The sequence below is a fragment of the Strongylocentrotus purpuratus genome, unplaced genomic scaffold, assembly GCF_000002235.5.
Source record: "Strongylocentrotus purpuratus isolate Spur 01 unplaced genomic scaffold, Spur_5.0 spur5_scaffold_20, whole genome shotgun sequence".
NCBI lineage: Eukaryota > Metazoa > Echinodermata > Echinoidea > Camarodonta > Strongylocentrotidae > Strongylocentrotus > Strongylocentrotus purpuratus.
Window position 1 is genome coordinate 9,551,497 of NW_022145606.1, and position 72,089 is coordinate 9,623,585.

At 36.3% G+C, this 72,089-nt stretch overlaps 2 protein-coding genes and 1 long non-coding RNA gene across 3 annotated transcripts; all 3 read left to right on the forward strand.

The window, feature by feature from the left end:
- Positions 1-246: 246 nt before the first annotated feature.
- On the forward strand, positions 247-27,162 carry LOC578859 (GTPase HRas). Its single transcript, XM_030992722.1, has 8 exons — positions 247-496; positions 13,846-13,894; positions 14,766-14,794; positions 16,785-16,869; positions 23,246-23,388; positions 24,115-24,233; positions 24,772-24,813; positions 26,817-27,162. The coding sequence occupies exons 1-8, from the start codon at positions 466-468 to the stop codon at positions 26,880-26,882; spliced, it is 564 nt and encodes a 187-aa protein (XP_030848582.1). The 5' UTR covers positions 247-465; the 3' UTR covers positions 26,883-27,162.
- A 1,152-nt stretch (positions 27,163-28,314) lies between these two features.
- LOC115927205 lies at positions 28,315-32,442 on the forward strand. Its single transcript, XR_004065501.1, has 2 exons — positions 28,315-30,064; positions 30,138-32,442. It is a non-coding gene; the product is annotated as an uncharacterized LOC115927205 (long non-coding RNA).
- A 30,546-nt stretch (positions 32,443-62,988) lies between these two features.
- LOC579559 (60S ribosomal protein L12) lies at positions 62,989-69,254 on the forward strand. The gene is made up of 5 exons (XM_030992723.1): positions 62,989-63,150; positions 64,130-64,203; positions 65,320-65,500; positions 67,896-68,095; positions 69,129-69,254. Exons 1-5 carry the CDS (start codon positions 63,114-63,116, stop codon positions 69,132-69,134), a joined length of 498 nt encoding a protein of 165 aa, XP_030848583.1. The 5' UTR covers positions 62,989-63,113; the 3' UTR covers positions 69,135-69,254.
- The last annotated feature ends 2,835 nt before the right edge of the window (positions 69,255-72,089 follow it).

Consider the following 72,089-nt stretch of genomic DNA (forward strand, 5'->3'; position numbering starts at 1 on the left):
TGTATTTTCAGTCATATTCTACAATGCAAAATTCATTGAATAGCTTCATAGAATATAAATTGTCTATATGGTGCACTAGTATAATAAGAGAGTCTTTGTGTGGTGAAATATTGATAATCTTGTACCAAATGTTTATAAAATTGTCTTCTAAAAGACTAGAAATTCCCAGTAACCGACCGTGAGCTATTTTTAGATACTGCAGCTTTGAGAGATATTTCACATTTAGGGCGTCGTATATAAAGACCACAATGTATTCAGCGATATGTACTGTGTGTGTGTGTGTTCACGATCATAAATCTCGGATCGCTATGTGATTTTTTGTAGTCACAGCCCTTATGTTTACATCAGCGAGTTTTGTTTCTTCTTTGATTTGGAGATTTTAGACTAGAAAATCTAGCTTCTGGGCCTAGTTTCTCACACTGCTGGTGCCATTTCCCGGGCGGAGAGCTGCCAAGAGATTCGAGAATGACGGAGTATAAGTTAGTCGTAGTTGGAGGTAAGTGTTCGAGTCTGTTTGACGTTTGCAGTGTGTCTGTGTTAATGGGTGGTGCAAGGTTGTAAACATGACGTAAAAATGGACGTGTGGGCTTTTGTTGAGGCATTCCAGCTGCATGGAGTGCAATGAATACCATTGTCATGATTGTTGATAAACGATCGACAAAATTTTTCAAATAGACAAGTGGTCAGCTGTTATGACATGATCAAAAATTCCTGACTACTTTCAAGCACATGATTACAGCGTTGAAAAGACTTGTTCTTGGGAGAAACGCCCTTTAATTTTACGTTCATTTTTTTTTTTTTTTTTGAGATGCAACAAAGCCAACATCAACATTTCTCTTTTTGTTCAGTTTGTTACTAATTAGACAGAAATAACCGTCTGATTTGGGTCATTTCTTTAATAAAACTGACATTTGTTGACATTCCCCAATACAGACGGTGACCCAGAGATCTCGTACCGTGTGGGTAATCGAGGGCACAGCGGAACATCTTTTTGTTCCCGACATTTCTCCCCCGATTTTCTTTATTTAGAGGGTCTAGATCTAATTTTCTGATTTCTAAATCAGATGTAAAATAGGTATAAGTAGTGTTCTGCTATTTACACTACATATTTTTAATTGAAATCTTATACAAATATGAAAATTATAGACTTACTTATACGAATTGTCCCATTTTCGTCTCAGAACTGTGTAACCGTACGTTCATGCACTCGAACATAGACTCTATAGGCCTAGAGCTATATGACCCGGCGGCCGATATATTTCCGGGTCAACCTACCAAAACATAGCCAATGGCCAATCAGAGCACTCGTTTCGTAGATCAAGTCGGGCTGACTTGTACATACATGTAGCTACGGTAGCTATTGGACGTTCACAAAGAAAAAAATTAATATTCATCAACTAAAACCAAGAAGGCTGACAACGACTACGAGACTTTCTCGGATTAGACTCTAATCATTAATTTTGGAGCTGAATAAGCAAGCTATCGTAAGTCAAAGTATATATTTAAGTTTTTTGTTATTGTATAGATAACGGGGGCTGTAGAATGGCAGCAAAATTAGATTTGATGAAGACGTAAAAAGAGAAATACCTCGGAGCATTTCGTTCATCTCTGTTCGGTCACTCTACCCTCACGGTCCCCATAGGCCGTACTTCAGTCTCTATAATCGGAGGTCTAGTGGAGCCAGACGTAGTCTCAGTGGAACAACCGACGATTAGAGAGACTGAAGTTTTCGGTCTAGTTACTAATATACTATGCTTTGATTTTATTTATTCAATAAATTATTAGGATGATATTATAATTGTTTATTTGGTTTTATAGATCTAGATGTCAGAGGTAACTAACAAAGGGCGCGTTCATGCTTGATTTTGACGGCTAGAATCAGGCATCTGTTACGCGTTTAGTTTAAAACACGGTTGCGTCTTAGCTCACTTTTGTAGAATCACCGAAAAACGGCGATCACGATCGCCGATCGTAAACTCACAAAAAGATGCGTTTACAATTTGTAAACGCGTTTAAATGGGGTCAACGCACTGACCTCTAGTGGGTCCGCGTAGCATGCACAGTGAAGGTTTGCGAATCCAGCTGGAAGACCAATTAAGGCCACACACGCAGAATTGCCTGGGGAGCCAGAGAAGTAAGCATGAACACTACATCGTGGAACTGCGATCACGATGAGCGTTTACGATGAGCGTTTCAGATCGCTCATTCTGCCTTCAAAATTTAAGCATGAACGCAGCCAAAGTGTTACATTTTTACTTGTACCATAAACATACATGACTGTATACTGTATATTTCGGCACAAATTCACACAAGCCGTCCACCGTCGGCAGAAGATCACCCTTGTCTAGATGCTGAACAGGCTTTGACAAGTAGCAGAATAGAAATAGAAATATAGAAATAGAAACTACAAGATCATGAAGATGTCTGTTATTTTTAAAATCACAAATTACTTTATGATAATCTATCGCATATTTTGTTCATGTTCTCAGAGATTCTAATTTTATGTTTATTTGATTTTTTATCTTGACAATTTATTTGTCTCCTTTTTTTTGGTATAAAGATTCATGCAGCACCTAAGCCTAGTGTAGGTACCATAGTAATGATTGGGGGGGGATCGAGGGGGGAGGGTGTCCGGACACTTAAACTAACAAACAAAAAATTATAACCTTCTCTGTATGGAGGCATTCAGTGGAACCAGACATACAACATAGTCACTGTCACATCGTACATGTTGCAAACTAGCAACAGTCAATATATAAAGAGACTGAAGCCTTTGGCCTGAACATTGGCTAGAAAGTAAATATAATTGTAAAGGAAAGTTCTACATGTTATAAAAGTCAGTTTTGATTTGTTATTGATGGTAGAACATGTTTATTTGTTTTTATGACTATTATTATTTTCGATTGTAATGGTCTCTTATGCCATCAGGAAGATCAAACATTTAATTAAGCAAGAAAATAATGAATTCTTTTAATGTGCCATCAAACTGCCATGCTGAACTTTCAGAGTAACAGAAGAAGGAAGGTGAGGAAAAACTATATGGAAGATTACAAATAATATAAAAAAATGAGAAGAAGAAGAGGAAGAAAAAGAACAAGAAAAAAGATGGAGGATAACAAATAAGATGGAGGAGAAGAAGAAGAAGAAGAGGAGGAGGAGGAGGAGGAGGAGGAGGAGGAGGAGGAGGAGGAAGAAGAAGAGGAAGAGGAAGAGGAAGAAGAAGAAGAAGAAGAAGAAGAAGAAGAAGAAGAAGAAGAAGAAGAAGAAGAAGAGAAGAAGAAGAAGAAGAAGAAGAAGAAGAAGAAGAAGAAGAAGAAGAAGAAGAAGAAGAAGAGGAGGAGGAGGTGGTGAAGGAGGAGGAGGAGGAGGAGGAGGAGGAGGAGGAGGAGGAGGAGGTGGTGGAGGAGGAGGAGGAGGAGGAGGAGGAGGAGGAGGAGGAGGAGGAGGAGGAGGAGGAGGTGGAGGAGGAGGAGGAGGAGGAGGAGGAGGAGGAGGAGGAGGAGGAGGAGGAGGAGGAAGAACAAGAACAAAGATGAAGGATGACAAATCAGATGAAGAGGAAGAGGAGAAGAAGAAGAGGAAGAAGAAGAAGATGGAGAAAAGGAGAAAGAAGAAAGACAAAGAGGAACATGACAAGATAAAGAAAAATAAGAAAATGTGGAAGACCATGAATAAGATGAAGAAAAAGAAGAAGAAGAAAGTACTCGGCTGCCATATTTATCTTGGCTGCCATACATATCAACAATGACTATGGCAGGCAAAATAGTGTTACATGTACAGAGATCTTGGATGGAGTAGACTTGAGGAGCTCATGAAGGGTACCTCTTGGTTCCAGTGCAAGACCCAGGGAAAAAAATACTTTAAAATTTTGGGGGCTACTTTTCAAGCTTGCTTGCATAAAAATAACACTCTTTAATTTGTTTTGCATTGAACTCCATGCAAATTTACAGGGCTCTTTTCTGATTTTCGGGGACTCTTTTGGACATTTCGAGGGCTATTTCGCCCCAAGATGTATTTTTTTCACTGGCGAGACCTGCTTCATCATATTACCGGTTCAACTAGAAGATCACATAATAAGTCTTATATGTATTAGTTCAAACAAAGATGCCTTCAATTATTCCTTCCTTCCAAAATCACTAGCAGACTGGACTTGGTTACCACCATCCATATTTATTATTTAACATTAAATATCCTGACGCATCTACATGTAAGGCTCATGTGCAACAGCTATTTTTTTTTATTATGCCATGCACTCGCCCTGTCCGACTCATTTCACTTCACCAGGAGTGTTGTAATGTAACCAAATTATTTTCAGATTGAAATGAAAAATCGGAATTCAGAATAAAAAGGCAAATTCACATGAGCAAGAAGAGGTGATGATATACATGTATTTCCTGTTGTGGTAGGAATGATGTCCTGTGTTTTTTTACATACTGTACATTTATAAGCAGACTAGTGTAATCAATACAGTCTGCTTTTACATGTAATTTTGTAATCCACCTGTAGGGGAAATTGTATGAGCAAGTCACAAAGTCACATTGAGCCTTCATCATTAAAATTGACTAAGTAACGTAAGTCAGAAGCTTGCACGTGCACAGACTTGATCACAGCATTTTTTTTATGACGACGTAAATTATTATTACCCGTATCAGACATCTGAGCAGTGGTTTTACAAAATTATATTACACTTGCTGGTAATCCTAAAAGGGCTAATCGGGGAATATGAGACCATATTTACCTTTTATGAAAAAGCCTATGGACTTTACGTGTTAAAAAAGCATGAAATATAAGACCATATTCACCGCGCCGTATTTTGTCGATTTCATTGCGCATCTATTATGCGTACGAGAACCTGCGCACTTTGCGCGTACTCTATTGTGACGTAATAATCACACCAAATTGGGTACACTGTTTGCAGTGTATCGAAAATTTTGTCAAGCAGCTCGATGCACAGTGCTGGTTTGACAAAGCTTGTTCAGTTCTATGAGATTGTCATGTATGTATTTGCTCTAGATGTCAGATTTAGATAATAATAACAATATTGACTGGCTTAACTTTCGGGAGATACTACATATATTTCCCTCACAAGAACCATATTGCCCTCGTCTTTGATTCAGGGCAATATGAGTCTAGTTTGGGAAATATTATGTGGTATCTCCCTCAAGGCCAGTCCATTACATGTACATACACATGTACATGTATGCTTCACATTTTTGTACCTTATAACACAGAGCTCAGTGCCACTTTGTCATTGTCATGGCCATTGGATAGATACAGTACTAAAGAGTTTATTTAGCTTTTACCAGTGCAAGATTAATCTATACCAGTGACAAAAAGTTTGTCGTAGAGCTATTAAACCAAGACCATAAGTGGGTGAGTTTCCAAAGCCATTGCATTGCAAAAAAGCAGTCCTTCCGTCAATCGGTGCCTATTGTTTTGTGCAAAATTGCACGTGCAGCAAACAAGCAAGCAAGCATGCAAACAGGGGAAGAAAGCAACCAAAGTGATAAGGGTGTCAACAATGTATAAGATTCTACTGCTGGGTAAGGCCTAAAATTTTAGCTTCATTCATGGGATGGCTTTTAATAGTAAGATGAGCTACTGTAGGGCAATTCCACGGTAACGGAAGGACACTCAGACAAGATTTTTGAACTTCAGGTTCATACTAAAAGAAATGTTTTATTAGTATGTATTAAACTATGGGGAACAAAATGTGTTTCAGTCAAGTGGAAAGCTTCATCAACTTCACAAAGTTTGGATAAACACTAATTAACTGGAAAAACCATGTCCATTTTTATGTCCTTCCGTTACCGAGATAATTAATATGCACATTCTTAAACTACTTAACTATAATGACAATTTTTTGGGGGAGAATTAAAGGCACTTATATAGGTATTATATCTGTACTGTTTCACATCTTATACTAATAAAACAGTTCTTTTAGTATGAACCTGAAGTTCAAAAATCTTGTCTGAGTGTCCTTCCGTTACCGTGGAATTGCCCTGTACATGTAAAATCACATCTCATTGCTCAACCAGAGGGAAGAGAAAAGAGGGAATTTGTTGTCTGAAAACAATAATGTGTTAGCACACAATCTCCTCCTTTCACAAATAGCAGTAACCATGGAAGAATACTGGATCGATGAACAGGCTTAGATCTGCAACACCATTGGATTAAGTAAAGTAAAGTAAAGAAGGGGGCAAAGCAAAGAATGGACAGACAAAGAAAAGAAGAAAAAAGATGAGAGATAGAGTGAAAGGGAGAGAGAGAGAGAGAGATAGAAGGGGGAACGAAGTAAAGAATTGGGCAAAGTGAGAGAGATCTACAACATGAGGAAAGGTGACGCAGATACTGTACATGTGCATGAAAATAATTAGGAACAAAGAAACAAGAAAGAGGGAGGGAGAGAGAGAGAGAGAGAGATACAGATGACAACATACATGTAGACAAGGTGAACAAAGAAAGCAAAGAGGGAGAGGGAGAGATACAGATGACAACATATGTAGAAAAGGTGAACAAAGAAAGGAAAAGAGAGACGAAGATCAGGAGAAATACACACAAGAAAGAAGGGGAACAGGAAGGTAGAGAAGAGGAAATTGAGAGAAACGAACGGAGAGAGTGAGAAGAGGAAAGAGAGAGAGAAGAAGTAAGATAGAGAGCACAGGAAAGAGAGAGAAAAGAGGGAAAGTTATGGGATCAAATAATTTGTTATGCAGAGTTTATAAGAGAGAGAGAGAGAGAGAGAGAGAAATGAAGAAAAGTGATGAGAAGACATATTTTGATACGAAGAGTATGTATAAAAGAGAAAGAGAGAGAAAAAAAAGTTATGGTATCAAAGCTTTTGTTATGCAGAGTTTATAAGAGAGAGAGAGAGAGAGAAATGAAGAAAAGGGATGAAAATACATTGGTAATTTAATACACAGAGTATATAAAAGAGAAAGAGAGAGAGAAATGAGGAAAAAGTGATGAGAATACATATTTTGATACGCAGAGTATGAAAGAGAAAGAGAGAGAGAGAGAGAGAGATGAAGAAAAAAGTGATGAAAATATAGTTTTGTGTAGGATAATTATGCATCTACTTAAGAGAAAGAGAGAGAGAGAGTATGATGAGTAATTGAATAAGATAGTCTCTCAGTCATCTCACCTTAATTGTCCCAGTCAGTGTCTTTCCCCAGGTCTCTCTGAAGGGCTCTGCCCTAGGACGATGCAAAGCCAAGCGTGATTGCAAATTAATTTCTTGACGGGAGTCGCTTGATAACAAACAACAACCCTTCAAAACACCTTCCAGTGATACAAGATGTTTCTCTTAAAGGCCATGCAATGTACATGTACAGTACATCGTACATTTAATTGGTACTCTAGGGACTAGGGAGGGCATAGACTTGTGATGACAAAATGTAGGGTTGTTAATGGTTATAATCATTTTACAGAAGCCTTTACCATTTTACATACATGTATACAACAATGTATGATTTCATGAATATATACACTGTACAGTACATGTAGTCCAATGCACATTTTTTAAAAATATTATTATCATTATTATTATTGATATTATTGTTATTATTGTTGTTGTTGTTGTTGTTGTTGTTGTTGTCATTATCATTACGCCTGAGCACTGGAAAGGACAAGCACATACATGTACATATACCGGTACATCTACATGTACCTGCACTACCCTAAATCAAGAAGTACATGTACATGTACATGTAAATAAAATATATTTTTGATTAAAAAATCATGATTTATTCATTTATCTATATATTTATTCATTTATTGACTTCTTGGCAATGAGAACTCAGGGAGTACATGTACTGTACATAACAAAGATTATATGGGGCCATACAAATGCTGTGAATCATCATCATAATAACAACAATAATAATAATACACTGTAATGATAATAAAAACACAAGTACCCGGTACCGGTATCCCTTTTGTTCGTTTGGATGCATGAATACTTTATTTAATATCATCTATTTTTGCTGGAGTCTCTCCATCTTTTTTTCCATTCATGCCAAATTCAGCCAGTTTCATTTTGTACTCAAACAGCAACTTTCAACAAATATTCTACATCGGGCAGTTGTTGTACATGTACACTATAACTTCCCTTTTTAGTAGCGATCTGCAAACTAAAGCAAATCAGCCTACATGTACTAAACCTTTAAAAATATATTTCCTTTTTTGGCATGTCTCTGGTTTGCCCATCTGTAAAATACATCAGTAACACCCATAATTCAAGTTATTCAATTTCCAGGCTGCAAATGGACTCTTCTTATTTCCGTATTTGGTGATGATAGTGAGAGAGAGAGAGGTTTGTTTAAAAAAACTGAGCACAGTGCATGTTCAGTGTCCGTACATGCAGCTAGCATGGGTAGTCTTATTACTAGACCTACATGTAATGGTAATTTTGTTAAACTTTGGGACAAGCCTAGTTTATCTTGAATTGAATAGCACTTGCAGCTTGCATATGATTCCAGCCTTCAAGATGAAGTTGAGTTCTGGTCATGCGATTGCATTGTGAAAGAAACGGTGTGGAATCGACCAGAAAAGGTTGATCATCTAGCATATAAGAATTTGTGTGTATTGCAAGGTTCTGGAATCATCAAAATGATAAGAAATTTGGCCCAGTCTTGGTAAAGTTACAAACTCTGTAGGCCTACACAGAAAGACGTACTTCACCAACACAAAATTTTGTATCCCGAAACTCTATAAACTCCCTAAACGTCATAAATTCCAGGGCGTCCACACACACAAATCAGTAATCCCGAAACTCTACAGCAAAACATTGTATAGGTGCGCTGTTTGCTACTGCGGTCATGAAACGGAAGCGGAAATGAGAGCCCCGTCCAATTATACCCTTCAAGTTCAACCAGTTATACTAGTTACGTCCACACACAAGACATTCCGTGATTTTTTATCGAGTTCTAGTTAGAAACGATGCCCAGATCCCCAGACCCGCGTTTTGTTATAAGACGTTTCGTTATACGACGTGTCGTTAGTAACTAAGCGTACACACACACACAATACTATCCCGAAACGGTTTAACTATACCGTTTCAGGATAGTTATACAGTGTACAATGAATTTGTTGTGTGTGGACATGGGGATAGTTGTAAAGTTCTTGGAATACTAATGCATGATATTTACAAACAGCTCCCAAAACCACATACATGTACATATACAGTATCAAGTTTCTTTGTGACTCACGCTGTATGATTTTCACTGTTCCATCAAATCTTGGTATCCTATCCAGCTTGGGTTGCGTAGGGTCTGAATCAGAAGACCAGCTGCTATGGACTGTCCAGGGTAGTAGAGGCCAATGCCATCACCTGTGAAAGCGCTCATACAATGTAATATCACCCTGTTTTCGACAAGAAAATAAAATCAGGGGCGAAAAGACAAAAGTAACAGATGGGTCATTCCTGTCTCCCAAAGAGTGACGATACACCACACTTTTAGGAGTCTAATTGCCCTCAAACTAGTTGTATGTCGCTACTTCTGTGGTCTTGCTGTTGTTTCTTTATTTATTTATTAATAATTTAATTCAATTTTTATTTTTTTATTTTTGGGGGAGGGCGGGGGGGGGGGGGTGTGGAACAGGATATATTTCTCCATGTTCAGTGTGCACTGATATTCTAATCCAATATAAATAAGTTAAACATTTTACTATCTAAAAAAAATAAAAAAATATCATAAACGAACAACATACAAAAAAGATCAAAAGGGAAGGAGAACACAAAACAGTCAAATTTCCTTTTCAGGCAGGCAGTGAGTGAAGACACCTATTCAATTTGTTTTTCTTGAAATGTTATCTTACCTTTAAATGTATTGCTTTCTTTCTAGAGAAAAGAAGCTCTCCAGCATTAGAGGATCAGTTTTATAAACTTGCAAATATGAGCTACAAGAAATGTAATCTTTAGTGCTCTTGAACAAGACTTGATAAAAAATATAAAAAATTGAATTTTTCACCTCGTTACTCATCTTTCTGACAAACAATAATTTTTCTCATTTCTGGAGAGAGGTCAGACTGATCGTCTTTCCAATTAATCATCTTTTTCGCAAAAAGATTTTTGTCACACCACTTGCTGCCTCTCCGATACCCCCCCCCCCCCCCCCCCCCCCCCCCCCCCTCTCTCTCTCTCTCTCTCTCTCTTCCATGTTCAATGGTGCAGATACAATGTACATGCTGTGGGGCCTGAAGAAACATGTACAGTTTTTAAATAAAAGAAATTATCGGCTTACATGTACATCATCAAGTGTACAGTAGATGTACAGTTTACAACTGAATTATTCATACTCTTACCAGGTTTAGTACATTTGAATAAATTATTTGTAAAATATAACCCCCTCCCCCCCCCCCCCCTTTCCATTTTTTCATGGTGCAAGTGTGGGGCATTAGGCCTAAAGATAGTAATTACTGGCTACTTCATCAAGTGTAGATGTACAGTACATGTACAGTTACTGTAACAACTAAATTATTCATACTCGACCGAGGTGTTGTATATTTTTAAGTAAGTGAGTATTTGTCTCAATTTATTTTCTTGATAGTGTGGCAAAGCTATACATGTATAAAAAGCATTCAACAAAGGTGCTAATTCAACCCGTCCACCTTCAGTTCTTGAGATACAAAAAATATTTAAAAAATAACAAATTAAGAAGGGGTATTGATAATTCAGTTGTAAACTATAGATGTCAAATCAGTGAACTCTGTTATTCCTCTGTTGCATGTGTGCAACCTCCTGTGTGTTGTGTGTGTGTGGGGGGGGGGGGGGGAGGATTAGAGAGAGAAAAAAACTGTCCATGCATGCATGTGTGAAAAGAGATACCGGTAGACAGACAAAGGGAGAGATTTTTTTTTGATAGTGTGTGTGTGTGGTAGAGAGAGAGAGAGAGAGAGAGAATAAAAAAGAGAGACAGACAAAGAGAGAAAGAGAGAGAGAGATATTTTAAAACAGAGAGTGTGTGTGTGTGTGTGTGTTAGAGAGAGAGAGAGAGAGAGAGAGAGAGAGATTTTAAAACAGAGAGTGTTTGTGTGTGTGTTAGAGAGACAGAGAGAGACAGAGATAGTAAGGAAGATGATAACAGACCGAGTAGAAAAGAGATAGAGGGAGAGAATTAAACGAGTGGCGGCTTGGATCAATGACATAACAAGACAAAAGAAATCTGCAATGAAACGTGGTTGGGAACGTCAACAGTGCATGAGTCAGAACCAGCCTTCTAGGTATCAATCCATAATTACTGGGGTTACACTGTACAGTGTGTATCTGGGCATTGAGGGAAACGCCCGAACCACAGATACCACTAATGAAACTTCATTAAACTAAATCGTACAAACTGTTTCCATCGGACCAAATCATGCAAATTCCTTCCATTAAACCGTCCAATACATGTGCACTGTAATTCATGCAAACTGTCTTTGTGTGAGGCTGTGGAGTACCAAAAAAAAAAGGTATACACGAGGTTATATGTGTTACATGTACATGTACACATTTATATAATTCTTGTAAGGCTAGTCGGTGTTGATGGATAGTGTTTACCCTTTATTTACATGCCTTAGGGCGTAATAATGTATTCATTAATTACCTGTAGATGTTGTTATGTATTCATTCATTAATTGTTTATTTATTTGTTTATTTATTGATTTATTTATTCAATTATTGATTTATTGATTGATTGATTGATAGGTTAATTGAGGAATTTAAGTAGGTATTCATGTTTTGATTCATATATTGATGTATATATTGATTGAATTATATATTTATTAATTCATTGTTTGATTGATACAGCGTACTACCTTTAAATACATGTACAGTAGTTGATATCAGATATTGACATGAAAAAGCGAGAAGGCAAATTTAGGCTTCATCCAAATCTTTCTTTTTGCAAATGTGCAGGCTTTCTCCACTGGTCATAGAACAATCAAACCTACATGTAACAAAATTGTGGCAACACAAATGATTGATAAACTCTATCGGAGCAATTCATTCAAACAAGCCCTATTAACTTGTAATGGAGGGGGGGGGGATGAAATAAAGTGTGTCTCTTTAATTCTATATAGAGTATAGACACACTTATGCCTGGGGCAGTAATTTGGGTCTCAATTTCAGTGATTTATTGAATTTGTGAGATTCACGTATCTCATAGTAATGCAGTAAACAATGTACATCACATACTGCATTGCATGTACACATGTGTATGTACATTGTAGGCTATCGGTAATTGGTCAGTGCCCAGAGATTTCAATGAGAAACCTCCGTAATTAATGAAAAATGTACTTTTTCTCCAAACTAGCCACCACAATTTATCTGGAAATTGAGTTGATAAATTTCAATTCAAATAATGATTGGTTTAATGGAAGAGTGCACAATATATGCATGTATACATAAACATTTGTACATGTGGACAAGGGCTGCGACGAGTAGTCGAATGCTCTACTAGCACTGTTGCCAACTACATGTACTCGAGTACATTTTCTTGTACTTGAATATTCGGCCGCAAAAAAAATATTAAAAATTAAAAAAATTCCCGGTCACCTGGCACTGTCCAGGCCGACGCTTACCCGTGCCAGGGAGAGCGCCGGGCGCTGGCATGGTACTATCGGTAAAAATGTTTCCAAGCTCAATCACTGTCAAACTCACCACCCAGAAACTGGGACCAAATGTCCGGATTTCTGTTTGGACTCAGAGGAAAATGGATTATTCTGCCATCTTTGGTTGTTAAATCAGCATTGTTTACTGCTATCATTATTATTAAATCAACACCTTCAACTGCAAAAATCACTGTCAAACTCACCACCCAGAAACTGGGACCAAATGTCCGGATTTCTGTTTGGACTCAGAGGAAAATGGATTATTCTGCCATCTTTGGTTGTTAAATCAGCATTGTTTACTGCTATCATTATTATTAAATCAACGCCTTCAACTGCAACTCGAAGTAAAATTGTGAGTTTTCGGAGACAGACCTGGGATACTGCTCCTGTTGTATGGTGGTGGCAAAAAATTAAAATTTAAAATTTAAAAAATAAATAAATTAAAAAAAAACATGGCGTCCGAATCTTCGAGTATTCGCTTGTAAGCCTGGTAGTGTATTAGGGTACCTCATTACATGGTTGTGCACAGCCTTAACGTGGACATGTACATATGGATATTTACAACTTGTTTGTATGATCACTGAAGTGCTTCAAATATTATTCAGGATTACATATATCATATGACAATTGAGTGGTATCATGTATTTCCTTTTAAAAATGGAGCCAACAAAAACCTAGGCTTACATGCAGGCCTCGTAACACAGATTTCCAGCATGGACTTACTAGTTGAGTCCATGGTTCCAGTAGCAAATTAGGTACAGTACATTTATTGTGCTACATGTATCGGTACATGTACATGTACATTGTATATTTCACTAAAAGACTTTATTTTTAACCTACATGTATCTGGCTGAGTTGATGTTCGAATACGAGTGCCCCTTTTGCTATAGAAACATTTGAAATGGTTCTTTGTACAATGTATGAGCTACATTGATACAAAAATCTTTCATTGAAGTATACAGTTGTACATGTATATTTTTGAAGCACAATAAATGTAGCTGATTTGTTAATTCCTTGCTATCATTATAAGTTGCATACATGTACGTGGTGAATTACAGGAAATTGAAGAAACAAAAGTACATGCATTATTACCTTTTATTACATGTGTGGTATACATTTTTATCCAGTATTAAAATATAAATGAAAATGATGATGGTCATTGATTTTTTATCAAGGCCTTGTGTGATTTTTTTTTTAAATCTCTAGGTTATTGTTATGCTAATTAACACATTCCTGTATTTTTATCTTCGACAGCTGGAGGTGTAGGAAAAAGTGCATTGACGATACAACTTATCCAAAACCAGTGAGTATAACACATTTATCTTATGAAGGTGTCGTGGTCGAGTGGATATGTCACAGGACAGTGGATCACAAGGTCCCCGGTTCAAGTCCCGCCAAACACTAATTTATAGTTGCCACACTCCACCCAGGTGACATAAATGGGTACCTGGCCAGTGACAAAAATACACGGGGGCTCAGGGCGAAATAGCCCCCGAAATGCCCAAAAGAGCCCCCAAAAATCAGAAAAGAGCCCCTTAAATTTGCATAGAGTTCAATGCAAAACAAATTTAAGAATGTTATTTTCATGCAGGCAAGGTTGAAAAGTAGCCTCAAAAATATAAATATTAATTTTTTCCCTGTACCTGGCAGGAATTAATTCCTTAGAATGCTAAAGCGTCTTAATTCCATAATGGCAGCCGTGCTAAGGCTGGGGTAATGATTGCGTCAAATCTGACAGACATAAGCATCAACTATTATTCTAATGATATACATGCATGAGATATATAAGGTGCCAAATCTATTTGAAATCTAATGCTCAAGGCGCACTTGTGAGAAAAAAAAAAAGACAGATCAAATAAAAGCATCTCTTTTATAAACAAAAGAAAAGAAGTTGGTTTGTTTGTTTGTTTTACCTGACTGCTACAAAGCTACTGTACTTGTAAGTAAGCAACCAGGGGACCAATGGCTTTAAGCCCTCTCTGAGGGAAGTACGAAAAATGACAGAACAATTTAATTATATGCTGAATTAAACAGATACCGTATGTTGAAGACAGGTGGTCTTTGTAGACAGGTGGTCACTGAAGCAGGTTTGACTGTATATGTAAACTATCTTGCAGTTTACAAAAAAAGAAATTAATCATATTTTCAAATATTTCTCCCTTCTCACCTTGCAGTTTTGTGGACGAGTATGACCCTACAATAGGTAAGAAGCAGTTTTTTTAGTTAATCTTTTTCTTTTCCCGGCATCCATGTGACTCTTTTCCAAATGTACTCTTGTTTTGTATTCAAAGATTTGTTGTTTTTGCTGAATAAATAATAATAATAAGCCATTTTGAATTTTATGTTGATGATGAGAAGATGATGTTGTTGTTTTCACACCAGAAGGGCACAACGGGTGTATGGGGACTAAATATATTTCTAGATATATTTCAATTCTTAAAAAATCTTTTCTTACTATCAATTGTAGGGTTGTAAAATAATGATTATAATGATAATAGTTTAGGCTTTTTTGTGTACAAACTAGCTCATTCTAGGTGATTTTCGGGGTCTCTGATCAATTCTAACTGGCATCCCTGATAACGTATGCACATCTTATAAAAACAGCAAGATTCAATCCGTCGCGTTACATCTACATCTATGTCTTCCACTAGGTGTAGACAATATGACCATGGGTTTCTCATTTCATTGATCATCCACCTTGATGAGGCCATATGACACAAATCACACAATGACACAAACATTTTGAAGAATACGTGGACATCAATTCCTGTTTGTCCTTGATTATTGTAGGTCTTCTTATACTGAATAAAAAAAGGAGAGAACAGCATGTTGCTAGTCTTTCGCAGAAAACCTTCAAAGTATACTGTATTTAAGGGATTGGGTATCTTTGCCACAGATTCTTTAAAAAATCCTGGATTTAGCTCATGCTGCAATCATAAATATAAAGTATATATACGTTTAGGTCAGTCAGGAATCCCATGAATTTTACAAGCCGATTGCCTGTCTGGTTATGTACCCACCTCATCACCATTTACATTAGTCTGACCATATTTGTTCTTAGGCTAAGTTTTCTTTTCAAACATAACCCTATTCGTCCAAAAATAAATGACAGAGGCACAGGCCAACTTACTTTTGCTGGATACTGGAAAGTACATGTATATGTAGTTGGAGTTGATGAGGAGGAGGAAATAAAAAACAAAATCAAAACAAAACAGAAAACAGGATAATTCCCTGTAAGATACCGTTTGTAGATTTTTCATATGCAACTGTGAGAGCCTGTATTGTAAGTGTTTCTAATTCTGCTATTATCATGCAATACAAATTTGTTATTCTAAACCACTTGATCATTAATACATTATCAATATTACATAGCACCACCCATCTTTCAAAGAAATAGCAATTGCTATCAAGGGTTTGATACTTAAGCGTGAAATAAAAGCGTGAAATATTCTAAACCACTTGATCAGTATCAATATTACATACATGTAGCACAACTCATCTTTCAAAGAAATATCAATTGCTATCAAGGTTATGATACTTAAGCGTGAAATAAAAGCGTGAAATATTCTAAACCACTTAATCGTTATCAATATTACATAGCACCACCCATCTTTCAAAGAAATATCAATTGCTATCAAGGGTATGATACTTAGCGTGATATAAAAGGGTAGACATGTAAAATGTTTACACACTGTGTTACTTATGCAGACTCTAATAGATACATGTACTGGTACATGTATTGTATTTAGTTGAATGTTGTTGTTTTATTTGCCTGAATTCAGAATTAATATTAGTACAGTCAGGTGCATTTTATAATGTACTCTTTCGAAAAATTCCCTCCATTGGTTCATTCAAGTCTATAAATTTAGTTGGAAATGTCATACATGCAATTTCTTCATTAAAACCGTTATACAATCAGCTTCATGCAGCCCCTTTCTATTTTTTTTTTTATTTTTTTTTTATATACCGTATATATATTTTTGGTCTAATATGAGCTACCATATACTGGTAGAAAAGTATGTATACAGACACCCCAATTGGATAGCATGTAAATATCTTCCAGGTAATGCAAGGGGACTACACAAAGTAGTAAGAACTCTTTTTAATTTCTGGTTGAAATATTTACAGGTTTCTGTGGTATAAAGATTTACGTTGAAATATTTGCTTCTTTTGTTTTCATCTCAATTTTGCAGAGGATTCATATAGAAAACAAGTTGTAATAGATGGAGAGACGTGTTTACTGGATATCCTGGATACAGCAGGTCAAGAAGAATACAGGTTGGTAGTGGTGGTGGTGGTGGTGATGGTGGTGGTGGGGGTGGTAGTGGTGGAGGTGGGGGTGGGGGTGGTAGTGGTAGAGGTGGTGGTGGTGGTGGTGGTGGTGGTGTTGCTGGTAGAAGAGACATAGTGAGTAGAACTGATGGGGATGCTGCTGGTGGTGGTGGTGGTGGTGGAGGCGGCAGTCGTGGTGGTGGTGGTGGTGATGGTGGTGATGCTTTTGATTGTGGTTTTGGACTAGTACTGGTAGTGGTTATTCTGATGATGGTGATGATGTTGATGATGTTTGTGGTGATGGTGGCGGTTGTGGTGGTAGTGGTGGTGCTGATGCTTTTAATTGGGATGGTGGACTGGTAGTAATGATGGTAGTGGTTATTCTGATAATGGCGATGATGTCTGTGTTGATGGTTGTGATGTTGGTGTTGATGGTTCCATTCGTGGTGATGGTGGCAGTGATGATTCATATTCATATTCATATTCAAATTTATTGTCCAATGATTGGAAATTTGTTTCATTTGCATGTCGGTACAAAGTTACACATTATAAACATCAATAAGATACATATGGGTACAGAGTAGAACATTTAACTTGGACATAGGTAACAACAAATGCGATAGTTCAACATGCAGACTAAAATTCGATTCATAAATTAAGTAGTTAAATTCAGTTCAAGTTCGGATTAAATTCATTCGTAATTCAGATTAAATACAATTAAAAATTTAAACCAATTCAATTCGTAATTCAGATCAAATCCATTTCAAATCCCGATCACATTCAGTTCGTAATTCAAATTAAAATATAATTAACAAAATCAAATCACATTCAGTTTATAATTCAAACTAAGTAATAAAATTAAATTCATAATTCGGGTTAAGTTAAGTTCACAATTCAAATTCAATACAGTTCATGATTCAGACAGATTCAATTCATATTTCAGGAAATAATTCAATTCAAATCCCGATCGCGTACAATTCATAATTCAGATTAAATTAAATTGACAATTCAGGTTAAATAAATTCATAATTCAGATTACTACAATCTATAATTCACATCAATTCAATTCGTAGTTCAGATTAATATAAAATTAACAATTCAAATCAAATTCAATATATAATTCAAACTAAGTAATTAAATTATATTCATATTTTGGGTTAAATTAAATTCACAATTCAAATGCAATACAATTTATTCTTCAAACCAGTTCAGTTCATATTTCATAATATAATTCAACTCAAGTTCCGATCACCTAGAATTCATAATTCAAATTAAATTAGTTTACAATTCAGATTAAATGCAAGTTATAATTCAAAAATAGGTGATTACATTCAGTCATAATTCAGATTAAGTTAGGTTCACAGTTCAAATTAAATTCACAATTCAGATTAAATTCAGTTTATTATTCAGACTTAGATTAAACCCTCCTCGTTCATCAGCCTGATTGAGCTTGGCACAAATGAATTTAGAAACCTGCTCGTTCTGGACCTTAGAGATCTTAACCTGTTTCCTGACCTCAGGGCTACATAATTATTATTTAAGGGGTGACGGCTGTTATGGTAGATTGATTTCGCCTTGTCGAGTACTCTATTTCTACATATATCTTCGAAGTCTAGATTCTTCCCTACAATTTTTTCCGCTTGTTTAACAATTCTTTTTAGCATAGAAAAGTCTACTTTTCGACATGCTGTGAACCACACAACGCAGTCGTTTACTATTATGCTCTCTATCACAGACTTGTAGAACAGGTACATTATAGTGCGGTCTACGTGAAAGGAATTGAGTTTACGAAGGAAATATAACCGTTGCTGCCCTTTCTTGTACAGCTCCCTACAGTTGTCATCCCATTTCAGCTTGTCATTAATTACAGTGCCAAGGTATTTGTATGATTTCACTATCTCTATTTCTTTTCCGTTTATTTTCATTGGGCAGCTACTTGGATCTACGGGTCTTACTTTCCTAAAGTCAATTATCATCTCTTTTGTTTTCGTAGTATTGAAGTCCAGAAAGTTTTCATTGCACCACTCAGTAAACCAGTTTAGATAATCTTCGTATTCAGTCTCACTTCCTCTAATGTTCCCAACAATAACAGTATCGTCCGCGTATTTCAAGACTGAGACATTTTCCGAAGATGAGCGGCAGTCGTTGGTATACAACACGAACAGGATGGCCGAGAGCACGCACCCTTGAGGAGACCCGATGTTGGTAACAATGGACTCACTCATTGTGTTCTGCACCCGTACTTTCTGCGTTCGGTTCTGCAAGAAGTCCACGATCCAAAGTATGAGCGATGGCCTTACTTCAAGACGCTTCAACTTCTCAACAAGCACATGAGGGCGGATGGTATTGAACGCAGAAGAGAAGTCCACGAACAATGCTCGTACGTACGATTTCGTCTCTTCTGTGTGCTTGTATAGCAGATGTGTTAGATAAAGGGTAGCGTCTTGAACAGATTTGTTTTGTTGGTATGCATACTGATGAGGATCAATCAGCTCTCTGATTGGCTGAAGAAGACTCTTTAATATGATACGCTCAAAGCACTTCATTGCGATTGGTGTAAGTGCCACAGGCCGGTAATCATTAAGCTCAGATGGACGGGACTTCTTAGCCACTGGAATGATGGTGGATGTCTTCCAGCAAACAGGAACAACTTTCCTGTCGAGCGAAGTTTGAAATAGCAAACGAAAGGGGGTTGCAAGTTCCTTTGCACAATTTCGCAGAAGCTTTCCGCTGATATTGTCCGGACCCATAGCTTTCCTCGGATTAACTCGGCTGAAGTAAAGAGAAACATCATTCTCCTCGACCCTCAGAGATTCATCCTGGGAACGGATTAACTCATCTCTCTGCGCTTCGATGACATCGATGAATTCGTTGGTATCGAATCGGCAGTAAAACGTGTTGAGTTCATCAGCAAACTTTTGAGGGTCATCGATGTTTTCAAAAGCGTGGTCTTTCCGTTGTTTATAATCAGTCATAGATTGTAAACACTGCCACGCCTCCCTTGGTTTGTGAGCTTGAAAATGGCTTTGCAGCTTCTCTTTATATGTTTGCTTAGCGTTATCTATCTCTTGTCTCATGTCCGCGTGAAGACTTTTTAACAATGCTTGGTCCCCAGCAACAAATGCTTCCCTCTTGGCTTTCACTATGGCTTTCAGTTGTGTCGTAATCCAGGGTTTATTATTCGGATAAATGCGTACAGTCTTACTCTGAACATGAAGATTTTGGCAAAATACCACGTAATCATTAATCGTGTCCGCTATCCCATTTAAATTGTCTGAGGCCTCGAAGAAAACATCCCAATCACTTATTTGAAAACACGTTTGTAGCTTTTCAATAGCTTCATTGTTCCACACTTGCACGATTTTTTTGGCGGGTTTCTGAGTTTTTAGTTTTTGTCGATATTTAGGTAGTAAATGCACTACATTGTGATCAGACAGGCCTATCGGTGGACGAACGATGCATTTGTAGGCATTTTGGATTGAACAATAGCATCTGTCCAAAATGTTCTCCCCTCTTGTCGGCTTATCTATAGCTTGGCAGTAATTAGGCAGAGAATTCTCTAATCGGCAATGATTGAAGTCTCCAAGGATAATTTTGGGTGAATCTGGGGACAGGGCTTCCATTTCCCCAACTATGTCTTGTATGTGTTGAGTGGCTTGAGGGGCAACATAAACTAGAAATAGGTGCACTTGGTTAAACTCGCGGGGTAGATAGAATGGACGAAATGACACACATAGCAGTTCCACATCTTTGTTACAAATCGAATGTTTGACAGTATAATTTGTACACCAGCGTTTGTTGACATAAACACATATTCCTCCCCCTCGTCTCTTACTAGTGTTTTCATATGAGCGATCTAATCGCGCTATATCGAATCCATCTATAGCAATGTTTTCATTGGTAATGTCTGGGTTAAGCCAAGTTTCGGTCAAGCAAATCATACCGGAATTCCGAAAATAGTTACAGTACCTTTTTAGGGCTCTGATTTCGTCGACTTTGTTGTGCAATGATCGGACATTACTGAGAGTTATTACCGGTAAAGAGGGTCTAAATCCTCTTTTTCTCAGCCTGTTCCTAACTCCTCCGCGTTTCCCCCTTCTTCTTAGACTGGGCACCTCCACATTTTCCCGAGTCGGTATCCAATCGGGCAGATTGGTCGGTACGACCTTGGACGCCGGTGCCGCGGCGATATCGTATAGGAATTGGCGGGAATATTGAATATTGGTAGGCAGTTCAGGTGACGCAAAAACATGAGTTTTTCCGGGTAACAATGACAAAAATAGTATCAGAAAGTATATCCGCATGTTGAACGTAGTTTCCACACGCATTGTGATATTCACATATATTCCACAAATAACACAAAACTCGAGAAATAGACATCAAAACGGGAGACAAGATGACAAGCAAACTGGTCGCTACTGTGCAGCGCCCTCTTTCATGATGGTTGATGATAATGGTGATAATGATGATGATAAAGATGATGATGACAATGATGACAATGGTGAGATGGTGTTGGTAATAATGATGGTGTTAGTGAAGCTTATGATTGTGGTGGTGGTGATGATGATGATAGTGAAGCTAATGATTGTGAGGACGATTATGATGATAGTATAATGTTGATGATGCCAATGGTGATTATGATGATGAAGATGTCACTGATGGTAGTAGTGATGTACATGTATACATACTGATGTAGGTACATGTACAAGCTTATACGCCCACCAGTACACAAGTGATTGATGATTTTGTTAATGGTTAATTAAGGCTCGTCCAGACGTGACGTCGCAAAACCCGACAGGTTTTTATGATGACGTAAATTGTGGGACCTTTCACATTAATGTATCTTATAACACTGAGCTCAATGAGCATTCAGACAGTTGCCATTCATTTACACGTTTTTATTTTTAAATGCGTTTTTAATGCGCCATGTCTGAACAAGCCTCTACATGTACTGTACCAGTAGCAAGCTATTAAAGCCTGTCTGTACTAGTTTTGCCAGGGGGGATTGCAAGGTCACTGACAAGTGGTTATCTCATCAAATCAGCTCTCAATTAACATCAAAAAAGGGGATCATGGGGGACCAACAGGCACCGATTAGCAATGTTTGCTTTATAGAGGGGCAAGTAGCTATAAGATGTGCAGTGGGGCTTTAACTCTTTCCTTGCCTTCATGCATTTCACTATACACAACAACACTAATAGATCCAAAACCCTATTTCGTCTAGAGCACACAAAGAGTTTGTACAGTCCCATAGCGATACATTATTTACCAACTTGTCTTTTCATATGAATATTAATGAGCAAGATAACGCATGCCATTATGAATCTGCGCAAAGAAGGTTCTTAGAAGTGGTCTGCCCTCTACAATGTAATTACTGTGCGTAATGGACTAAATACAATTTTAATTGGTTACGTGTAAGTCATCTCCCGGCAGCTCTCTTACTAGCAAAATCACCTTGTTATAACAGATACCTCGTTATATCACAGCTCTTTATACTGAGGTTCCAGCGTATAATGTATCTAATAATAGTACAGATTCTATATTTATTTAGGGTTGGGGTTATATATTTATTTGTGATTTAAATTACAGTTAGGTTACATGTAAGATTAAACTATTACTCTTCCTCGTTATCATTGTATTATAAAGTGTGGAAGAACATCAGATTAAAAATGTTCCCTGAATAGCATTGGCTCTTCAAATGCCTTAATATTCTAAATATGGCATGTAACACCATACAAATCGGGACAGGTTTGTAAGCCACATGTTTGTGTAGTCCCATATACACATTTCTGTGTACAGTGCTTTTTACTCTACCAAGACTGGGCCAAATTTTTTATCATGTTGATGATTCCAGAACCTTACAACACACACAAATACTTTATATGCTCGATGATCAACCTTTTCTGATTAATTCCACAACGTTTCTTTCACAATGCAATCGCATGACCCGAACTAAACTTTATCTTTAAGCAGTAAAACAAAATCACAGCAATATTTTCATCTTAACACTTTGCGTATGGAAACTTGGGGGCTCCTGTATTGAAGATTATATGGAAAATGATTTAGGCAGTCAATGAAGTAACATTTTATTTATTGTCCATTTTCACTCTTTTTCTTTTTACCAGTGCCATGAGAGACCAATACATTTTGAAGAGCAATTTTTTAGGGCTTCAATATTACACCATATCACAGACACTGATAACACGTAGGGCAATGCATCTCAGATTTAACATTGTTAAATGATGCCTTTAAACAGTAAAACAAAATTACAACAATATCTTCATCTTAACACTTTGCGTATGGGAACTTGGTGGCTCCTTATTGGAATGAGAGGATTTGGCAGTCAATGAAATAACATTTTATTTCTTTTTCTTCTTTCTAGTGCCATGAGAGACCAGTACATGAGAACGGGAGAAGGTTTCCTGTGTGTCTTTGCCATCAATAACGAGAAATCATTTGAGGATGTCAACCTGTACAGGGAGCAGATCAAAAGAGTGAAAGACGCAGAAGAAGTTCCTATGGTCTGTAAGTATTACTCCGGGATAATGTAATAGACCAGGGACCCATTTCACAAAGCCTTTTTTTAATGACAAATGACAAAAATCAGTGACAAATCTGCTGATAACCAATCAGAAGCAAGGATTTCAGTAGCTTATAACAAAAACTGTCATTTGTCACAGATGACAAGTTTCGTGAAATGGGGCCCAGTTCACGGTTAGCACATCCCATTTGGTATATTTTGAAATAATCACTCCTACAGCGATGGAGGTGCTATATACATGTATATAGCCTTTGTTTACCCTTTTCAAAGAATACTTCCACCTATGTATCATAGAGTGCACTGCTTGTGCATACAAGTAATGATTACATTACTTTCATGAGCACATATCCAGTATTTTGTCTCTGTGTATTTCACAATTTGTTCTGCAATGACCTTTATCTACTCATGCTCAGACTGCAACCGTGAACTGGCTCATTGTTCAGCATTAAAACTGGTGTGAACACAAATTTAGGTATATTTATTTATACCCTGTAGCACTTTTGATAATTATTTCGTTGAATTACTCAGATAATGTATTAGTCAGAAATTCTATTGAATTTACTGCACCTAGGTCGAGTCAACATTTGCCACACTCAACACAGAAAAAACCAAACACCATTACTTCTGTATCCGTTTATCTTTTCACATGATATCCTTTTCTATGTGTTGTAACTTTGTTTCTCTTTGGGTTTGGGAATTTTTTTCTGCAGTGGTTGGAAACAAAATTGACTTGCCGAACTGGGCTGTGCAAACGAGACAAGGACTGTCACTAGCTAAGAGTTATGGAATACCTTACATTGAAACATCAGCTAAGACAAGACAAGGAGTAGTAAGTATTATTGTAGAGAGAGATGGGGAGAGAGAGGGAGAGGGAGGAATAAATGAAGGAAGGGAGGAAGGAAGGAAGGGAAAGAGAGAGAGAGAGCGAGGGAAAGAGAGAAAAGGGATATGGAACACCTTAAACTGACACAAAGAAAGAGAAAGAAAGAGAAGGTGAGAGAGACAGAGAGAGATAGAGAGAGGGGAACAGGGAAGAAATTAAAACTAATCCCAGATCAAGGGACAGTAAGTATATTAGGATATATATATATATATAGAACCCTATTTATTTGTTGAGAGAAGAAGAAGAAGGAGGAGGGGGAGAGAGAGAGAGAGACCAGAAATTGGTAATTTTGCAAAGCCATTGTGTGAATTGTATTGTTTTGTGCAAAATTGAACGTGTGGCAAATGAGCGACATGCCAGAAGATGTGCAAGGCAAAGAAAGCAACTGAAATGTTAATTTTGTTCATTGATGATTCCCTTCATTCCATGAATTTCATGAAATAACTTTTTTCTGTGTTTTCTCTTTTTTTTTTCTTTTCAAAAGGATGATGCCTTCTACACACTCGTAAGGGAGATCAGGAAGGATGTAAGTAAAGTGTTTCTATCGTAATATAGCCAATATTCTTAAGGCTTCCAAGTGGTACAATAAATCAGTGTGTTCAATATCTTTAGCGCAGTACCCGGATGACTGACCAATGTTGTTTTCGTATTGCTCAGTCATCCGGGAACTTTGATTATCGCTATTGATATCACACACACAAAAAGCCATATTTACCAGGGTAAGTCAAATTTTGTTATTTCGCTAGTCAGCCTGATATATAAAATGATAATAATATTAAAAGGCTTTGTTTTTGTGTGATAAAAGAATATATTGGACTCGTCTCCGACTTGTTCAATATTGTCATAGCTCAAGCAATATATAATTTTATCACACTCAAAGCCATCCAATATAATATAAATATTAGCTCTCAATACCGACATATCAGGGAGAAAGGTAATGGGACACCAACTTCTGGGCCGTGTTTCATAAAACTTGTTATCAATAACAAGTGGCAATGACTGTTCGATGCTACTGAAATAGTGGCATTTGATTGGCTGAGAGCAAATTTGTCATAGATATTTAGTATTTGTTATTGATAACAAGTTTTATGGAACATGGCCCTGGTTTATTTGCCAAGGTGTCTCTCACATTGCCGTTTTCTATGATTGCTTTGCAGATTTTTTTTTTGGCACAAATTTTCATGAACTATTCTAGAATTCTTCACATTTCCCCCTTTAATGAGCAAATTTATGAAGATATGATATGAAATATGTCTATGGGCGCGTTCATGCTTGATTTTGACGGCCAGAATCAGGCATCTGTTACGCGTTTAGTTTAAAACACGATTGCGTTCATGCTCACTTTTGTAGAATCACCGAAGAACGGCGATCACGATCGCCGATCGTAAACTCACAAAAAGATGCGTTTACAATTTGTAAACGCGTTTAAATGGGGTCAACGCACTGACCTCTAGTGGATCTACGTAGCATGCGCACACAGGTTTGCGAATCCAGCTGAAGGCCACCCAAGGAGAATTGCCTGGAGAAGTGAGCATGAACAATGCACCGTGGAACTGCGATTACGATGAGCGTTTACGATGAGCGTTACAAATCGCTCATGCTGCCTTCAAAATCAAGCATGAACGCGCCCTATGTCTAACTAATGTCCTTTGGCAAGGCATTAATCTTCATTTGCCACTCCATACCCAGGAGAGAGCTGAAAGACCCGTGTAATGATTCAGAGAGTTATATGCAATACAGAGAATTATACTCCATAATCAATATGTGCTTTTTGCTATTTCTCTACATATAGATTTTTTTTTAAAGTACATATAATAATAATAATAAAAATAACATAGCGCTTTTCAAGACCGAAGGCCCTCCCAAAGCGCTTTACAGATATATATATTATTACCCCGGTCATCGGATTCAGGCTTACCCGCACACAATGTATGCACATTCTCCACTCCCTGGGGAGCATTCCAGCCAGGCGTCATTTTTACAAGCGCACACTTGCTAATCTAAGCACGTTAGCTTTCGCATCCTACCGGGTACCCATTTAACACCTGGGTGGAGAGTGGCAAATGTAGATCAATGCAAAAGGACATTAGTGCCGCGGAGGGACTTGAACCACGGACCTTGTGATCCACAGTCCGTTGACATATCCACTCGTCCACGACACCTCTACTTTACATGTAATTCGTAAGACATTGGACAGATGTTCATTCTTATGCAGTTCTTCTACATTTTCTCTCATTTTATCTCCCTATTTCCCATGTCCCTGATTCAATATTCATTAATATCTTTGTAACTTTTAATCTACATTTGCCACACTCAACCTAGGTGATGTAAATGGGTACCTGGCAGGAAATGATTCTTTGAAATGCTTGAGTGTCGTAATGGCAGCACAGCTAAAGCCGGGTAAAATTCTCCAAGTTTGGAAGCGCTTAGTGATTCTAATAAGCGCTATATAAAAACTGAGTATTATTATTAATATTATCTATCTCTCTTTTGCCACCCTTTCTCTCCTCCTTGTCTTCCTCTCTACAGAAAGATCGAAAGAATGCATCGAACAAGAAAGGGAAGCGCAAGAAACGGGGATGCATCTTATTCTAAGATTGATCAAATATAGCATGTTTTTACTCTCATGTCTTTTACTGTCAAATTGTTTGTCACAAGATGAACTTATTCTTAAGATATATGTATAGAGTGTATACAATCATGTTATGTGTTGAGAGAGTTCCACAGGGATGTATATTGGGACCACTACTGTTTTAAAGCCTTTCTCCAGGAGTTTGCTGCCACCAGACATGAAATGACACACATGGAATCGATGCATGAGAAGCATTTCTGGGAAACCATAGCAACAGTGTATATAAGAAAGAAAAAATTAGCAGAACAGGTAGCAATTATTTACAAGTCTGGATTTTGATATTGACTGCAAATGCTGGAGTCCAACAGTGTTGACCTAAGGCAATTTATCATTGCTTCTTTGCCAAGTTTAACATGCTCTGAGTTGAGGTCATCAACTTCTACTAAAATTGATACCTGTAGACACTTTAGATATTTGATACTAAGGCATCTTGGTCAAATTGAGTGTTAGTGTCAAGTGTCAAGTTATTTAAGATAACCACCAAGCCTTAGGAACTCTAAGGCTGGTGACTTAAGCTGCCAGAAACACCAGGGGGTTTCACAAGCCTTTTTTCAAGGACAAATAACAAAAATCAGTGACAAATCTGCTGATAACCAATCAGAAGCAAGGATTTCAGTAGCTTATAACACAAATTGTCATTTGTCACTGATGACAAGTTTTGTGAAACGCCCCCCCCCCCCCCCCCCCCCCCCCCCCCCGGACCACATCACTACCCAATATGGACATTATCACTATTTTGTAATCAAGCCTCATCATTCCCGAAGCAACACCATAGGTTGGTTTTAAAACAGTTTTAGCACCATGACCCCAGTGCTAAAAGGTCATATAAAGGTCATAGGTCAAGTATCTTTGAAGTAGACATGTATGTACTGTTGGTTGGTTGGTAGTGGAGATTTTATTGAGAAAGGTCAGGGGTCGTCTTTCTTTGTAGTTAATGTTTGTTGTTTCACTTGTGTCTTTTTAACAACAACCATTAGGCAGACGGATGCCGGAAGATGTGACAATTTTTTTTAAAACCCCATGGCAGGACAGCATCTCATTTTAGTGATGTTTTTGCTGTAATCTTTTGATTAATTGCAACAGTTTATAGAGTACCGAAGCTGTGAAGTCATAAAAATCTATTTTTAGAATTTCTCAATTTTTTCTCCATTTTCCGAAAGAGCATCAAAAATAATGTCCAAATGTCAAAAATCAATTGAATATGTTAAGTATTGGCTGAGATATGACCATCTGATTAAATATACTCCCCATAGAAGCTCAGTGTTATATGCTCTGGCTCCTAACCACTAGGAGCCAGAGCATATAACACTGAGTTTCCATAGGACATATATTTATTCAGATGGTCATATCTCAACCAATACTTAACATATTCAATTGGCTTTCAACATTTGGACATTATTTTTGATGCTCTTTCGGAAAATAAAGAAAAAATTGAGAAATTCTAAAATTAGATTTTTGATGACGTCACACTTCACCACTCTATAAGACGGGACACAGATCATGTGAATGCATTAGGAAAGAAATTTGTTGATTGATTGATAAGTTTGCCTCGAGTACAAAGGATCAAATGACGAACAGGCAGATAATTTCTATTATATCTTTTGTTTGTTTATTGTATTATATCGCTTTTTTTTTAGTTGCAGAAGGGTGCTAGGTTACTTTGTTTAATAGAGATTTGGCACCCTTCTGCATCCCAACTGGTCACAAGTGGTGGTATCTACATATACATGAACTGTGTGTAGTCTCAGATATTTTTTTCATTTTTTATCGAAAATAGTTACGACCATGTTCCAATATTTGTTTTGTTTTCTTTAAATGACAAATAATCAACTTGCTTAAAGGTAATACAAAGTTTTGGTATGGGGTCATGAATTTGGTTCAAACGAACATATTGGAAACATGTGCGATCCTACAATGTTCAGTAATCGTCGCGGTAGAAATCAAGTCCGAAGTTATGAAATTTTAAATAATACACTCTTTCTGTTGTATAGCTCCCTCTCAAGGTCAAGATATTAAATAAGCTATAAAACAATATTTCTTGACTAAAATTGACCTATTAGCTATTTGGGTTTGGAAATAATATATATCACAACTACATATTCTGAGATTTTCATGGTCGCAGCTATCATTGTACGGCTGTAGGCGCTATTTGAAATTTCTCAAAATTTACCGGGAGCACCGGTAAATTTTTATATTTAATTCTTCTCGAAAGCAGAAGCGTTTTAGGGGCTAAATTTTCTAGTGCTTATAATACATCCACAGGGGCATCCAGATATATCAAAATTGTAAAGAATCACTGTCCACCCAATTTTCAAAAATCCCAAAACTTTGTATTACCTTTAACAATTCAAGCTCCATAAAGGGCAATCAGGATGTATGAATATTGTACAGTGAATTAGACAGAACATTCAACAGTTATCAATTTCATTTCTTCTAAGCTATTGTAGCCTCTTGCTAGTCCAAAATGGATGCCTGATTCAGAGGGTTGATTATGCGTGTTCAGAACAAAAAGAGAAATTGTTTGTGAAGTTTTATTGTCGAATTTTCATTCAATCTAGGTTGATTTTGATATTTTGCTAATTACATTGACGTTGAATCATGAACTGTTCTGAAGAATTTTCTATTTGTATCAATCCCATTTTATTGATCATCTCTTGTATGTGTCTGTCTACGCGGCCTGACACACACTCACAGTAGGGCGCCCTCGCAAAGACGACGGTAACGTGACGCAAAAAAACAATCTGCGCATGCGCGAACTAGAATTTTCTCTGTCTTGTTGATTTTCATGACCGTACGTACATAGCCATGATAGCGCTCGTTCCCTAAACACGACGGAAGAGCTGTATTGCCGTAATTCTCCGGTCGTTTTTGCGAAAGCGCTCTAGTGACACTTCAATGCAAGGAGGGTGTATGCTCTTTTTTAGTAAGATGTAGGTTTATTGATAGAACTGTGTTTGTAAACGTATTACTACTGCCATAAGGGCGTATCTCATTTTACTGTTTGATAGAAATGAGAATAGAGGTCACTGATCTGTATAAAGATGTAGGTCATTGACCTGTATAAAATGAAGTTCATTGACCTGTTTAAAGATGAAGGTCACTGACCTTATAAAGGTGAAGGTCAGTGACCTGTATAAAGGTAAAGGTCATTGACCTGTGTTAAGATGAAGGTCATTGACCTGTTAAGATGAAGGTCAGTGACCTATATAATGATGAAGGTCATTGACCTGTATAAAAAGTTTGCAACTACTTTTGAACAATCAACACAAGGGCTAATGCAATTCCCCAGTGTACTGTAAAACCTGTATATAAAGACCGCTCTAGGGAAACATTAAGACTAAGAGTGTTTCTTTATAGACAGGTTTCAATGAGAAACCATATTCAAGGAATCAAGGGAAACATCAAAAAGTGGTCTTTATAGGCAGGTGGTCTTTATAGGCAGGTGGTCTTTAGGTACAGGTTTCAATGAGAAACCATATTCGAGGGGAACATGATATGAGGTCTTAGTAGACAAGTGGTCTTTCCCTACAGGTGGTTGCTAAAGCAGGTTTAGATTTGTCAAAAGTAGTTGCAATTGTGTGTTATATTCATTGTATAAAGATGGGTAGGGGGAGGGGGAGACAGCTTCTTGTTCATTTTTATTTCATTTTTCTTCAAATAATTTACACGATCTTAATCCGAAGCATCATTGCCCTAATATGGCATGGGGTGTGTACATAATATGTATTTCATGTTTCTGTGTGTTATCGAAACAGCGACATTTCCAAAATACCTGATACGACGGCAAAAACTTCTGTGTGAAAATTCAAGTGAACATCCTTATCCTCATAGATATTTGAATACGAAATGTTTTGTTCTTCTCTCTCTCTTCATTTTTTCTTTCTTGTGCATTGTAACTCGTGGACAAGTCTTTCTGAATATCTGAATGGAACTCTTTATCTGTTCATATGCCTTTATCTTAACTGCTTTATGTTTTAATTTATGTTATTGTTATATTTTTGCAATTTGAATTTTTGAAAATTTGAATTATTTATTCCTTTGAACAAAGTAGGAGAGTTGCAGATATATTAAAGACATTACTAATTGGTAACACGTACAGGAATGATTGTAACATTGTAAAATTCTCTTTTTTGTAGAAATTGTATTCCCCAGATTAAAGGGGCATGTACCCTGTATTCCAGAGGGCATTAAAAATACGTACGCGCTGGCGGACGGTGCTATAGCTGCCTATTGACACCAACAGAATACGGCTCTTACGCAGATGGCATGTTCCTATAATTGCACTGGCGGGAACGTGCCCCTTTAATGTCTGTACTGATAGAAAACATGGATCGCTCAAACATTTAAATAATCAACCTGATGTAATGTTAGTCATCTTGAGTGTCACCTGTTCGAAAGTTAGGAACAATACAGTGGCTTATAACAGTTATTGTAACTTGTTACCACACGATTTCAGTAGCTTATAACAGTTATCGTAACTTGTTATCACACAATTTCAGAAGCTTATAACAGTTATTGTAACTAAATTATTCATACCAATTGTAAATTTGATACTTCTTGTGTTTTTTTCTTAACTCAAAAATGAAGATGGGCTGGTTGAATAAGGGCCTTTTTCGAATACTTTCAGATAAATTTGAAAGCTTCAATGTGTCACACTCTGAGAAAACATAAATCCGGACAAATAAATTCGTCACATACTTTAAAAATGACAAAATTTGGTATTAAAGGGTATGAATAGTTTAGTCGCTAACTGTATTCCATACTGCCTAGGAGTTGGTTTCCTGAAAATCTTTGTGATTGTGTTATAGGTTACGCACTCCATGTTATACCATTCGACCAATGGCGATTGTCTAGAAATGTTTCCATTTGTAAGTGTTGATCAAGGGGTAGTAATTTATTTTTTAATGATTGTCATTATTGAAAGCTACTATTTTATTGAAGACTGAATTAAGGGATGCCAGTTTTCAGGCCATAGCCTGAATTCAGGCCCTGGCAATTTATTTTCAGACCATAGTTTAGGCTTTTTTGTGTACAAAATAGCTCATTCTAGGTGATTTTCAGGCCTCTGATCAATTCTAATTGGCATCCCTGTGGATTGAATTGAATTACATTGATAACCGTGAAAGGCATAGACATTACAAGGGGATCTGTCCCCTGTATCATAGCACTTGTTATCAATAACAAATGCTCAATTACTAACAAATTTGCTCTCGGCCCATCAGGTGCCATGATTTCAGTAGGGGGTTGTTTTGAATACGTAGAAACAAATATTTTTGTTTGGTTTGTCTAATGCATTCTTTCCTATGTTTTGTTGTTGTGTTAAACTCCCCATTATCTCTTTTCTTATTGTAAATAAAAATACAAAATCAGTGAAAATAAATAAAGAAATATAGAATTGGTGTCAGGGAGAAAGTGTTGGAACACCATATTACTTTATTAAATGCAAACAGTTATTGTTTACATGCTCATACGTAAAGGCACATGTAATTCCATTATATTAAAACATTTTTAAAGTAAAACAAACAAATGTGGGCCTTCATTTGTTCAGTCTGATTCGAGTTATAAATATGACTTTCTTGCTTTGCTCTTGCTTTCCCAGTATTTTTCTGTGTTTCTCTTTATCTTAATCGTTCTTTCCGTTTCTTTTTCTTCAGATCTAAGTTTGTTTTTGTGTTGTTGTTGTTTTGTTTTTTGGGGGGAGGGGACAAAATAAAATAAAACTTATAAGGGGGCATTTAAAAATATTTGTAAAAATGTCAAGTGAAAATTATCCTAGGTGCTAATGTATAAGGGAGTTTACAGATAGCACATGGTACAAATGACCCCAAATATCCACAGATCTTTTACACATGGACAAGTTCAACTTTGAGCATCTTAGAATAATAACTGCCAAAGTCCTAGATGTGCTTCATGAATACCTTTTGTTTGCCCTTTTGAAAAGAATACTTCCACCTGCGTATCATAGAATGTACCGTTGGTGCAAATAATGTTACATAACTTTCATGAGCGCATATCCAGTGTCCATCTCTGTGGGTTGTACCATTTTGGTACAAATGACCTTTATCTGCCCATGCGCAGATTGTATCTGTAAACTCCCTCACAGATATACATGTGCCTCTGAAAACCGTAGCCCAAACTCGGGGAAATGGAAATCTCAAAGTGCCTTCTGGGGCTTGAAAAGGAGAGAGAGAGAGAGAGAGAGAGAGAGAGAGAGGGATGGGGGGCGTAAGCTCTTGTTATTAATCGATTACATTATGTTAGATTATACAGAAACTCAGGGTTTGCGGGGAATATATTGAAAATGGCACCAATTATTTTGTGCTTCCGGGCATACCTTGAAGAAGAAATGTTTTTTTTAATATTGGGCAAAAAATATCGGCATTAAAGTCGTTATTAGTAACAAGTGATAAAACTATTTGGCTAGCTCTCGGCCGATCAATTGCCACGATTTATATAGCTTGCAACAATTATTGTAACTTGTTATTGATAACATGATCTTTTAGCATACATGTAGAAGTCCCACTGTGAGTGTTTTTCGTTAAAAATATTAAAAACTCAATCTGCGACCGACCCAAAAATCTTGAACTCTACGGTCGGCTTTAAAAAAAAAAAAAAAATTAAAAAATCGTTTTTTAGAGATTTTTTATTTTTTTAAGCATTCAAAACTGAGAAATTTCACCCCCAAGATGGAAAAAAAAAGCTTTAAATTAAAAAAAAAAAACTACCGACCGACCCATATTTTAGCACCTAAATAACCACCATCTTTTTTTTTTTCCCTTATCAGTAACAAATTAGCAATCGATTACAGACCTTTTAGACATCTTAGATTTTACATAAAATTGCTATGAAACATTTTTTTAAAATATTGTTATTCATAATTTTATCAATCAAGGCACGTAAAAAAAATTGATAATAAATTCAGGTATCAACAAATATAGCTATCTGTTGTATGCATTTCCTAAAAAATTAACAAAATTATTTTTGTAACTGGTTTTGAAATATTGTTTGTTTTATACCTACGCCTATTCGCCCAATGTTTAGACTGTCAAAACGTAAAGAGAGAAAGTATTTACTAAATACTCAGCAAATTTTGGCGGGAGCGATGTTGTATCACTTCCTCAATACGTTTTCTTTTTTATCTTCCTCCCCTAATTAAGAATATCCTCTTCTTCTTCTCCATTTGGTTTCCGTTTCTTCTTTCCCCTATCTTTATCTTCGAATTCTATTTCTTCTTCTTTCTTCTTTCTTCTTTCTTCTTTATTCTTCTTCTTCTTCTTCTTCTTCTTCTCCTTCTCCTTCTCCTTCTCCTTCGTTTTCTTCTCCTTCTTCCGTCTGTTTTTCCGTCACATAACATACCTCGTACTAATGGAAACAAAAGCCAATTCAGGGCAATTAAAGGATATAAATGAACGAAGAGTGATACATGAATCTGTGTTTATTAATATTCACGCAAGTTATTATCATGTATTGGTAATTTACATTCTTTTTCAATAATTTATGGGCAGAGAGGTGCGTGATATAATTATATTAAGTTGCTATAACTTCATTTTGTATTAAGCCTCATCGTCGTGAAAACGTTCAAGTTTCACTTGCGGAAACATCCATATTTGAATTCAGCCACAAAGATCACGCTTAAAAACAAATTTGAAACCTGAAAAGGGGATATTTTTGTCTTCTTTTTTTTTCTTCTATTCATTGAATTTTCATTTCTCAAAAATCCAATTTTTGTTCGTACAAGACATCGAGGCAAAACCTTTTCTTTGTCGTAGCTAATAAAACTGAACATGATTATAACGAAGCTTTTTATCACTAATTTTGTTAAACAAACAGAATAACCACATATTTGTTTTTTCACGCTGCATTTAACTAAAATGTATCATAATGACATCAACATACAGTATTTCCATACAGCACAGTTACTGACTAAAAACAAGAACAAGCCTTGCTTAGTTTTCAGAGAACAAAAATTAATACTGAGTATTAAAGAGTCTCTTTAAAACTTTGATTTTCAAATGTATCAACATAATAATGAAACAAAATTTCAGTTGATCATTTCTGTCAGTCTATTATTAATGATACAAATAATACACATCAGTGAGGGCAATAGTAAGAATTACCCACACAAGGTACCTTTGGAACAATCGAACACGCCCGAGGCGATAGCCGAGGGTGTTTGGACTGTTTTGAAGATACCGAGTGTGTGTAATTTTGACGTGTATTATTTGTTTTATAAGATGATGTTTTCTTGTTTTATAAAAAATGTTTTATAAAATGATTTTACTAATGACCGGTCATAACTTTTTATTATAAAATAGCTTTAGTATTTTAAGCATCGTGATTGGTCAAAACGCGTCACATGACATGCACTTTTTTTGTTTAAATATGCAGATCGTGCTAAAAAGCGCAGTCAAAAGTGTCATTGCACGCTCCACTGCAGCGTACGCGATAGCTAGAGCGGGAGATTAGAAAACAAATTTTTCCATAAATTTGAAAGCGTTGCATCCATATTTGGAAATGAAAATGAAAATGGATTTTATAATGAAGCCAGGAATTTCAGCTGTCTGATTCAAGTATGGATTTTATTTGTACTCAAGGCTAGTGGAATCCCGTGGACTTTTCGGTATACAGTAGCAAGCCTGCAAGGTCTTATCTTTTCATTTTCTAGAACCAACATAACTCTAATCTAACTCTCGTAGGCTCTAACGTTATATTCAGACTTTCGTTTGTTTTCATTTTCATTTGTCGCTATTTTATAAAAACAAATAACTCTCTTGACCCTGTTGTGCGAAATGTAAATGCAGTGTACTTCTTCATTATGATGCGCACTGTGAACTTCCAGCAAGCGGCTCGTGCAGTATTTACTATACATTTCATTTGCCCTTTTTCCAATTTTCAGGGAGGGGGCGTGCCCCCCCCCCCCCCGTCCCCCTCGGAATCGCCGCCCCTGGTTGGAACAAACAGGAAGACTAAGAGAGAAATGAGAAAGTGACATCCTAGTAGGCAGCACCTTCCAGAAGGCATTTAGAATCGCTCAAGATAGTGTAACAGGTCAGAATTGAACTGTTTTATAGTGAAACATAATATCTATTTCTAATCAATATCTCCTCAGGAGGAAAGTAAGAAGTTTATATGTTAACAAACTTTGTACTTCAAAGAAGTATGACTCACACATATTCTGAGTAGAAGCTATCAATTTGGCCAAAACATGACATTCCACAGCTATGAGAGAGTTAATGATGTATGGTCACTTGGTCAAAGGTTGGTAACTTGACCCCCCCCCCCCCCCTTCCAGAACACTTGTAATAACTTAGCCAAACAAACCCCTAATTGTATACATCGGATAAGAACCCCCAAAACAAAAGACTTCCTGTCTCCCTCCCAGTACAAGACCTAGCTTTCCCAGAACAGGTTTTGTGTGGTAGCTATACCACCGTGAGAGTGTAGCTGTTATAAAAGAAGGCAGAGGTATTTGACAGATTCACTCCTGTACTGCACCCCATCCATGGGGCAGGCAGGGAGGTCGACTCTGCAAGCTTTTGGTGTAACATGTCATTATATAGGTAAGAAGATTATTCTTTTGTTAAGTTGGATAATTATTGAGATAATTATATTTTGTAGATGTATTTTGATGTTAGTTAATAACCTTGGTATCGTTTTTAACGATATAGTTTGTGTTGAATTAATATGCATTATGTAAGGTGTGGCATATTATTTGTTTAATCATCAGTATAGGTTGATTTCGTTAGTGAGTTAAGCACTAGATTAAGATTTGGTTATAGTAATTTGAGATGATTCGAATATTACTATGTTATCTGTTATCTTACTTGTAATCTTTAGAAGTTTTAGTTATATAATGTGTTGTTGAGTTTAACTCTGGATAATCGTATTTTGCAAGACAGTTGTAATTTAAAGTAATGTTTTGAGTTAACAGTTAACGGATATAATCTGAACCTTCTTCAGTTTGGTGTTTTAGAGTCAAATTTACAATGATTTGTATTAATTATTATTCCTTCAGGTGTTGACAAATTACAATCAACATGTAAGAAGCGGGAACGAGAGGAAACGGTCCTCTAGGCCAGATTGTCAGGGTGAGTGGGTTATCATATTCAATGTATAAACCACTAATCAGGTGGGCTGTATATCGTACAGACCACCTTATAATTTCGTTAGAATTGCCTTTATTTATCAGGTGGGCTGTATCTAATACAGACCACCTTATATTTTTGTTAAAATTGCCTTTATTTATTATTATTAGGTGGTCTGTCAACGACAGATCACCTATTGTTTTCGTCAGAATTTTCTTTCTTTATTATTATTATTATTATTAGGTGGTCTGTCAACGACAGATCACCTATTGTTTTCGTCAGAATTTTCTTTCTTTATTATTATTATTATTATTATTATTTATTTTTATTTATTTTCACACTTTTTTGTTAACAGGATAACTCAAGATCAGTTTAGTCAATTTCGTTCAATTTTGGCACAGTCATAGGTCATTGTCATGAGACGTTAGAGTAACATTTTCAAGGTCATCAAGTTTTCATGACGTCATCCAGGCGCCATTTTGTGTTTTTTTTGGTACTTTTTACTCATGATCATATCTTCATAACGGAAAGGCATTTCTCATTCATATTTATCACGATTAAGGTCAATATCCGTCCGGTCAATTTCAGGTCAGAAAACGCGCGCGCATGCGTACGTCCGCGCGTCATCGCGCGCGCAAAAAATAAAAATGCTCCAAATCGTCTCAAATTTTTTTTGCATACGTTTCAGGCCATTTTAAGCATTTTGCAAAAAACGCGCGCACGCACATGCGCGCGCGTTTTCGCGCGTAATGGCATTTTGCAACAAAAAATCGCCAAATTTTTTATGTCATCATATTTGGCACATTTTTTCAAGCATTTTGATACCTTGTTCACCTTTTTCTGACCATTAATAACGGAATGAGCGTCCGTTTAAGATAATTTCCGTGCGTGCGAGCTCTTGTAATACATAGCATACATGGGCAAAAACATGCCTATACAAAATCCATTGTAGCGCTTTAGGATGGAAGATGAACCCAATTTTGTTTTCATATTTTGATAGAGTATGAATTGGAGATATGATTTCATGTCTCATTTGACCCTCAATTAACTCATGACGTCATCATAATGGCCTCCCAACTCAAAATTTCAATTTGCATATTATGACGTCAGCAGATTTCTTGAAAATTGATTGCATCTCTGTAAATATTGATCAATTTTCATCCAAATTTTGATATGTTTTAGCTGAGACAATTCCCTACAGATGCAGTGGACACGAATTTTCATTTTGACGAAAGCATCATGGCGTATTTTTGCGATTAAAGGAGGCATGTCAATTGTTTACATTTTGCGTGTATTCTCTATGGGACATGACTTTTTCTCAAAACTGGATTCTACATCCTGTCTTTTGCGAGCAATATCTCCGTCGTTTTAGCTTTGTTTACGCTGAACTTTGAGTATGTTGTAGCTGAGACAATAAGCTATCACAAGTGTGCCCTTTATTTTTCGATCAGATGCCGGGATCATCCTCATATTTCAATTACAAAGTGGGATTTGTGCATTCCATTTTCCGTTTACGTGTAATCTCTATGGGAAATGTTTTGGTATATCGGTAACGCACTTGACTTCCGACCTCGAGGTCCCTGGTTCGAGTCCGGGCGTCTCCAACAATTTTTTTTCTTCACTTTTTTTTCTTTTTGACCATTCACTCTACCATCTCCTTTGAATATTAACTCTTTGTTTGCTTTGTTCGCCGATTTGCACGGACGTAGGCGTGCCAACTTCGCATTTTTGCACAGATGTATACGAGTCAATTAGACATTCATAATACCGCTCGCAGTGTGTAGCCACGCGTTGCGTTTACTATTGTTTACATTGTATACATCGCACACTTTCCGGTAAACTGTTTTTCTTCATAGTGTTACATTCGAAATTACCGTGTATTTAGCGGTTTTCTTTGGATTTTTTTTACTGATGTTACGATGGCACCTGCTGGAAAACGTCAACGTGTGTTTAGTGTAGAGGAGGCTCGAGATCTTGTTACTATGGAAGCATGGAGCATGGACTCTGATTCCGACGAATCGAGCAGTGACGAAGACTCTAGTGATAAAAGTGTTCCCTGAGAGTAGACTGATAGAATAAGAATGAATAAAAATTAATGAAAGAGCTAGAGATGACAGCAAGAAAGAGAGTAGACTGATAGAATAAGAATGAATAAAAAAAATGAAAGAAGGAGATAGAGATGACAGCAAGAAAGAGAGTAGACAGTGATAGAATAAGAATGAATAAAAATAATGAAAGAAAGAGATAGAGATGACAGCAAGAAAGAGAGTAGACTGATAGAATAAGAATGAATAAAAATTAATGAAAGAGCTAGAGATGACAGCAAGAAAGAGAGTAGACAGTGATAGAATAAGAATGAATAAAACTAATGAAAGAAAGATGTATCCTGTCTTGCCGTCATCTTTATATCTTTCTTTTATTATCTTTATTCATTCTTATGCTATCAGTGTTTACTCTCTTTCTTTCCGTCATCTCTATCTTATTATTATTATCATTTTCCTATCTATATGTACCCTATGTCTTGCCGTCATCTGTATATCTTTTTCTTATTATCTTTATTCATTATTATGCTATGAGTGTAATACTCTCTTTCTTGCCGTCATCTCTATCTCATTATTATTATCATTTTCCTATCTATATGTACCCTATGTCTTGCCGTCATCTCTATATCTTTCTCTTATTATCTTTATTCATTCTTATGCTATCAGTGTTTACTCTCTTTCTTTCCGTCATCTCTATCTTATTATTATTATCATTTTCCTATCTATAATTATGTACCCTATGTCTTGCCGTCATCTCTATATCTTTCTCTTATTATCTTTATTCATTCTTATGCTATCAGTGTTTACTCTCTTTCTTGCCGTCATCTCTATCTTATTATTATTATCATTTTCCTATCTATATGTACCCTATGTCTTGCCGTCATCTGTATATCTTTCTCTTATTATCTTTATTCATTCTTATGCTATCAGTGTTTACTCTCTTTCTTGCCGTCATCTCTATCTTATTATTATTATTATTTTCCTATCAATATGTATCCTATGTCTTGCCGTCATCTCTATATATTTCTCTTATTATCTTTATTCATTCTTGTGCTATCAGTGTTTACTCTCTTTCTTTCCGTCATCTCTATCTTTTTATTATTATCATTTTCCTATCTATATGTACCCTATGTCTTGCCGTCATCTCTATATCTTTCTCTTATTATCTTTATTCATTCTTATGCTATCAGTGTTTACTCTCTTTCTTTCCGTCATCTCTATCTTATTATTATTATCATTTTCCTATCTATATGTACCCTATGTCTTGCCGTCATCTCTATATCTTTCTCTTATTATCTTTATTCATTCTTATGCTATCAGTGTTTACTCTCTTTCTTTCCGTCATCTCTATCTCATTATTATTGTTATTTTCGTATCAATATGTATCCTGTCTTGCCGTCATCTTTATCTCTTTCTCTTATAATCTTTATTCACAGTAAAGTCCTTTCATTTCATATCACTATTTCTCTCTCATAATGTCTCTCACGTCCGTTCTCCATATTTTATTCATTGCATACTCCACTCGTCAATCATTTCTGATAATAAGCTCTCTCACAATAAAGTAAATGGAAAACAATGCAATATAGTTTATATTTTAAGATTGATTGATTCTTTCTTTGTATATCTATGGCTGTGATAAATGTACTTGAAATCAATTTTATTGAGGGGTAAAGAAGGTGAGAGAACAGATGCGGTGAACATTCATAATGAGACATTTCAATAAGATGCTGATTATGTCATGTATATCACATATAATATATTATGCCTATACCATTTTTACATGCTCATACCAGTGGGCAAAATCAATAACATTCTCTTATTTCTTATTGACTTATCATGGCACAACAAAGAAAAACATCCCCACGACGTCCCTTTTCATGCCCCGCTAAACCGGACATTGACAATAACCTGGGGTAATAGGGATTTCAATGGGCAGATTAGCCCATTGTCAAGGGTGGCTGAGCGGGGTACTTTCAAGTCTCTCCCTATTGAACTTCTTTTCTTCAACAACCTAAATACTAACCTTCTGAATTGTTAGAATACTTGAGCAAGGTATGTAAAGAAAGGTAAGAAGTCCACCTTTCTAATAGATTCGATTTGAAGATGTCTTATCATTGCTAAATAAGAAATTCTAGAGGGATAAAAAACTGCCGTAAATAAGAAAAATTAAACATTATATAATTATGATTATTATAAAAATGATAATTCAAAATATAACAAATGACGGTTCATCGAAAAGCACGTTTTCCGGTCTACAACTTTGCTGCACAATATTTTTCATCATGATCATCCAGTGAAGAGTTATAGCCTCTTGATTCAGCAGAGTCAATAAAGATTCCCTCGAAATGTGTGACCCTAAAAGAATGTGGCACAGGGGGGTTTTTTAAGTGGCGCATAAAGAGTTAAAACACGTACCATCGCAAATAATGTAATAAACAACCATATTTACTTTATTATTACCCTATTATCAATAGATCCATTACTTTTTGCGTGTAATCCTTATTGGAGATGACTTTTTCTCAAATCTGGATTCTACATTCTTGTCTTTTGCGAGCAATATCGCCGTTATTTCGGCTTGATTTTTGTTGATTTTTTAGTATGTTGTAGCTGAGACTATATACTATCTAAATGTTCTCTCATTTTTTTCAGTCTGATGTCATCGTGGTCTGTTGATGATAATCATCAACATCATCATGATCATCATCATCATCATCGTCATCACCATTACTATCAAGATCATCATCATCATCATGATCATCATTGTTTACATGTCTATATAACTTCTCCCTTTCTCAATATAGTAAATATTATAATCTATCATAAGACTTGAAGACAGACCACCTAATTCGTCCCCATGACGAATTAAATGTCTAGTTATTATTTATTTTTATTTATTTTCACACTTTTTTGTTAACAGGATAACTCAAGATCAGTTTAGTCAATTTCGTTCAGTTTTGGCACAGTCATAGGTCATTGTCATGAGACGTTAGAGTAACATTTTCAAGGTCATCAAGTTTTCATGACGTCATCCAGGCGCCATTTTGTGTTTTTGTTGGTACTTTTTACTCATGATCATATCTTCATAACGGAAAGGCATTTCTCATTCATATTTATCACGATTAAGGTCAATATCCGTCCGGTCAATTTCAGGTCAGAAAACGCGCGCGCATGCGTACGTCCGCGCGTCACCGCGCGCGCAAAAAATAAAAATGCTCCAAATCGTCTCAAATTAATTTTGCATACGTTTCAGGCCATTTCAAGCATTTTGCAAAAAAACGCGCACACGCGGATGGGCGCGCGTTTTCGCGCGTACTGATATTTTGCAACATAGAATCGCTGAATTTTTTCTGTCATCATGTTTGACACATTTTTCCAAGCATTTTGATACCTTGTTCACCTTTTTCTGACCAGTAATAACGGAATGAGCGTCCGTTTAAGATAATGTCCGTGCGTGCGAGCTCTTGTAATACATAGCATACATGGGCAAAAACATGCCTATACAAAATCCATTGTAGCGCTTTAGGATGCAAAGTGAACCCAATTTTTTTCTCCATATTTTGATAGAGTATGAATTGGAAATATGATTTCATGTCTCATTTGACCCTCAATTAACTCATGACGTCATCATAATGGCCTCCCAACTCAAAATTTCAATTTGCATATTATGACGTCAGTATTTTTCTGGAAAATTGACTGTATCTCTGTAAATATTGATTGATTTCATTCCAAATTTTGATATGATCTAGCTGAGATAATTTTCTACAAATGCAGTTGCCACAATATTTCATTTTGACAAAGGCATCACGGCGTATTTTTGCGATTAAAGGAGGCATGTCAATTTTTCACATTTTGCGTGTATTCTCTATGGGACATGACTTTTTCTCAAAACTGGATTCTACATCCTGTCTTTTGCGAGCAATATCTCCGTCGTTTTAGCTTTGTTTACGCTGAACTTTGAGTATGTTGTAGCTGAGACAATAAGCTATCACAAGTGTGCCCTTTATTGTTCGATCAGATGCCGGGATCATGCTCATATTTCAATTACAAAGTGGGATTTGTGCATTCCATTTTCCGTTTACGTGTAATCTCTATGGGAAATGTTTTGGTATATCGGTAACGCACTTGACTTCCGACCTCGAGGTCCCTGGTTCGAGTCCGGGCGTCTCCAACAATTTTTTTTTCTTCACTTTTTTTTCTTTTTGACCATTCACTCTACCATCTCCTTTGAATATTAAAACACGTACAATCGCAAATAATGTAATAAACAACCATATTTACTTTATTATTACCCTATTATCACTAGATCCATTACTTTTTGCGTGTAATCCTTATGGGAGATGACTTTTTCTCAAATCTGGATTCTACATTCTTGTCTTTTGCGAGCAATATCGCCGTTATTTCGGCTTGATTTTTGTTGATTTTTGAGTATGTTGTAGCTGAGACTATATACTATCTAAATGTTCTCTCATTTTTTTCAGTCTGATGTCATCGTGGTCTGTTAATGATAATCATCAACATCATCATGATCATCATCATCATCATCGTCATCCCCATTACTATCAGGATCATCATCATCATCATAATCATCATTGTTTACATGTCTATATAACTTCTCCCTTTCTCAATATAGTAAATATTATAATACATCATAAGACTTGAAGACAGACCACCTAATTCGTCCCCATGACGAATTAAATTTCTAGTTTATTATTTATTTTTCTTATTTTGAACCACTTTTTTGTTAGCAAGATAACTTGACAATGGCTCAATCAAATAATTTGAAATTTGGCACACATATGTATAGGCATATGAACAAAGCAAGGTAAGGTTTTTGACCTTGACCTTGACTGATGACGTCATCTAGGCGCCATTTTGTGAAATTTTCTGAAAATAAACTCTTGATCATATCTTCATAACCAAATGGTATTTCTCATTCATATTTATCATGATCAAGGTCAATATCAATCCGGTCAATTTCAGGTTAAAAAAACGCGCGCGTGCGCCTACGTCCGCGCGTCAGTGCGCGCGCAAAAATTTTAAATGCTCAGAATCGTCTCAAATTTATTTTGCATACGTTTCAGGTCATTTTAAGCTTTTTATAAAAAATCGCGCACACGCGCATGCGCGCGCGTTTTCGCGTGTAACACCATTACACAACATAGAATCGCCATTTTTTTTTCTTTCATGATATTTCTCATATTTTTTCGAGGAATTTGATACCATGTTTATCTCCTCATGACCATTAATAACAAGATGAGCGTCAATTCAAGATAAATGTCCGTGCGCGCGAGCTCTTTTATTACATAGCATATATGGGCAAAAACATGCCTATACAAAATCCATTATAGCTCTTTGGAATGAACCGTGACCTTCAATGTTTTTTCATTTTTAAATAGAGTATGAGTCGGAAATATGATTCCATGTCTCATTTGGCCATTAAGTGTATCGTGTCATCATCATAATGGCCTTGGAACTCAAAATACGAATTTGCATATTATGAAGTCAGCATATTTATGTAAAATTGATTGTATCTCTGTATATATTGATCGATTTTCTTCAAAATTTCGATATGTTGTAGCTAAGATAATTCTCTACAAGTTCAATAATAATCATTTTTCATTTTGATGACGTCATCAGAGTAAAAATTTCTATTAAAGGGCACATATCAGAAATTTCTGAAGTTGCGTGTTATGCCTATGGAAGGTGAATTTCGTTTACATCATTCCATCAATGACATTGTTTTTTAGCAGTATCTCGCTTATTTTTGCTCTATTTTGTCTCAATTTTTAGTTGACCAGCCCACCTATACTTGTTTTAAACAAGTATTATGTCTAGTTTATTATTATTATTAAATATTTTTCTTATTTCTAACCACTTTTTTGTTAGCAAGATAACTTGAAAATGGCTCAATCAAATGCCTTGAAATTTGGCACACATATGTAAAGGCATATGTACAAAGCACAATAACGTTTTCAACATTGTCCTTCACTGATGACGTCATCTAGGCGCCATTTTGTAAAATTTTACGAAAATCAACTCATGATCATATCTTCATAACCAAAAGGTATTTCTCATTCATATTTATAATGATCGAGGTCAATATCCGTCCGGTCAATTTCAGGTCAAATAACGCGCGCGTCAATGCGCGCGCAAAATTTTGAAATGCTCAAAATCGTCTCAAAATCATTTTGCATACGTTTTAGGCCATTCTAAGCATTTTTTTAAAAATCGCGCACACGCGCATGCGCGCGTAAAACTATTAGACACCATAGAATCGACATTTTTTTTCTTTCATAATATTCCACATATTCTTACAAACAAATTGATACCATGTTTGTCTCTTTATGACTATAAATAATTGAATAATCGACCGTTTAACATAAATTTCAATGCGCGCGAGCTCTTGTAATACATAGCATATATGGGCAAAAACATGCCTATGCAAAATCCATTATAGCTCTTTAGGATGCAAGGTGACCCCAATTTTTTTTCATATTTTGAGCGAGTATAAATCAGAGATATGATTTCATGTCTCATTTGACCCTCAATTAACTCATGACGTCATCATAATGGCCTCCGAACTCAAAATTTCAATTTGCCTATTATGACGTCAGCATTTTTTTGGAAAATTGATTGTATCTTTCTAAAAATTGATTAATTTTCTTCAAAATTTTGATATGTTCTAGCTGAGACAATTCTCTACAAATCCAATTGTCACAATTTTTCATTTTGACAAAGGCATCATGGCGTATTTTTGCGATTAAAGGAGGCATGCCAATTTTTTCACATTTTGCGTGTATTCTCTATGGGACATGACTTTTTCTCAAAACTTGATTCTACATTCCCGTCTTTCGCGAGCAATATCTACGTCGTGTTAGCTTCATTTACGCTGAACTCCGAATATGTTGTAGCTGAGACAAAAAGCTATTTCAAATGTACCCTTTATTTTGTCTCAATTTTTTGTTGGATCAGCCCACCTATACTTGTTCCAAACAAGTATTACAAATCTAGTTCAATGTAGTTTTAATTGGGAATTATGTTTGGTTGTTTGACAAAGTTCACTTGATGGTTGTATTCATTTATTTGTGATTTGATACTTGTTATTTTCACGCAATATTGATTAAGTTTTAATGAATGTAATATAAACAACATGTTTATCATTTATTATTATGAGTCGGCTTGACGTCATATTGTTGGAATGCGTATCTTAGGGTCATTAACAAATATTATGTTAATCGATATTATGTGTGTTTTTCAAACATGTCCACATTTCTATTTAATTGTTTTAACTTTGTTTATTTGTCCAGGCTTTAGCTTTGGCTTTAGCTTACTTTAGCTTACTTTACTTTGCACCTGAAATAAAAACGAACCGCAACACAACGAATGGTGTAATGAGTATTTTCTACCAGTTCCGCGTGTGATCTGCGTGTTACAATAGGAAATATGGTTTGAATATGTTTGTGGAGCAAACGTCCTTTTGGACACAGTGACAGCTTAGCTTAGCTTAGCCCCGGAGCTTATCTTAGCGTATCAGTTACAAATTAGCAATCGATTACAGAGCTTTTTAATTTCTTAGATTTTACATAAAATTGATATAAATCATTTTTGTTTAAATTGTTACTCATAATGTTATTAATCAACACACTACTACTTTTGTTTACCAATTAAGGTACCAAACAATTTAATTATGAATACTGTTGTATGCGTTTTCTACGAAGGTAACAGAATTAATTTTTGTAACTGTTTTTTTAATATTTTTTGCTTTATATTGATAGCCCACTATTTCTGATTACAGTAACTGATTCTTTTTTTAAGAAAAAAAAAAACAAATTTTGGTGACGGAAGTGTTTATTAATCACTTCCTCATTGCATTATCATTACCATCAAATGTTCATTCACCATTTTAATAATACACCAGATTACAGTTGTGTGCGCCATTTTAAACAAAGCCAATGACCTAGAGGTCATGTATTTATGCGTAAATTAAGATTGCGCCCATGCAAATTATGATGATATCACTGACTACGCGCTGCGTTGTGCGCGCACATCATTATTTGCATGGGCGCAATCTTAATTTACGCATAAATACCAGAGGTCAGAGGTTATTGGCCCCGGAACTTGGCCCCGTTCCGGGGCCAATGAGCCGAGGTCAACTGTCTGCGCATGCGCACTGATACAACTGTGAACTGGTGTATTCCTTCTTCTTCTCTTACTTCTTTTATTTCTTCTTCTTCTTCTTCTCCTCCATCTTTGTTTTTTCGTTTCTTTTTCCTTTTTCCTTTTTCTTTTTTTTTCTACTTCTACTTCTCCCTCTTCTTCCTTTTCTTCTCCTTATCGATCGTGCCAAAGAAAAAGCGCAGGGTACGCGTAGTGTTTATCATAGAAATGGCCAGGCTAGCGAGTAAAAAAAAAAATGCGCGAGCGGGATATTACAAAACAAATTTTCCATAAATTTGAAAGCGTTGCATCCATATTTTCTTTTTCTCAAATATGTATAGTTATTTATGTTTGTTTATATTTGTGTTATATGTCTGTTTGTTTTTTACCAATGTTTTTTTTTTTTTTTTTTTTAAAGCTTTGCTTTACATTAGGCTATTATTGTTTTGGGAACTACGCTTGTAGGCCTAAGGGCTTTATTTATGTAGTTCCCCATTTCATTATCTAAATTTGTTCATGAATTATTTTGTATCTTTGTAACAATGTAGTTTTTAATCGAGAATGAGATAAATGCGAATTGAATTGAATTTGGAAATGAAAATGGAAAGGGATTTTATAATGAAACCAGGAATTTCTGCTGTCTGATTCAAGTATGGATTTTATTTTTTACTCAAGGCTAGTGAAATTCCGTGGACTTTTTGGTATAAAGTAGCAAGCCTGCAAGGTCTTATCTTTTCATTTTCTAGAACCAACATAACCTTAATATAACTGTCGTAGACTCTAACGTAACACGTTAGATCTAGACTTTCGTTTGTTTTGATTTTCATGTGTCGCTATTTTATAGAACAAAATAACGCACTTGTCCCTGTTGTGTGAAACGTGAACGCAGTGTACGCTCGGTTCCATCTGAGGGTGCGCACTGTGAACTCGCCGCAAGAGGCTCGTGCAGTAGGCCTATTTACTATACATTTCATTTGCATTTTTTCCAATGATTCCGGAAAAGCCTCATTATCGTGAAAAAAACGTCCGAACCACCCAAATTTCAATTCAGCCCTAAAAATCAACCTTAAAACAAATTTGAGACCTAAAATGGGACATTTTTGTTTATTTGTTTAATTAATTGGATTTCATTTCTCAAAAATACAATTCTTGTTCGTATATGACATGGAAGCACAGGATTTTCTTTGTCGTAGCGTATATAAGCTAAATATAGGCTAGTTATAACAAAGCTTTTATCACTATTTTTTTTTAAAACAAACAGAATGACAACATAATTCGTTCTGTTTTTTTTCACGATGCATCTAACTAAAATAAATCATAACTATTTCCATACAACACAGTTATTTCATGACTAAAATAAGAACAAGCCTTGCTTAGTTTTCAGAGGAAAAAATGAATACTCTTTAAAACTTTGATTTTCAAATTTCTCAACATAATGATGATGGACAATTTAAGTTGATCATTTCTATCAGTTTATTATTACACATATAATACACATCTGTGAGGGCTTTATCAAGACTTACCCACACAAGGTACCTTTGGAACAATCTAACACGCCCGAGTCGATAGCCGAGGTTGTTTTCACTGTGTCGAAGGTACCTAGTGTGGGTAATTTTATTAATGCCCGAACAAAATAATGTGTATTATTTGTTTTATAAGATGATGTTGTTTTGTTGTTCTATAAAATGATTTTACTAATGACCGGTCATTAGTAAAATTACGTGTTAGGCAAAGTAAAAGCCTGGTCACGGTGGTGTACCCCCAACAAAATTGATGAGGGGACATGCCCCCCCCGCCCCCCCCCCCCCCCAAGGAGACCAAGGAAGAAATGGAAAAGTGACATCCTAGTAGGCAGCACCTTCCAGAAGGCATATAGAATCGCTTAAGATAGGGGAAATGGTTAAAATATGTTTGTGGAGCCAACGTCCTTATGAACACGGTGACAGCTTAGCTTAGCCCCGGAGCTTATAGCTTAGCTTATCAGTTACAAATAAGCAATCGATTACAAAGCTTTTAGATTTCCTAGTTTTTATATAATATTAATATGAAACATTTTTTTTTAATTGTTACTGATGATTTAATTAATCAAGACACAAAAATTGTTATCATAAATATATGTATCAAATAATATTACTATGAATACTGTTGTATGCGCTTTACATTAATTATTTTAAAAAATTGTAACTGGTTTTATAATACTTTTTGTTTTGTACATATAATTACATTCGCTCGATTAATAGCTAACGAGATAAAAATATTTTTTTGAAAATATACTAAATTTTGACGCCGGGAGCGATATTTCATGTATCGCTTCCCCATTATCTTGAGGGTACTTTGGTTAATCTACCTCCTCTTCGTCCTTCCTTCTCTGATTAAGTTCTTCTTCTTCTTCTACGTTTCTCCTCTCTTCTTCTCTATAATTGTTTTTGGGTTTCTTCTCTATCTTCTACTTCCTTTTTTTCCTTTTTCCTCTTCTTCTTTTTTCTTCTTCCGTGCGTCTTTCCCTTCACATAATTTATATGTTCATTCACCTTTTTGATACCTTCTTCTCCTTCTTCTTCTTATATTACTTCTTCTTTATTCCTCTTCTATCTTTGTTCTTTCGTGGGTTTTTTTTTCCTCTTTCTTTCTTCTACTTCTTCATCTTTTTTCCTTTTCTTCTTTTTCTTCTTCTTCTTTCTTCTTTATTCTTCTTCTTCTCCTTTCGTCCGTTTTTCCTTCACATAATTTACCTCATGCTAATGGGAACAGTAGCCAATTCAGGGCAATAAACCCTTTGCCTACTGTGACCGGATGGTCCATGTATAAAGCCTATATGAGAATGAGAGAAAATAATATAACGGGCTGTTTTCGGCTTTCTCTCAATGTATGCTGTTTGCTCAGTATATCTGTATAATTAGTTGCCATTCTTCGAGTTTAGAGTTGCGATTCTATGTTTAGTTACTTTACTACCCTACTGCACTCACGACTTTTTTTTTTAAAGGGAGTGTAGCTTGGCAGATACTGGTTAACGCCATCTACGTCTTCTTTTGGACAATCTTTATATGGTCAGCGCGCTAGCGTTCGCGAAACAGAACGAAGTTCTCCTCACTCTTCGGTTTCGCGTACTGTAACCGGATGGTCCATGTATAAAGCCTATATGAGAATGAGAGAATTCAGTTGTTAACGGGTTAAAGGAAATAAATGAACGAAGAGTGGTAAATGAATGAATGTGTAATCTGAAATAGGGATTTTGTTTTGTTTTTAATTCATTGGATTTCATTTCTCAAACTCCAATTCTTGTTCGTACATTACATGGAAACAAAGCATTTTCTTATAATAATAATAATACATGAGATTTATATAGCGCCATTATCCATTTTAATTAAATGCTCAAGGTGCTTAAAAATATTAGGGAACACATTACATCATGACAAAGAATCGAGTACATTTACATAAGATAGAAAATGCAAAAATGAAAGAATGAATGATTGTCTGTCTTCAAAACGCAAAATTAAACAAATGGGATTTAAGGTTGCTCTTAAAAGATGTTGAAGAGTCGGAGTTCTTCAGCTCCTGTGGAAGTGAATTCCACAGGGCTAGTCCGGCATGAGCAAAAGCTCGTCCCCCCCCCCCCCCCCCCCCCCCCATATTTCTTTGATAGCGGTATGTGTAGAAGACCAGAGTTGGAGGATCGGATGGTACATTTACAGAGATTAATTGTTTTCTATACGAACTACCTTTTAAGTTGCAGAGAAAGATGGGTAAGCTTACATACTACATAAGGGGGTAAAGAAGGTAACAACGTTCAGCATCAGGGATTGGATTATGATTGACATGAGATTAGGGATTTACGGGGTGGGGGGTACGAGAATACCTTGGCTTTAGCACAAGTCGTCGTTTTTAGCACTTGAAGTGGGTGATAGAACTTCAAAGGCGTTTTTCTCGCACCCCCCCCCCTTTTTTTTTTAAACGCCCACGCTACGTGACCTTCTACCTTCTACCGGGCAATAATACAAATAAGCAGTAGTTAAATTGGAATTTTGAAGAAATAATTAACATACATTTTATACATCATGCAGAACCACGCCACACAGACGAAACACCGCCAGACACCGGAGAACCAGCACACCGCGGGGAGACCGCGCCACATGAGTCGCGCCATCATGCTGCGAGAAACACCGCCGATACGCCAGCCACCCGACCAGGCCACGAAACGCCAGAGTAGCGCAAACGCTACTTATTGGGTCCTCCCTTTTGGTTCATACGACTGTATGCCATTTTCCCCTCTTTTCTTCACAGATTTAACCAAATTATTTGTGTAACTTGTTTTATAATACATTTTGTTTTATACGTGTGTGTGTGTATTGGGTTTTTACAGACGTGCATCAATCAGATATGATTATTTACGTCTGGGGACCGACCTTTAAACGTCACCATCCGAAAGACATGACTCGGTTTCGAACCTGCGTCCTAGACCGAATCAGTTTGGTACTTCCACTGTTAGCTGGATTACAGGCGCACGCCACAACGCATATTGTCAATTCACCCACCACATGAAAATAAATATGCATACAAATAAAGTTAAATATTTAGGCGACGGAACCGATACTATATCAATTATTCATTCTGGTGTGTTATATTGCACATACAGAGGCGTAAAAGGGCACATTTTGTGGGTCTGACGCCTCTAGTCCGAAAAGTAACAATACTGTGCTGTGTTAAAATTTTGCGAGGAGGGCGAAGCGAGCGAGCATGAGAAAAAAAGGCGCTTTTATGATTTTATAATGGAATAAGATAACAATCGATTACAGAACGTTATATTTCCCATATATGGCACTTAATTAATAATATGAAATATGCTTAAAACATAAGGGGTACTGATCGAAAGTTGAGTAATTGCTATTCAAATATATATATAAAAACGCAAAAAAATATACTATAAATACGATTGTAAGCCATTTTTACATATTTTACCAAATTATTGTTGTAACTGTTTTTTTAGCACTTTTTGTTTTATATTAGTTGTTATTCGCAATCAAATGTCATGACTTAATCTGAAATTTTAAAAAAAAAATACATTTCGGAGACGGGAGTGATGTCGTGTCACTGCCGCAATAAATCTTATCTGGAATGTTTTCTGTTTTTTCCACTTCTTTTCAATTTTCAATTTGTTCTTCTCTTACTTCTTTTCTTATTCTGGAAAAGCCGTTACTAAGTAAATTAAGGGAATAAGGTATGTCAAAGTGTAAATCATTCATGCAAATGGGATAAGGCAAAACATGGGTTGCGTTTTGAATGGTCGAAGTCCCTAATAATGGGTATTATTTTCTGCCTTGCTTAGTTTTCAGGTAAAAAAGTACTCTTTTAAACTTTGATTTTCAAATTTCTTAACATGTAATGCTACATAATTTAAGTTCCCCCTTATTATTTATTGTTAAAGGTAAAGACCAGTTATGGTCATGCGATTGCATCGTGAAAGAAACGTTGTGGAATCGATCAGAAAAGGTTGATCATCTAGCATCTAGAATCTGCAAGGTTCTGGAATCATCAAAATGATAAGAAATTTGGCCCATTCTTCGTAAAGTTACAAGCACTATACACAGAAAGATGTATATGGGACTACCCTATATCTCTCACAGTCCATGAGAGAAACAAATTTACCAAATATATGAATTAGTAGGCGGTTTCCCGGCAAATTTTTTATCATCATGTATTAGTCAAAACATATTCTTTCACATGATTGGTAATGAGAGCTTCCATTTCATTTTTTGAAATTGGGGCGTTTCCAATACTAGTCTTTACCTTTAAGTTAATCATCTCCATCAGTTACATACTTGCAATCGATTACAGAGCTTTAATATTTCGTCTATTTTACACAAAATTGATATGAAACATCTTTTCTTCTTTTTTGGGTACTGATAATTTGCTGAACACGTCACAAGTAACTTTTTCTTTTAACCTGTATTGAAAATTCTTTAAATGTTAACACAGTTCTATGCCATTCTCTAAAGGGTTCACCAAATAATGTTTATAACTGGGTTTATTATGTTTTTGTGTTATACTTGATTTTGTACAGGCACATTGTCCTACTTGTAGCTACTTGCTCCCTCTATATAGAAAACTTCCCCAATCGGTGCCTGTTGGTCCCCCATGATCCTCTTTTTCTCATGTTGAATGATAGCTGAGTTAATGAGATGGCCACCTGTCACAGTGACCTCGCTGGCTCGCTGGGTGGTCTAATCCCTTCAAGCTGAAGTAGTAAAGTCTGCCTTTAAATGTAATTATTTACATTATATTTTGGCACAGGAAGTGGTTATGAACCTCTTCCGTACATTCTTCATCCACATGACTTGTCTGCAAGTCAACTTCCGCACCTTTTCCCTCCTTTTCCGCTATTCTACTGATAGTCATATACACTATGAACATGACATCATAATTCGTTATTAGTTTTATCTTTCTCACAATTCATGAAACTAAAATATATTACAAGTACATTTTTCCATACAACACAGTTATTTCATGACTAAAAACAAGAATAAGCCTTGCTTAGTTAAACAAACAAAAAAATCAATATACTCTTTTAAAGTTTGATTTTAAAATTTCTCAACATACGATGATGCAGAATTCAACTTTTTTTTCTTCCCGTTATTATTTAATATCAACTCTATCAGTTATATACTAGCAATCGATTACATAGCTTTGATATTTCTTCGAATTTACACAAAATTGATATGAAACATCTTATTATTTTAATGGTACTGATAATTATCTGATCACGACACAAGTAACTTTAAAAAAAACTGAAACAAAATATTAATACAGCTCTATGCCTCTTTTTAAAGGTTTGGCCAAATAATTTGTGGTAATTTGGTTTATTATTATTTGTTAATTATTCATATCTGATTTACCTTTTTCATTCAGTGGATTAACTACTATAAAATACTATAGTAAATATTTTGGCACTGGGAGAGGTAATGAACCTCTTCCGGCTTTTCTTAACCACATGTTTAAAAATAAGTTTCTTCACCTTCTCCTCCCTTATTCTGCTAATTTCTACTTATACACAGTGCGTTCATCTTTATTTCATGAAGCCTGCACTTTTCAGGAAGAAGAAGAATCATCATATAAAATATTGTGTGATACATATATAAAGCGAACAATCTTAAAGGTCAGAGGTCATGAATCAGCGAAGAGTAGTCAGTCGCGAGACTAAACACTCGAACATAGAGTATTAAACTCAGACGCTGCACGATTACTTGCACTATACATTGTGTACTCCACCCTCTTGAGCTTTTTAAATTTTATTTAAAGCCCCATTATCCTACTTGTAGCTACTTGCTCCCTCTATATATAGAACACCTCCCTAATTGGTGCCTGTTGGTCCCCCGTGATCCTCTATTTCTTATGTTAGTTGAGAGCTCAGTTAATGCCATAGCCACCTGTCAGTGACCTCGCTTTAAAGCCCATCGGTTTGCAACGGCGATGACTTTTGATGAAATAGTAAAATGCCCGGATTTCATTTTATTTTTGGCGGGATTTTGCATCTGGAATTTTCACTTTATTGGTGAGATATTATCCTGAAGAAAAATAGTAACCCGAAGAAAAAAAGTAACCCATGATTCAGGCCAGGATCTTTCAAATGGTGGCACTTTTAGGGACTTTGCAGCACAAAATCATACCCCATGTTTACAGAGATGAGAGATGATAAGGAGAGAGTGTGTGTGTGTGTGTGTGTGAGGGAGAGAGAGAGAGAGAGAGAAAAAAGAGAGGTGGGTGAGAAAGAGGAAAATAGATCGAAAAGAATGAGAGAGAGAGAAATAGAGAGAGAGAGAGAGAGGGTGAGAAAGAGAGAGAGGGTGAGAAATAGAGAGGATGAGAAAGAGAGAGAGAGAGAGAGGGAGAGAGAGAGGATGAGAAAGAGAGAGAGAGAGAGAGGATGAGAAAGAGAGAGAGAGAGAGAGAGAGGGTGAGAAAGAGAGAGAGAGAGAGAGAAAGAGAGGGTGAGAAAGAGAGAGAGAGAGAGAAAGAGAGGGTGAGAAAGAGAGAGAGAGAGAGAGAGAGAGAGGATGAGAAAGAGAGAGAGAGAGAGGGAGAGAGAGAGGATGAGAAAGAGAGAGAGAGAGAGAGAGAGGATGAGAAAGAGAGAGAGGGAGAGAGAGAGGATGAGAAAGAGAGAGAGAGAGAGAGAGAGGGTGAGAAAGAGAGAGAGAGAGAGAAAGAGAGGGTGAGAAAGAGAGAGAGAGAGAGAGAAAGAGAGGGTGAGAAAGAGAGAGAGAGAGAGAGAGGGTGAGAAAGAGAGAGAGAGAGAGAGAGCACGAGAGAAATAGAAAGTGGGAGGGAGATGTTGTTTTTTGTTTTAGTTCTTTGAAATGGGGGTATTTAAAAACAAAATATTCATTGGATTTCATTTCTAAAAACTACAATTCTTTTTATCACTAATTTCGATAAATAACAAAAGAATTACATCATAATTCGTTATTTATCTTCCTCACAATTATGGAACTAAAATATATTACAATTACATCAACGTATTTCCATAAAACACAGTTTTTTCATGACTAAAAACAAGAATAAGCCTTGCTTAGTTAAAAAAATTAAAAAATACTCTTTTAAAGTTTGATTTTTTTAATTTCTCAACATATGATGACGCAGAATTTAACTTTGTTTTTCTTCCCCACATTATTTATCTCTTTCAGTTATATACTAGTAATCGATTACAGAGCTTTGATATTCCTTCGGATTTACACAAAATTGATATGAAACATCTTTTTATTTTAATGGTACTGATAACTTTCTAATCACGACATTATTAACTTTAAAAGAAAACTTGTATTAAAAAACTGAAACAAAATATTAATAAAGCTCCATGCCCCTTTTTGAAGGTTTGACTAAATAATAATTGGTAACTGGGTTTATTATCTTTTTAAATTAATAATATTTGATTCACCTCCTTCTCGAAGTGTATGTTATCTAAAAAAAATTAGTAAAAAAATTTTGGCACTGGAAGAGGTGATGAACCTCTTCCGTCTATTCTTAATCACATGTTTAAAAGTAAGTTTCATCACCTTATCCCTCCCTTATTCTGCTCATTTCTACTTATACACAGTGCGTTAATCTTCATTTCATGAAGCCTGCACTTTGCAGGGAGCACAAGAATCATCATATAAAATATTGTGTGATAAAGCGAACAATCTTAAAGGTCATAGGTCATAAATCAGCGAAGAGAAGTCAGTCGCGAGACTAAACACTCGAACATAGAGTATTTAACTCTAGAAGAAGAAAAAAAATCACCTAAATTTGCATGAATTTAGCCAAATTGATAAAATCAATTGTATCTCTTTGTTTTTAAATTTATACAACATTTTTACGCACATTATTATGAAGTCTTGGCAAAGATGGTGGAGGCGGCGCCCTCCCATCTTTGATATTGGAACAACTTCTAATTTCCACTTTAAAGGCACACTGCCATACATATAGCTACTTGCTCCCTCTATATAGAAAACTTCCCCAATCGGTGCCTGTTGGTCCCCCATGATCCTCTTTTTCTTATGTTAAATGAGAGCTGAGTTAATGAGATAGCCACCTGTCTGCAATCCCTTCTGGCCCAGGAGCGGTGACGGTCTTTGAATTATGGACTATGAGGGCGATATTCATTAATATGTTAAATTGTTTTTTTGTTTAAATTCTTTGAAATGTAGATATTTTAAGTATATTTTTCTTCATTGGATTTTATTTCTAAAAACTACAATTTTTTATATCACTAATTTCGATAAACAAACAGAATTACATCATAATTCGTTATTATTTTACCTTTCTCACAATGCATGCAAGTAAAGTATATAACAATAATCCATACAACACAGTTATTTCATGAGTAAAAAACAAGAATACGCCTTAATTAGTTTTTTAAAAAACAACTAAGTACTCTTTTAAATTTTAAAATTTCTCAACATATAATGATACAGAATTTAACTTTTATTTCTTCCCATTATTATTTAATATCAACTCTATCTTTTGTTTTGTAATGGACTTAAAAATTATACATACTAGCAATCGATTACAGAGCTTCGATATTTCTTCGAATTTACACAAAATTGATATGAAACATCATATTATTTTAATGGTACAGATAACTTTCTGATCAAAACACAAGTAATTTTTAAAATAACCTGTATTGAAAAAAAATGGAAAAATATTAATACAATTTTATGCCCCTTTTTCAAAGGTTCGACCAAATTATTTTTGTAACTGGGTTTATTATACTTTTGTATTATATATATTTGATTCACCTTCTCTCACGTATCATGAATAAATATCAAATAAAATATATTTTGGCACAGGAAGCGATGATGAATTGCTTCCGTATAATCTTAGTCACATCTAAAGAAATAAGATTCGTTTTTCTCCTCCTTCTCTTCTTCTTCCCTTTTTATCTTATAAACATACGAGAAACCTGAGCAATATTTAGCAAACAATCTTTCAGGCCAGAGGTCAGAGGTCGTAACTCGGCGAAGAATAGTCAGTCCCCAAACTAAACACTAGAACATAAAGTGTGAAACATAGGGAAAAAAATTGCATATAAATATGCATGAATTAGCCAAAGTCAGAACATCTTTTAAATCACTTTGTATTAAACAACCACGCACAATAATTATGTAATATTGGAACAAAACGTGATTTTCAATACAAGTCTCTAGGAGGGTGATAGTCATTGATAATTATGTAAAATTGCAATATCTTCATCCCTTGTTTTGCCGTTTTCCATTTGCATGATTTACACTTTACCTTACCTTAATCCTTCAATTTACATACAGGCGCAGATCCAGGATTTCTTAGAGGGGGGGGGGGGGGCAATTTATTTATTTTTGCTCCCGCACATTTGAAAATCGTGAGAGGGAGATAGAAAGAGAGAGAGAAATAGAGAGAGAGAAAGGGTGGGAAAGAGGAAAGTGGGAGTGAGATATTGTTTTCTTGTTTTAGTTCTTTGAAATGTGGATATTTTTTATATATTTTTATTCATTGGATTTTATTTCTAAAAACTACAATTTTTTTCTCACAATTCATGAATTTAAAGTAAAATATATTACAATTACATTTTTCCATACAACACAGTTATTTCATGAGTAAAAACATGGATACGCCTTGATTAGTTTAAAAAAAAAAAAACTAAGTACTCTTTTAAATTTTTTAATTTCTCAACATAAAATGATACAGAATATAACTTTGTTTTTCTTCCCCTTATTATTTATTATCATCTCTATCAGTTACATACTAGCAATCGATTACAGAGCTTAAATATTTCTTCGAATTTACACAAAATTGATATAAAACATCTTTTTATTTTAGTAGTACTGATAATTTTCTAATCAAGACACAGGTAACTTAACAAAAAAAATTGTATTGAAAAACTGAAAAAATATTAATACAGCTAAATGCCACTTTTTAAAGGTTTGACCAAATTATTTTGGTAACTGGGTTTATTATACTTTAGTATTGTTTAAATTTGATTCACCTTCTACCTCCATTGAATAAAAAATGTAATTAAAATAATACATTATATTTTGGCACAGGAAGCGATGATGAATTGCCTCCGTACATTCTGAGTTGTATGTAAAGAGTTAAGTTTCGTTTCGTTTTCTCCTCCTTCTCTTCTTCTTCTTCCCTTTATTTTTCTTATAATCATACGAGAAATCATGTGCAGTATTTAGCAAACAATTTTTCAGGGCAGAGGTCAGAGGTCAGAGGTCCTAACTCGGCGAAGAGAGGTCGGTCCCGAAACTAAACACTCGAACATAAAGTATGAAACATTTCACGAAAATTTGCATGGAATAGCCACATTTATAACATCTTTTAATAATCACTTTGTTTTAAACAACGACGCACAATATTATGTAATATTGGAACTAAACGTAATTTTCAATAAAGGTCTCTAGGAGGGTGATAGTCAATTGATATGTAAAAATGTAATATCTTCATTTGGTATAAAATAGCATAATTAGGCCTCATTGTCGTGAGAACGTGCATGTTTTACGCGTGACAACATTCACATTCGAATCATTTTTAGCGCTAAAAATTACCGAAGGAGACTAATTTTGTCCGTGTCATTTGTATATGCAGGGAGGGGGAGGGGGCTTGGATACTCTGATTTGGTTTGGACAGAGGTGTGCGGCTGAAGCGTAGTAAACCCATACTCAAAGGGTCATTCTGGCAGGAAATGGTAACCATTATTAGGGACCTCCATTCAAAACGCATCCCTTGTTTTGCCGTTATCCATTTGCATGATTTACACTTTCGCTTACCTTAATCCTTCAATTTACATACAGGCGCGGATCCAGGGTTTCTTAGAGAGAGGGGGGGGGGGGGGCCATTTTTTAATATTTTTTTTTGCTCCAGCAAATTCAAAAATCGCGCCGGCCGAAAATTCGCTCAGTGGGGGGAGGTAGTGAGCACTAAATTCTTTTGGGGGCAGGGGGGAACGTGCCCCCTGTGCCCCCCCCCCCCCTAGATCAGCCTCTGACATAGTCATAACTTTCCTAGTGTCAGCTGTTTGTTTTCCCTCTAATTTATTCCAGACGTTGCACCCTTCCTTGTACTGCCCATCCAGCCTCTTTAGCTTTTTTTAAAGATTTGATTTGATTTGATTTGATTTATTTATTTCTGTTTGATTTTCTTTTTCTTTTGCATTTTTACAAATATATAACAAACAAATATTGCAAATTTACACATGACAAAAGAATATATGTAGAATAAGGTAAGGCTGGGTGTAACTAATCGAGAACATCAAACAGGAGGGTTGACAAAATAAGCAAAGCTTGATAGTAATGACTACCCTCAAAGGATACATAATAATACAAATTAATATGGAGGAACAAAATGTTGGTAAAAAGGGGGAAAAGACAGAAAAAAAGAAGAGAAAAGAAAGAGGGGATGCACATTGATATTCACAGACTTATGTGGTAGTTGGATTTCAAATTAATATATAAAGATTTTAAATAAGAAAAGAAATTCAAAATGTGAATACTGAGTGGCCAACCAAAACCCATCGGTTTGTAACGACGAGGACTTTGAATGTAATACCGAAATGCCCGTATTTCAATGTTTTTTGGCGGGATTTTGCATCTGGAATTTTCAATTTATGGGTGAGATATTATCCTGAACAAAAATAGTTTAAGGCCAAGTTCTGAAAAGGGGGGGGGGGGCACTTTTAGGGATTTTTCGGCACAAAATCATACCGCATGTTTACGGAAATGATACTAGAAGATGAGAGAGATGATAGAGAGAGTGTGTTTGTATGTGTGTGTGTGAGAGAGAGAGAGAGAGAGAGAGGGTGAGAAAGAGAAAGAGAGAAAGAGATAGAGAGAGAAATAGAAAGTGGGAGGGAGATATTGTTTATTAGTTTTAGTTCTATGAAATGTGGATTTTTTTTATATATTTTTATTCGTTGGATTTTATTTCTCAAAACTACAATTCTTGTCATCACTAATTTCGATAAACAAACACAATTCATGAAAGTAAAATCTATTACAATTACATCAACATATTTCCTTATACAACACAGTTATTTCATGACTAAAAACTAGAATAAGCCCTGCTTAGTTTTACAAATGAACTAAGTACTCTTTGAAAATTGATTTTCAAAATTCTCAACATATAATGATGCTGAATTTAACTTTGTTTTTCTTCCCTCTTATTATTTATTATCATCCCTATCAGTTACATACTAGCAATCGATTACAGAGCTTTTACATTTCTTCGAATTTACACAAAATTGATATGAAACATCTTTTTTTTTTATAATACTGATAATTTTCTGAACACGACACAAGTTTCTTTTTAAAAAAAATTGTATTGAAAAACCGAAACAAAATATTAATACAGCTCTATGCCCTTTTTTAAAGGTTTGACCAAATTATTTTTGTAACTGGGTTTTTTGTGTTTTTGTATTATTATTACCTGATTCTCCTTCAATCAGTTGAAATATTAAACTTAAAAGAAAAATTCTTATCAGAATAACACATATTTTGGCACAGGAAGCGATGATGAATTGCTTCCTCTCTTCTTCTTAATCCTACACAATATCTTGTGAAAACTTCTAGGGCAGAGTTCAAAGGTCATAACTCGGCGAAGAGTAGTCGGTCCCGAAACTAAACACTCGAACATAGATTGTGAAACGGAAGAAAAAAACAAATTGCATATAAATATGCATGAATTAGCCAAAGTTAGAACATCTTTTGAATCACTTTGTATGAAACAACCACGCCCAATATTATGTAATATTGGAACAAAACGTGATTTTCAATAAAAAGTCTCTAGGAGAGTGACAGTCATCGATATATAAAAATGCAATACAAATTAGCATATGGCTAAGCCTCAATATCGTGAGGACGTGCAGGTTTTACGCGTGACAAGATTCACATTCTAACCATATTTAGCACTAAAAATTACTGAAGGAAACTAATTTTGTCCGTGCCATTTGTATATGGCCCGAGAGAGACCGTGGGTAATCAGATGAGTGGACGATGAGGGGTCGGGGGGGGGGGGGTGCGGCTGAAGCGTAGTAAACGATTATTAATGGTCATTTTGGGTCAAACTGTTGGAAAGGCACCCATAAATCCATGGACTATGCACCCGGGTGTCAAATGGGTACCCGGTAGGATGCGAAAGCTAATGTGGTTTGATTAGCAATGGCGCTTGTAGAATGGCGACTGGCTGGAATGCTCCCCAGGGAGTGGAGAATGTGCATCCTTGTGTGCGGGTAAGCATAAAACCGATGACCGGGGTAATCTGTAAAGCGCATTTAGAGGGCCTGCGGTCCTGAAATGCGCTATATAAGGACGAGCTATTATTGTTATTATGATTAATATGCATGCCTCCCCCCCCCCCCCATCAATTGTTGTTAAAACAAATGAGAATTAGGAAAGAAAATGTTTTTCATTTTGGACGTCGACCATGTGACCCTGTGTTAGAGAATACGCTTAGTAACTTACTTTTAATAGACTGAAGCAGAAAAATCAGACAAACCAATCGAAACAAGTTTGAGCAAAATCGGATAACTAATAAGAAAGTTATGAATTTTGGAAAAAGTATTTTAAAAATCACAAGACAAATTGGAAACTCACTCATGAGTCTGTGACGTCATGTCCTGATTGTCCCCACTATCCACTTATTGTTTTCTTTTTCTTTTTTAAATTAAATCAGAAATACATCCATTTTAGAAGTGTTTTTGTGTTCTTTTTCTAAAAAAATAAAAATAAAAATAAAATAAAAAATGGGAGACGGCCCCCAAAAAGGAAGCGGGCGGGGACGCTAAACATGTATATTTCTTTTAATGGCCTAATGGGATTAACCTATAAAGCAATTTGTGTAGTGTATAGTTTTACCAGGGTACCTCCCTGGTTTTACATACTTTTTCAAAAATTCATAACTTTCTTATTAGTTATCCGTTTTTGATCAAATTTCTTTTGATTGGTTTGTCTGACTTTTTTGCTTATAATGACACTGATTTATTTTTGGAGTATTCTCTTACACAGGGTCAGATGGTCGACGTCCAAAATGGCAAATGTTTTCTTTCCTAATTTTAACACAAATTGAGGGGGGGTAAAAATGCATGCAGTGCATAGTCCATGGATTTATGGGTGTCTTTTCAACAGTTTGATCCTTCATAAACCTTTCACAAAGTCTAAAATATGATTTAAGTTTCATTTTGCAAGGGCAATTAATTATAAACATTTTTTTAAAGAAAAAAATATCCCCCAGCCGTGCGGCCCAACGATATCAAACAAGAGAGGGCGTTTGTCCACAAAACGTTCTTTTTGATCAAGACGTATAAGAGTGGTTTGTGCAACTTTTCGGTCGTTTCCAGAATCGGATTCATCCGACACTTCCACTTCTATATTTCGACGTAAAATCCACCTCAAATTGAAGAATCATGCCTCCCAAGTTCGATCCTAACGAAATTAAAATCGGTAATTCTCTATTAAGGATTTTATTGAAACTTCAAAATGGACTGTAACATGCAGATATTTTTTTTTTGTCTCCTCGTTCCCATATATCGAAATCCATGTCTATCCTAAAATAGCCCCTAGATTTACCCAAAATTAAGTAGAATATTCAAATTAAAAAATTCAAATGTCCAAATAAAGGTCATGATTTAAAAGTCGGATGTTTGTTACCTGTCTCGTGTCAATTTTCTTATCTTTTTCGGAGTATTTTCCCTAAAAACAAAGACTTGTAAATTCTATGCACTTTCTGCAGCATACATGTAGATCTCTAATTCAATTGCATACCGTACCGACGGTGGGGTGCGCGAGTGTGTTAATTAAGTTAGCGACTGTAATATTAGTTTACGTTTGCTAACTTACATCTGTTTTTCTTCCGCCCAAAATATTAATGAATTATAACTTGCCAATTCTTGGGACCAACTCAATATTCTTTTAATGATGGTTCCTTCTTTATTTTTATCAATTGATTTTAATGTATTTTGCTTTTTACCCCTGAAATGCTTTGTAGACTATATACATGTATATTGTTTGCATGTTTTTTAAACTGAAGAAAGAATAATGCTGGAACTGTGTCTAGATCTATGTATAGCCAAAAATATGGGTTGAATAATTGTAACCAAAAATGCACGCTCGTACAATAGATTGTTTATTGAATATCATGTGACCAACAATCCTCCAATCAAATGACAAGGCTCTACTTAGATGTTATATAACGCAACCTAAACGCTAAAATGGAGACGGTCCTTTCATTCATATTTCGAACTTCGATCAAAGGGTAGAGAGAGAAAGGGGGGAGAAAACGGACTTGAACAAGAGTGAAAAATTATTTGAAAAATTCTAAGGGTTAACAAACAGTGATATGATATGCACAGAATATTCATAAAATGTTACTAAATATAACTTATCAGTGTCTACTTATTTTGGGTTTTCTTTTGTTTTGCAGTCTGCCTGAGGGCTGTAGGAGGTGAGGTCGGAGCAACCTCAACCCTCGCTCCCAAGATCGGTCCCCTTGGTCTGGTAAGTCACAAACTTTTTCTTCTTTAATATCTCTCTTGTTTCTTCTTTTTCTTTCTTTACTTATTTGGAACTCTTAAAGCCATGCTGTCCTACTTGTAGCTACTTGCTCCCTCTATATAGCAAACAATGCCTAATCGGTGACCATTGGTCCCCCATGATCCTCTTTTTCTTATGTTAACTGAGAGCTGAGTTGATGAGATAGCCACCTGTCCAGTGGCCTTGCAGGGCGGTCTAATCCCTCCTATAAACTAGTACAGATAAGCTTTACAGAGAAGGTTGAGTTCTGAGGAGATACGAAAAATAATTTGTGAGCGTTGTCATTGTTATATTCTGCAAGTGTGGAAGAACATGATCAGAGTAAAATTGTTCCCTGAAGAGCATGGCTCTTCAAACGCCTTCATACATATTCTAAATATGACAAGTAACAGCTTAAAAGTTATGCCAGATTTTTATGCCACATGTTTGTATAATTCCATTTCTGTGTACAGTGCTTGTTACTTTACCAAAACCATGGCAAATTTCGTGTAATTTTGATGACTCCAGAACCTTGCAGTGAACACCATTACTAATACTATATATGCTAGATGATCAACCTTTTCTGATCGATTCCACACCGTTTCTACCACAATGCAATGGCATGACCAGAACTCGACTTTATCTTTAAACGTATTTACATTGGTTAATGATATGCAAAGTACAGGTTTATGAACGAAATGGCAAATACAAATATTCAAAAATGTTGCCTAGTTTTACCATGTTTAGCAGCAATCACATACTCTTATTTCTATCCTTGGTTGATAAAAGAGAGAAGATGTTGAAAATTGGGTTTGTCTTTCTGAAAACTACACAAATCTGCAGAATTTTCCTTTTTTGATAGTTCATTATTGAAGGAAAAAAATATTATCTAAAGTCAAGATCATAATTGAGAGACCAATGGTGAGAACAACCAGTGGCATGAATGGCCTGCCATAGTTAAGTCCAACTTACAGTCGATCTTAGTCTTTGTGAAACACTCCCCCCCCCCCCCCCCCCTCGATATAACGAGGTAATTTCCTTGGTCCTCATGACCTCATTATTACGAGATTCCACTGTACTCTCTTTGTCTTGTTTACTCAGTCACCTAAGAAGGTAGGAGATGACATCGCCAAGGCCACCCAGGAATGGAAGGGGCTGAAGATCACCGTCATGTTGACCATTCAGAACCGTCAGGCCAAGGTCAGCGTGGTGCCCAGCGCATCATCTCTCATCATCCGTGCCCTCAAGGAGCCCCCTCGTGACAGGAAGAAGGTCAAGAACAGTAAGTCCAATCTCTCCAGTAGTCTTAGTCTGCACCGAGTAGGTGTGATTAAATGGGTTGGTATTTGGTTTATGTTGAATATCATCGTCATTTGACCTTAAGACTGTCGAGCCAAGGTCAGCGCATCCTCACTGATCATCCAACCCCCTCGTGACAGGAAGAAGGTTAAGAACAGTAAGTCCAGTCTTAGGGGTGTTTCACAAAACTTGTCTTTAGTGACAAATGACAGTTTTTGTTATAAGCTACTGAAATCCTTGCTTCTGATTGGTTATCAGCAGATTTGTCACTGATTTTTGTCATTTGTCATTGAAAAAAGGCTTTGTGAAACGGGTCCCAGGTCTTGTCTGCACTGGGTAAGTGCGATAATTGGGTTGGTATTGAGTTTATGTTGAACATCATTGTTGTGTTGACCATTCAGAACCGCCGGGTTAAGGTCATCGTGGTGCCTAGCGCATCTTCACTGATCATCCGTGCTGAAAAGGAACCCCCTCGTGATAGGATAGGAACAAAGGTTGAGAACAGTAAGTCAGACCGTGATTCTGACTCAAATTTTAGTCTCGCCCGCTCACTGTACATGGAAGTAATTGAATTGATGCTGAGGTTGGGATGAAGATCATGGTAATGTTGAAGAGCCTGGAGTGTTGGTGCATCATTTTCTATCAAACATGCCTTTGATAAACGTCCTCTATCATAACACTTGTGCACGTTCATGTGTTGTAATGGATGAATGGATTACAAATATTGGGAATGCTATATCCTAGATGCTATAGGGCCATTCCATGAGAAGAAGGACATGACATCAAAAAAAGAAATGTACCTCTTATGTTAATTCTTTGATTTATCACTAACCTTATGCCATGGATGTTCATAAAACATTAGGGCCTTTCAAATTCAAGACAATTTTTTTTTCATTTTTGTTGATTTCCTAAGATCTCAAACTATCATCAAAAACGTACATGTGGGACTGTAGCTGAAAAAAAAACAATTTATTGCAGATTACACAGGATTCTTGTAATATTTTTTCCTGAAAATTTCGCTAAATGGAAAAAGATGAATATATTTCCATATTCTAAGGGGTCCTGTAATATTTAATCTATTACATAGGGGTGAAAATGGCCTCCGGACAAAATGTAACGCGAGTTACCGTAACGTGAGTTACCGACATATTTGCTTCCTGCATTTTACTAGTCCATTGTTTCTTATCTTTAATATTATGATCTTATACTAGTAAGTCACAACCTACTATCAAATTAAAATAGGAAAGATTTTGTCAAGATTGTCTAGTATGAGGAGAAAAGAGGGTCTCGTAGAATTGACCATGTCCTTTTTTTGTAACGCGAGTTACCGAAATTCAATAATCCAAGAATCTAAAAATGTTTGTTCTTCAATTTTCTTTTTTGTTTCATTCAGTTGTTCTATATCTACCCTGTCCATGTTTGAAAAAAAGTATCTTGTAGATCCTAGCAGTTCTAAAGATATAGGCACATTATCGTGTCAATGTACCCATTAAGTGTAACGCGAGTTACCATGGAATGGCCCTATAGGCACGGGCGTCGCTAGACCTTTTTTCAGTGGGGGGGTATAGAGGCCACCGATTACCGACAAAATAACCTAATGTCTACAAATTTAATCCTATAAACCCGGGGCTAGGATCTAAATAATTTTTCAGTTTCCCCCTCGCAGAAGCTTTGACATCTCATTAAATTATAAAAGAAAGAAGACGATTCATTGTACCATTCTTGACACTAAATCCTAGTCTGACGGTTCCCTACTCTTAATTCTTGTTTGAATTAAGTTTTCCGCACGAAGGGCAGAAGCTTTGACTTTTCATTAAATTATTACTCGTAATACTTGTATGAGTTCATTTTCGCACAAGTGCGGAATCTTTGACATTTCATTGAATTATTAGAGAAAGAAGACAATTCGTTGTAGGCCTTCTGTTTTCGACTCTTAATCCTTGTCTGAATTCAGTTTCACCCCCGTGCGGAAGCTTTGACGTTTCAATGAATTATTATAGAAAAAGAAGACGATTTGTTGTACCGTTGTCTACTCTTAATTCTTGTCTAATTCATTTTCGCCCGGAAGCTTTCACGTTTCATTAAATTATTAGAGAAAGAAGACGATTCGTTGTAGGCCTCCTGTTTTTTACTCTCAATCCTTGTCTGAATTCAGTTTCCCTCCCGCGCTTTGACGTTTCATTACGATTCGTTGTAGGCCTTCTGTTTTTTACTCTTAATCCTTGTCTGAATTCAGTTTCCCTCCTCCCGCGCTTTGATGTTTCATTATTAGATATTATTGTTGTTATTACTGTATCAGACGTACTTTATCTAGCAAATTGTAGGAATGTATTTTTACGAGGAAACCTCCACTTTTCTTTTTTTCCCCCCTTGCTCAGTCTCTCACAGCGGGAACATCGGCCTGGACGTCATCATTGAGATCGCCAAGACGATGCGTGAGCGTTCCATGGCCCGTGAGCTGAAGGGAACGGTCAAGGAGGTCCTGGGAACCGCCCAGTCTGTCGGATGCACCGTGGACGGGTCAAACCCCCATGACATCATCGAGCAGATCAACGATGGAGCCATCGAGATCCCTGCCGTAAGTTTGGAATAACTTGTTTGTTAATTCTAAATATATTACGAATTGGTTAGTAAGAAACCAGTTTCGAAAATAATATCGCTAGTGAAATTCGTTTGTCTCACAATGTATGGTCAACAAGGGATCAAAAGATCACGATGTTTCATGCGCCGCTGCACCACTCCGTCAGGTTAAAATATATTGTCGGCAAGCGTCTTTTATACTCTACGAGTTGACCGGCGGTCAAATAATTTGATCATTAATTAGAACAATAACGGTCAAGGCCTATTGGCCGAAGTACATTTTTAACGTCCTGATCTTTTGGTCCCTTGTTGACCATACATTGTGAGACAAACGTATGTCACTAGCAATATTATTTTCGATGCTATATCCGCAATGAGTAATATATTTAGCATTAACTTGTTTCTTACTAACCAATGCTAAAAGGTTGCAAAGGAAGATTGAGGGGGTTTAACGGTTTAAGATATCATCGAGCAGATCATCGATAAAGCGATCGAGATCTCTTCTGCTAGTTTGAAATAACTTGTTTCTTACTATTAAGCAATGCTAAAAGGTTGGAAGGGGAGATGGAGGGGTTTAACGGTTATAATATCATCGAGCAGATCATTGATGGATAGATCAAGATCCTTGTTATTAGTTTGAAACAACTTTATGTTTACAAGCCAATGCTAAAACGTTGGAAAGGGAGATTGAGGGGGTTGAAGAAATCGTTGAGCAGATCATCGATGGGGAGATCAAGATCCTTGCTATAAGTTTGAAAAACCTTATTTTTGACTAGCTAATGCCAAAGGCTTGGAAGGGAGAGGAAAGGAGAGGGGGCTTATGATATTATTCAGCAGAAGAATTATTTCTCCACATGCCTTGGTAATGAATTAATTAAAGATTTAATGACATTCCTTGATGATAAATTGGGGGGGGGGACCCTCGCCACATGCTTTTGCATTTTAATGACATTCAATAATGTTGTATTGCACCAACTGCACTGCTAGTAAATAAAATCCTTCTTTATCCTTTTCTCTCATCTGCCTTATAGGAATGATCTGGATGTCCAGCTTACACGTACAGGCAAAGGAGACATGATTCTTTAGTTCGACTCCAGCAATCAACACCTACTGCTGTGAATGTGTGATTAAAGGATTCTCACAAAAAAATTGCAAAACTCTGGTCGTTGTGTAATTCTGTAAAGTGTATATTGCTCACCAGGGGGGTGTTTGACGAAACCGTTTTAAGTACAAGTTCACCCCCGTCCCATTGAAATGAATGTATTAATTTTAACACCAGTTTCAATGGGATGTTAGTGAACTTGTACTTATGACGGATTTGTGAAACACTGCCCTGTATGACACATGCTTCTGCGATGATTGGTCCATGCCCGATATCCTGTATTTCTTTTAATCCAAAAACATCACTTGAAAATTTTAGAAATTTGGTAAAGACAGCCTTTTTTGCAGCGATAAAATGAAGCAAGCTGCAGAAATTAGTGTCTTGTCAATTAATATGTGATTTTGTATCACATGGCATAAAACTATTGTGAATCGTAACCACTCCCACAATACGAAAATGTTTAGTGCGCAAGAAAGTTATTGGTTTTTACAGTAACCGACTTTTAACTTCAACTAAACATCGCAATAGACTTGTATCTTTGATAAAGTAAATGCAGGAGCGGTTTCGCTGGAGCACATGTTTGTTGAAACTAAACAAGTAATTTTGTTGGAATTTTTAGGAAGTTGGAGAGAAAGCGGATCTGACAAAAAGAGAGAAATGGAACGAGAGAGACAGACCAACTGAGATAGAGAGAGAGTGAGAAAAAATGGAAAGAGGGTCTGACCGAGAGAAAGAAAGAACGGCTAGCAAAAAGAGAGAGTAGGGCAGACATACATGGAGAAACGGACCAATTGAGAGAGAGAGAAAGAAGAAATGGAAAGGGGATCTGACCAAAGAAAGAAAGAGAAAATGAGAGAGAAGGGCAAATGGAAATGGATAAAGTCTGTTACATACCGAGAGAAGGATCAACTGAGAGAGAGAGAAACAAAATGAAAGAGGCTCTGACAGAAAATTAGAAAGTCTCCCAGAAAGAAGGAGAGAGTAGGGCAGGCAGAAATGGAGAAAGACTGGTAGGTACACAGAGAGAGAGAGAGAGAAAAAAAAAATGGAAAGAGGAAGCTACTGATACAGAGAGAGAGAGAAAGACAAAATAGAAAGAGGATCTGACGGAAGGAAAGAAAGAGGAAATGAGAAAGAAGGGCAAATGGAAATGGAGAAAATATTCACAGCTGGTATTTAATTTCGAAACTCGTAATATTTGCGGCAGGGGGGAGGGGTTGTTCTTTTTTACCCATACATAAAGTTAAGTCGATATGCACGTGCAAACAAAATGTTCCCCGAATAAGTTTCGCACGACCAATATCAGATGAGAATAAAAAACACCTCAAGATTACATGCCATGGGTTCATGTATATATTTTTGTTAAAGACCGTCAACACTACTGGGCCAGAAGGGATTACACTACACAGCGAGGTCACTGACAGGTGGCTATCTCATTAACTCAGCTCTCAACTAACATGAGAAAAAGAGGATCATGGGGGACCAACAGGCACCGATTGGGGAAGTTTTCTATATAGAGGGAGCAAGTAGCTACATGTAGGACAGTGGGGCTCTAATACTAAATTGAGTATCTCTAATATTTAAATAGCAGTTGTGAATATTTTCTCACCATAGATTGAATACTAAATTATAACCATGAATACATATGCTGCCGTCGACATAGTATTACACCGTGACAGTGGGGACTTTTAGATTCGCACGAAGACGATGGGGATTGCTACGATCGACGTCCTTTTAATGCACTGCCTTGAATGGACGTCACACGTATCAGTCCACGCATATCTAAAAGTCCCTAATTTTAATGACGGTATTGATTATCGTAATCTTGCAATAGAAAAAGAAGCCTTTCGGTATAATAGTAGGCTACTCGTATGATTATCCATTCCACAACTAGCGGGCCTTCACTGTGGCATAATGTGAAATTAGTCAGGTGGCTTAGCGTCAAATTCATCGATTATCGTTACTTGCCGACTATTCCTAAGGAATTTGAGGGTGTGGGGCGGGGCGTCTTTTTGGAGCCCCCAAATAATTTTATAACATTGATTTGTTGTATAAATGCCATTTTTGATACAGGGCTTCCCAAATACCTACTGAACGATATTAGGGTAGGAGCCCCGGCAAAATTATCATATAAGGGTGTGGGGCGGGGGGCGACGCCTCGTAGTCCCCAAGTAATTTAGGAGGTAATATAACATTTATTTGTTGTACAAATGCCATTTTTGATACAGGGCTTCCCAAATACCTACTGAACGATATTAGGGTAGGAGCCCCGGCAAAAATATTATATAAGGGTGTGGGGCGGGGGCGACGCCTCGTAGTCCCCAAATAATTTAGGAGGTAGTATAACATTGATTTGTTGTTGTACAAATGCCATTTTTGGTACAGGGCTTCCTTAGGACCTACTGAACGATATTGGGGGTAGGAGCCCCGGCAAAAATATCATATAAGGGCGGGGACGTCGCCTCGTAGCCCCCAAATAATTTCTGAGGTAGTATAACATTGATTTGTTGTTGTACAAATGTCATTTTTGGTACAGGGCTGCCTTAGGACCTACTGAATGATATTTTGGTAGGAGCCCCCGATAAGAATATCATATAAAGGTGTGGGGCGGGGACGTCGCCTCGTAGCCAAATCAAATGGTATTTCATTGATTCACTCTGAAGTTAAATCTTCATCCTAAATCCCAACAAGTAGCCTGAGCCTTAACCCAAATCCCAAATCACATCCGTACTACTACTTTAGCTCACATTAATTTTGATTCATTGTTGAAGGGGGAAGTCCATCCTGGTATTAAGTTTATTTCTTGAATACTAGTAATAGAGGCAGAAAAACTTGAGAAACTGCTCAATGAAAGTTTGACCAGATTCCGATTGAAAATTAAAAATTAAAA

Bases quoted from the DNA above. Each gene is read 5' to 3' on its own strand.
- LOC578859 (XM_030992722.1), top strand. From the start codon at position 466: ATGACGGAGTATAAGTTAGTCGTAGTTGGAG. The intron at 14,795-16,784 runs GTAAGAAGCAGT...TCAATTTTGCAG, and splicing joins CGAGTATGACCCTACAATAG to AGGATTCATATAGAAAACAA. The intron at 24,814-26,816 runs GTAAGTAAAGTG...TCCTCTCTACAG, and splicing joins TAAGGGAGATCAGGAAGGAT to AAAGATCGAAAGAATGCATC.
- LOC579559 (XM_030992723.1), top strand. From the start codon at position 63,114: ATGCCTCCCAAGTTCGATCCTAACGAAATTAAAATCG. The intron at 63,151-64,129 runs GTAATTCTCTAT...TTTGTTTTGCAG, and splicing joins TCCTAACGAAATTAAAATCG to TCTGCCTGAGGGCTGTAGGA. The intron at 64,204-65,319 runs GTAAGTCACAAA...TTGTTTACTCAG, and splicing joins AGATCGGTCCCCTTGGTCTG to TCACCTAAGAAGGTAGGAGA.